This window comes from Eptatretus burgeri, chromosome 1 (genome assembly GCF_056783735.1).
Source record: "Eptatretus burgeri isolate ZD-2024b chromosome 1, Ebu_testis_v1, whole genome shotgun sequence".
Taxonomy (NCBI): Eukaryota; Metazoa; Chordata; class Myxini; order Myxiniformes; family Myxinidae; genus Eptatretus; species Eptatretus burgeri.
The window spans coordinates 85,091,036-85,163,124 of NC_140961.1; the positions used below are offsets into that span (position 1 = coordinate 85,091,036).

The following is a 72,089-nucleotide window of genomic DNA, read 5'->3' on the forward strand; positions in this document are numbered from 1 at the left end:
CGTTCCCACCTTGGACTCCATGCTCTCCACTCAAGCTCCTTCATGGACCCCAACTCCACACGGGTGGCTGGGGTCCGAACTGTACGACTGTTGTCAGGCGCCGCACCACGGAGCATTCCTTCCCCGAAACTATCAGGTCCCAAGAACTGCGACCTCAACTCCCTCCATCCCTGGCTGCAAAAGGGTCCCCTTTTCTTTTCGTTGGGGTTGTTTTGTCTGAGTGTGTTTATTGTTTTTAAAGTAGCAGTAGGGATTGATAAATATTCTTTTAAAAGTGATCCTTCCGTCTCTTGTCGTATGTCGTTTTCACCTGTAAGACACCACAAATGGCACATTAGAGAGGAGAGAAAAAGACAGTAAGGTGTTGGTAAGAGGTATATATGGAGAGGGTTAACAAAGGTAGAAAATAATACAGGTGGCAATTGAAGATTAGCTGATGATGAGTTTGTCTCGAAGCACTGAGTATAACTGTACAAAAATTAGTTCAGGCAAGAATTATAGATGAGCAGTAAGCCTGAATTTTGGAATATTAAGGAGTTACTGGAAGAATACATTTAATAACTAAGAGAGCACAGGGAACTAGACAAGAAGAGAGATGGTTAACAGGAAAAAAAACAAAAAAACAAAAAAACAACAAAAAACAAACAAAAAAACCCAGCAGTGACCTAGATGTGAGAGCAATAGGCATTGTGCTTCACTGACATTGCAGCAAAGACTAATGTTGAAAGCTTCACATTGCACAGAATCCAAGAGACAGACATCATGCTGAGCACTAGCTCATAGGGGAGAGCAGGACTTCATTAAGCTCCAGCCAAAGGCCGTGTAGGCTTTGAGTAGTTTCGATTTCTAGGATTTACTTGTAATTTTACAGGATATCCAGTCTGCGGCTGGTTTTGGCGGCCAGCTTTGCTGTATGAACAGTCCAGGAGAGGTCATGGCTGACTGAGACCGAGAAGTGATTTGGCTGACCACAGAAATATATGGAATGGATTTGTTTGATGATCTTTCTGCAATGACAGGGTGAGACTGAGATTTTCCAGGACTAAAAGACATGTTCCATTCTTTAAACATATAAGTATGTATCAGCCAAAAGGACAATGTGAGCACTAATGCATGGATTTGGGTGACAAAAATCATTAATATATGATAATGTACATATATTGGTTTATTCTTTATTGAATTGCCTTCATGGAATAACTTGGATTGTGTTGTGAACCAAACTCTTCACCATGTTATTTCTCTTCACTTCTTTTACCTAAAAAAAAAATATTCAGTATTTCTACAAAGGCTGTTTTCTCCAGTGAATTGAAGTTCACTGAGGAGGTTGGAGACGTTAATAAACACCAATCTACGTTTTTGTGAATTACAAGGATAGTAATAGGCAATAACAAATATATGGTATCTGGGATTAAATCATGGGTTCCCAGAATCATGAACCAGGAGATCACATGGGAAGACTAACAGATCAACCCAAAATAATCTTTACATTCTCTCCATTAATGGAGCAAAATATCTATGTTGTTTTCAGAGAAATCAACAAGTGGTTTGTGCTCACCATAAATACTGCACAGTTGTTAAAGTGGGCAGAATTTAACTATCGAGCACACATTTCACTGCGTACATGGAACCTCCGTCTATATCAGTGGAATAGTGTGATGACCACAAATTTACTTAGATTTCAGTAGAGCACCATACTTACTATTGTAGTCAATATATACACAATATATACATATATGCACAAAAACAATGAAACACCATGAGAAACAAGATTATAAAAGTAGCAGGTAAGAAAGACAAAAGTAGAGGTCAATTACTTTCGTGTTGAAATTAGAGTTAAATAATTATTGGACACTAAATTGCAGTTGTTAGTGGTTTCAGGAGGGTGGTATTTAAACACTATTACTGTGTTTGAAAAGATGTTTCGTGGGAAAGGAAGGATTAAGAATGATCTGACCCTGACACTTATGGGAATTTATTCTCTCAAATAAACTAGGCATTTTAAAGAGCCTTTCCTTTGGTGAGATTGGTTTGTAGTTAAGCAAAATGTTTTCCAATAATATCAATGTCTAATTCAACTATGAAGCACTGAATCATTAAACAAATAAGATAAAGTAGGAAAATGGAGGGACTCTTAACCAGCTAAACTAAATCTCAAAAAACAAGGTACACAAGGTGGTGAAAGTTTGTGCAGGCTGAATTTTATTCGGATAACATTTTAGTCAAAATAGAAAGAGTAGCAAAAACAATTTACGGTCAAACTACGAATCCCCCCCCCCATTGTCCCCCGAAGGATAACCAATTTCAAGCTTCTGCACAGTCAATATTCATCTTTGCAAGGTCCTGGTTGATGATTTTAGTGAAACTGGTTTAAAATCTCGATAGATGCATTCAGCAAGTTTAACTTATTTGAACTCAAAGCAATGTGATATTGATAATCAAAACTTTTGTTATGGCGGTGAAGCCGAGAAGTTAAAAGGTTATAAATAGTATGTGCGGAACTCAAGCAATATTCTGCAAACAAGATGCAATCATCCAAGAAATGCCAACTTTTTTTTTTTACCATCTACCAACCAATTAATGAGAAAATATTTCCCAATTATATCTAAACATAGAGTGAAAAGGGAAAAATTTAAAAACATTGGTAGTTCTTGGTTAATTATGAGCAACTTGTTTGCTGAAATTTTTGGACACCCCTCATTTCCTAAGCCACAATTCCCATGTGCAGCTGCAACAGGAATTTGGATATATGATGACATGCATAGCTTTCCGTTCAACCTGCATTAGGCAAATCTACCAAACCCCAGAATAATCGGTGTTAAAATTAAAATTATTCCAGCAGGAATGCTCGAGAAAGGAAAAGTAAAAAATCAGAGAGAGAGGCTCAACAGCATAACGGCCTTAATATCCAAAGAAAGGTGTGGCCAAGGCAGTGTTTCGTTCAGGGTGACAGCAAGCAAGCAGTCGGCCTTTCACAGATGAGCTTTTTCAGTTCTTTCCATGGATGAATGAGGCTCGGCCACATGACCAAAATTCTATGATAGTATAAAAAAGAAAACAACAATGAGTAAAACCAGTCCGAATCGGTCTGTATGTTTACTTAGAAACTTCATTCTAACAGTGGGCCTCTGCCTTATCCATTGGCTTATGGTGTTTTGGCGACATTTCAACATCCCATGCAAACAAAAATTGCTCAATGTAAATAGTGCAAATTGCACAACCAACAAGGTTGAATGTTGTATCGAAGGAAAACAAAGAAAAAACATTTAATGATGTGATGACAGTTTGAATCTTCAACACTTTTCCTCGACAGAGACTTAGCAGATTAATTTTACTGTCACAGCAGTAGACATTGGGACTGTGACTCGACCAATGCAGTCTCCACAATGCAGTTGGGACTTGCAGTTCGTTATTTTAGTGAGTATATAAACGGCAATAATAATTGAACAAGAATTTTTATGATTCACTCAGAAATGGTCACATAAAAAAATAATGGTTAACTTTCCTTCAGGTGTTGCACTATTGTTAAGAAAATGAGAATGCCTGTATTGGTTTTTGTGATGTCTTGAACTGATTGACTGAAATTATCGATTAAGTTAACACTGTTATTTTGGGACTTGAATTTAGTACATGCATGATTATTATTGTTGTTGTTTTGTCAGATAATTATTTAGTATTTGTCATGCTGGTTAAGCAAAGATTAGCAAAATGTGAACTTGGTTGATAGTTAAAGTAAAAACGAACCTTGGTAGGGTAACTAAACCCAGGTAAGCAAGAGCATGCCTCAACAAGTTTGGGGTGTGGAAACAATGTGATTTGCCCTTGAGGTGTGAGCTGAGAACACAAAATATAAAAGGACAATGACTGAGAAACTGGGAACGTTGATAGCCAGATGAAGCATATAAAGGAGAGGATACGCTGGTGAAGTCACTTCCTTGGGATTGTAATGCATTGTGCCTGTGGGGGAGGGGAGGGGGTTCTCTCTGCAACTAGGATGCACTTGGAGTCTCATCATTATTCAGAGCCTTGGCATCACTGCGGCCCAAATTGGATACTTGGAACATCCTTGGTTGGGGTGCAGTTTCTACAAGGCTTGTGTGCTCCTCTCAGGCAGATCATCATTCCTATAATTCCCAGCAATAATGTGGAAATGTTTCCCAGAGCAATGTTGGCTTCATGAATCCAAACATGCACACCCTTTGCACAGTGATGCTAAAGAAAGCACCATTTTGCAGCACCAATCTTACAACCTTGTCTTATGCTACCATTTCGTCATCAGGCCAACAATTACAATTGTAAATTAGACGCCACTTCTTCTCCAATCCCTCCCTCCAGAATTACCAATTTCAAGATACTAAACAGTGGATATTCTTCTTTGCAAGGTCCTCATTTCACTTTTGTGAAATTGTTTAAAATCCTACCAGATGTATTCAGCTAATTTAATATGTTCAAACTAAAAGCAGTGCGATGAGAGCAATCAAGACATTGTGAATCGCAATGTACAGGCAGAGCACAAAAGGTTCTACGAATGAAATACAATTGTCCAAGCAACGATTAATTTTTCAGTATAACGCAAACCACACGACACCACAAGCCTATTATCCACTGCTTCAATGTAAATGGATTGAGGTTGCCTCTACTGTTCCCTACACTGTTAAAGTCGATTATCATGTGCTGAATACAACATAATCTCAAAGCACCTGCATACTGACAACTGCCCTGGTTTCAGAAATCAGAGATTATGAGCTGGCACTTTTTGTGAGCTGTTCCATTTGTGCATCTGTACACGCTTATTACCACACACACAAAGCAAAAAGCGTGGTTAAACAAGTGGTTCACTCTGTCTGTATGCAAACATCAGTTTATGATGGAGGAACTACTTAATTTCAATTTCATCATACATTTTTAACTCGAATGAAACAATGAATCAGAACAAGAAGCACACAGAGTAATGCGTCAGTCACATTTGACTCGGCGGCCATTGGGTCGAAGAAAATCTATGGCCACTAGCAAATATAGGGCGGCCACAGTATTTCCAGAGCCACACAATGTAGCAGTCACATATGTTTTTTTTTTTTTCGGGGAGCCGCACGGCGTGTTTAGAAATTGTGGAGACTGAAAACGTGGGGGTGCTGTAGGTCTTTGATTTGATGTCGCACGGTAACACTTGGGCGTCCCTGCGGAGGCCATATAATTTTCAAGGCAGACGCAAGGTAGCCTCAAGGTGCCCGCAAGGCGACGGCAGGGGGGCCCGAAGGCGAACGTAATTTTATTTATTTTTTATTTTTGTAATTTTTTGGGGGATTGGCAAAATTCATTTTTCATTAATAAGAGCCTACGGCAGCCGCACGAATAACGCAAGCCCACCGTATGTCCTACATACGGCCGACATGGAACACATCTACGTCATGGCTACGGCTTGTCGAATTGCCAAGGCCAACCTAGAAATGAAAAACGTTATAACTCTGCGATTTAATTCCACGGAGACCCCTACGGCCTGTAAAAGATAGCCATATGGCATAGGGCCACCCTGAGGCCACCTCAGAAGCTCTGCGGCCGCCGCACCTTTGTCAATTCAGGGGGGGGGGGTACGGCCGCCGTATCCTAGCTGTAGAGCAAATGTGACTTAGGCCTTAGCAAGCACTCCTCATGGGGAATGAGTGTGACTTCTTATGACGTCATAATTGCATATGTAGAACGCTACATCTGATCAGCATGGAAATTTTTGAGGGTCATCTCGGGATAAAATGGGCCACAGAAGAAAAGAAAAAAAATTGATGACGTTACAGGTCACGTGATTCAAAAGCCATGTTGTTTTAAAAAAAACCCTTCAAAAATATTCTCTGAAGTGGCTGAACAGATCAAGACGAAACTCTACATATATGACCGCCTATCTATGAGGACAAAAGGTTCACACCTATGATGTCATAGGTCACATAGTATGGCAGCCATATTGGATTTACCCTAAAACCTATAAATGTCTTCTCCAGAATGGCTGGACAGATCGAGCGGAAACTTCACACTAATGTTCCCCAAGACTTGGGTGTACAAGTTTGGTAAGGAATAATTGATAGGCCACATGGTTTGGCAGTCATATTGGATTGGAGAAAATATTAAATAATGTTTTCTCTGGAACCCCTTCATCATTTGACGTGAAACTTCGCAACTATGATCTAGTATTGATGTGAAATACAAGTTTTAAATTTCAACTTGATCCGACTAATGTGGTCTGGCAGCCAGGATTATTTAATTTTTTTGATCGGGATCCTTCTTGATATGTATATCTTCTTCTTCTTCTTCTTTGGGCTGCTCCCGTTAGGGGTCGCCACAGCGGATCATCCGTATGATCCGCATAGTGATTTGGCACAGGTTTTATGCCGGATGCCCTTCCTGACGCAACCCTGGTCGGCTCTTACGACACAGGGATATGGTACACCTATTTTAACCAGGGTATACACCAGCCCAGTATACTGGTACTCATTTCGCCGACCTCGGAAGGATGACAGGCTGAGTCAACCCCCTGGTGTATTAATTCAGTGGTCCAACGGGGCTTGAACTCAGGACCTTTTGGATCCCAAGCCGCTGCCCTCACCACTGCACTAACACCAGGCTCCTTCTTGATATGTATGTGTATATATATATATATATATATATATATATATATATATATATATATATATATATATATATATATATATATATATATATATATATATATATATATATATATATATATATATATATATATATATATATATATATATATATATATATATATATATATATATATATATATATATATATATATATATATATATATATATATATATATATATATATATATGTATGTATATATATATATATATGTATATATATATATATATATATATGTATATATATATATATGTATGTATATATATATATATATGTATATATATATATATATATATATATATATATATATATATATATATATATATATATATATATATATATATATATATATATATATATATATATATTTGAATAAGGCTCACTTGGCTGTTCCTGGATGGGTTTGAGAGTAGAGGAGTAGCAGTTGAAATGTGAATCCTATCCAGGTTCCTCCTGATGACTTCATCTTTTATTTTTGCTTGTTTGAGTTCCTTCTGATTACTCCAATGCAGGATTGTACCAATTTAGTCTTCCATTTGATTTGAATTGAATTTATTTTAATCCCATTCTGAATTAAATTGAATAATAATAATAATAATAATAATAATAATAATAATAATAATAAAAAACCCTCATAGGTCAGGTCAGGTGTCCAATCAAAGTGGGTTTCCATCAACGTGGGATGTCTTTGTACCTGGTCATTACCAGCAGTTATAAAGTGGCAGTTCTTATGTCTCTTATTAATGTCACACACCAGTACACAAATGCCACACAAAATACACCACACAAAACTCCACAAACCAAGTCCTGATGAGGGTCTGCAATCTCTGATTGCTCGTTTTCTTGTTTCAATTGAATTATAAACTTAAAAACACTGTAGAACACAAATAATCTTGTTAGCACTTCCAAAAACCTCCAGTTTTTCAACACATTAAACAAAATATGAGAACATTTCACACCATATCAACCAATCAAATTTGCCGCTTTGGCTTTCAGCGTTGGGGAATATAGAGTCAAACAAAATGGTGGCTCATACAAAATATAGATCATTGCCAGAAACACAAAGAAAGAGTTGAAAAGACCCTGCCCATGTCCATTTTGTCAAGATTCTGTGGGATAAGGTGTTTTATGATCTTTTTGTTTTCAGTTATTCTGATAAATTGTGCAAAATGTAAATAAATAATTTATTTTCTATTGCCAACATTGTGGCACAAGTCGTGTTTCACTTGCATTTAGGTAGACAGCCTGTTTGCTCCAACCATTTGGAATCCAAGCTGCAACTGGCTCCGAAAATTGGGGTTTTTATCATTTATATTGGACCGAATCACATGAACGTGTCCTGTGAGTAATCAATAGTGCATCCTTTTCTCAATTGTTAAGAACTTGAACATCTACAAACTAGGGTAAGTATGTAAGGTCCCCTCTGAAGGATGGCATACTCCACAATACAGCTTACTACCTGCAAATAAACAGGATGATGGTTTATAGTTTGATGCCTGCAGTTTGTAATCAAATACAGACTAGACAAGGGCAAGTACACTCCCTCTGAGATAATCATGCAGTATATCTCACTGAATATGCTTGGATTTCAACTCAACAATACTATCTTTGTTTTGTTTGTCACATACTAAGCCAATGGCCCTTTGGGAGGCATACAGTAAAGTGGGGCAATATGACACAGATACAGACACAGCCACATCTTTCTTGGTCGTGTTGTTCAGTACTGTCGGACCCTATTTGCAGGGATACGTTCCTGGAAAATGCCGTGAATAGCGAATCTGTGAATAACGGGGCATTGTTTCAATGGAAAAAGAGGGGCATAGGTTCCTGAATGCCTGGTGTTGGCTTAATGGTTCGGATGGTGGGCTTGGGATCCCAGGATCCTGAGTTCAAATCCAGCTTTTATCCTGTTAAATTAATACCAGGTGGGGTTGACTCTGTCTGTCATCCTTCCGAGGTCGGCAAAATGAGTGCCAGTTTGCTGGTATCTTGAGTCGGAGTGGCGACCCATCCAGGATTGTGCCCAATAGCCAAGGAGACTGCTGAGGCAGCACCAATGCTCTGCACCGAGTATGGTCCCAATGGATGGATGGATAGGTTCCTGGCGGTTTGTGATTTATGAGAAAAAATCAAAAATCTCGTGAATAAAGCGTGAATATGCCCGCAAAAAACCGCGAATAAGCAAAGTAGGTCGCATTTTATAAACCACGAATATGCGGGGTCTGACAGTATCCTGACCATTTTCCATTTGAAATTGCTTGTTACACCATCAGCAAGAAACCCGCTTGGTAGTGAACATTGAGGATACTGGAATGAGAACCACGACTGAGGAGGAAGTTATGAGTGCTATGGTGGGGGAGTTAGGGAGAACATTTCCCTACCTTGATTTATAAATTAATTTGCAGTTTGCAAAAAAAACAACAAAACAAAAAAAACCATAAAATAATGAGCTTTTTTGTTTCATACCATACCTATGGTGCAGTACATATTATAAAGTTGAAAGAAAATCCAAACCTCACCACTCAACTGATCACACAAAGAACATTTTTGAATTGGTGGATTTGTTATGTGTACGCAGTTCCAGTGTGCCATGAATGCTGAGAGATTTGCTGTTTTATTAAGTGTCAAAATTAGTGTAAATAAATAAAAGGTGATTTATATGTTCGCTATAGTCCTGCATATCCAAGCACATATGAACATAATATGCACATGTATCAGACATTCGATAATTTTGTAGATGTATTAAAAAAAAAAATCCATCGTTATTTCAACTGAATTTTTCTTCGTCAAACTCCCCTGGCTTATCCGAATAGTTGTAAATAATTAAGGAGACCTGAGGAGAGGCAAGGCCAGAAAAGGTTTTTTTGAAGCAGCTACACATCCATTGAAACCATTTTGCATGAATGTGCATCTTCCTCTTGAACAAGTGTTAACATTTGTATTTTCACCGAATCATTCGCAAGAAATCTAGTTGATCATTGCCTCTCATGTGGAGAAAATACCCTGATGTACTCAACATCATTTTTGAAAAGTTTAGGCTTTCTTCCTCGAAGACTATTGTCACAGTACCAGTTTCACATATCGTCCTCAATATTGCAGCTCCTGCTGAAACATCAAGTTGGGCTGCAATCTGCCATGTGGGAGTAACTTTCAATAGCTAAGACTTTGATTTGTGCATGCATGCCATGTGATGTGATGTGATCTTTCCTCCCCAAGAACAATGGGATTCACCGCATCACAATTATATCCAAATCTACAGGTATGCTTTCATCGTCCTTCCGCAGGTGTGGCATTTTTGATTGCTTGCATGACAAACAATCACAGTGTGTTATATCGACACGTGTCTGTGCTGTGGAACAATTCATTTTCACACATAAAATGCGATTCGATGAAGCGGTATTTGCATTCTTCGCCCACTTTTTGTTTTTAAACACATTTCACATCTAATGTGATGTTTTATTAGAAAACTAACAGTATTTTATTAAATTTTCATTATTCTTATTTTTACACATTTTGTTTGTTATTTTACACATTTTGAATAGCAATGCTATTCCTCAATGCAATAACTCCAAGCACTTACACGGTTGCCTACCTCGTTGTACTTCTTTAGTAGATTATTGACACGAGCTCCATAGTCTTTGTCAATCATTGAAAATAGTTTCACCTGTAATATAGAAGCAGAAGATTTTCATGATGCAGATGTAAGGGGTCAAAACAGCTCTTTCCCTGTCTTTCCTTCCATGATGATTTTTACTTTCCCCATATCTGATACATATCATACACATTCATTCCCAGATTCCCTTTCAGCAAATATCAGGTGTTAAATACAAAAACAATTTGACCTACAAAAGTACCCGAACTTTCAAAAAAAACAAACAAAAACTAACGTTAGGAACTTTCTGAAATGCAAATAACGAGTTTGACTTACAGCTCTATCTTGAATGAATTGCTGAGCACCCTTAAGATGTCTGGCAATGTTCTCAGTGAGCCTCCGCTTTTCGTCCTCCTTCAAAATTTTATTGTAAAAAGTTCTCACCTGGCATAAAAAAAATGGCAGTACAAATCACTGTGGGATTGTGAAATGACTGTGCTCCTTTGAAACCTCAACAGTAAGAGGTTTCAACAGTGAAAGCCCACAGTAAGAGCCACGACTCAGCAACATTAATGTCGGAACAATGGAATATCCCTTGAATTCACAAAAGAAGGATCCAAATTTCCCCTCATCAAAACAGATAACGAACTACTCTTCTGATGCTGAACTGACACCTAATAAAGTGCCCAAGCACTATACATACTTGAGTAAAGTTGTCATCATCAGCCGTGTTGTAACGCTGCACATCCCCGGACACCGGGTAGCGTTGCTCCAAAAAACGGGGCTGCACTTCAGGTGCACCGAAGCTATTGGGATAGTAGTTTGGAACTCCGCCTGTAGATGAAACACATCCAGGTAGTAGAATCATACAACAGGGCCATAAATGGCGTACACACAGCAAAAACCGTTTTACTTCTATCCCCAGCAACATGTATGTTATTAATCATAAGAGAGTTTGTATGGACACATTTAGCAGTTCAAACAGGTTTATTAGGATTTTGAACCATGTATGCCCTGATTAAGCAGCGATTACTATGTGAAAGGTCTTCCCCTGATCACTTACTCACCCCAAAAGCAGAATGATGCAATAAAGCAAGAAACATAAGCAACAAAACTTTTGCCAGCATATTCCAGAAGGAAAATGGAATGCCAAGATAAGGTACAGCATGCTGCGCACCCTGGTTGTCATACATGCACATGGGCCCATCACGCTGGTAGTTGGCGACTCGAGCACGGTATGGGCAGTTCACCGGGAGATGCAAGTAGTTCGCCCCTAAGCGGTGCCGATGTGTGTCTGGGTAGGAAAATAACCTTGCCTGGTTGAATACAAGATGGCATATTGTTCGAAAAAGGTTTTCTTGAGCAAACTTTAACTTATATTTGTGTACATATTGGGCCAGGAATCAGTTACAAGATTGGCCACCAGGTAGCATCATTTTGGGGTGTTGAGCGACCAATCAGCGGATGCAGTATTCACTGTAGTTTCGGGCAGATTTTGGAATTTGTTTATGGTGCTGGCATAACTTGCCAACTCTTCATCAAAAAACACAGCGAGATCTTTGATGTCCAACCACTAAATTTTAGCAAACTGGTCCCCAGCTTAATATTCATCCAAGATACAGCACACTGTGATGCAACACCATATCTGCGTACCACAAATCTGTCTACAGTCAGACCGAGAATCAAACCCAGATGAGACATTTCAAAGGTAAGTCGGCTACTTCTGCCCCATCCTGTTAGAACATGTTCAACAACAATAATTAATTACTTCAATAAGTCTAAACTTCTCAATCAAGACTTACCCATCGTACATTACATTTGTTAATTATAATGACTTTGTACAACACCTGGTATTCTCTATTTTAACCAACCTTCACCAGCATGTGGCTCTGCACGCATTTAAGAACCTGGTCTCACTGACCTGCAACATCTTGTCAGGGCTGGGCTCAATTCCAGGAGGCATGTTCGATGGGTCAAAGGCCAACTGCTCCACCTCGGCAAAATAGTTGGTTGGGTTGCGATTCAGGACAATCCATCCCACTGGCTGCAGAGGGAACTCCCCATGAGGCCATACCTGAGGGAGGGATAAAGCAGAGACTTCCATTTTGTAAAATGTAAGAAACCTTTTTGGTGACATCGTTGCAAAAACACATTATGAGAAAATTGAGCAAACAAATATTCACTTATTGATAACATTTATGATACAGTTATATATTTTTAAGTTTTAAGCTTCCTACTCTGCAAATCAATCATTCATCCAAAGTACCAAGAGGCAGCAACAATTCAACAATTCAGAGATACTATATCTGCCTTTACATTGTCTAGTTTAGGTTTGATTCTTGACAGAACAGCGTCAGACTACAAACTTCTATCCTGGTGACTATATCGCAGACTATTGCTCCCTTTCAGAGAAGATTACATCCAGGTATTACATCTGTGAGTACTGTACTTACCAAGTGTGAATGTTGAAGATCCAATCAGCCAAATGTGTGCCGATACCCGAACCAAATCTAAATTGCTACCCTAACTTATAGATTGACATCAGTTATAAAACCGTGCACAATTAATCATGGAACCAGTTGACCAAATTCTCAACACATCATTGGTGAACCACATATTTGACAGATTAAAAAAAAACATAAAAATAAATTCACAAACCTTGGTCAGGTCAAAAGGGTTCCAGCGGAACTTCTCTGCCTGCTCAAACGTCATTGTCTGAATGTAGAATCTCCAGGAAGGGAAGTTGCCATTAGCGATGTTGTTGTACAAGTCACGGATGTTATAATCAGGGTCACTGGCAACCAGCCGGTTGGCTTCTTCCACCGAAAGGTTGTGGATGCCTTGATGAGTCTGAGAACAATTAAAAACATTATAAACCAGGCTGAACAGTTTATATTTTGTATCCCAATGATAGGCTGGATCTGTATTCGGAACTGAACCAAAATCTAATCGGCTTGCTCTTGTCACCTACACAACTCATCCAACAAGTTGTCTGAATACGTCCACAACTTTTTGAAACAGCATGCTTTCTATCATTGTTGGCCCAATCTCTCAATGGCAAATTACTTTAAAAATTCCAGTGTCTTGATCTGTATCGAGAGCTTAACCAAAATCGAATCAATTTGTCCTCATCACACATCCAACCTGTCCTCCAAGTTTCGTCCAAATCCATCCATAACCTTTTGAGATATCCTGCTCACAAACCGACAGAGGTGAAAACATAACCATCCACCTTTGGTGGTGGAGGTAAAGAGATTAAACTTTCTCCACACCCCTTATACGTCTAAGTCTCCCTCCATTTTGTCCTTCAACCGTGCTGCTGGTCTCTGTGTCTCTCTGTCTGTGTCTCTGTCTGTGTCTCTCTGTCTGTGTCTCTCTGTCTGTGTCTCTCTCTGTCTCTCTGTCTCTCTGTCTCTCTCTGTCTCTCTCTCTGTCTCTGTGTGTCTCTGTTGATTTTGTTTTGTTGCATTCTATGTTCTTGGTCTTCCATGAGCCTTGACCTTGTATACAATAAAAAAAAAAATTAGCTTTTATATTTTAATATGGGTTTTAAGAAAACAGTTGCATTCCATGGTGGATAGAACAAAGCAATTGTTTTGGTAACTTGTGAGACCTCAAAACTTGTGGCCACAGTGACCAAGGCTGATTGAGAAGCTTTACATATATATGTAACACTAATGATAAGAAGAAGACAAGCATATCAATGCGCAAGTGAGATTTAATCGAACCTTGTGCCACAACGATACAAAAAGAATAACATGCTTCATGAATAATGAATAATTATTGCATCCCTAATTACAAGAATCTGACAGATTACGAGACTTTTGCAAGATTGTACGACTTGGAGCTCTATGAATTACTAAGTCTCGAATAGTCATCATTGTTTTTTTATTTTTTATAAGGCTGAATATGTAACCACTCCATTACATTTCAACAAATACACAGTAATCAAGAAACATGAAGGCATACTCAAGTGTGAATGAAAAAGGTGACACAAGCTGAAGGACAACTCCATGAACACCGTCATGTCCATCGGATCATAGTTCTGCAGTGAAAGCATACCTTGTAATGGAACTTGCAGTACACCGCTTTCCCCTGTGCATTAACGAGCTTGAAAGTATGCGAACCATAGCCATTCATGTGTCGAAAACCATCAGGGATGCCACGATCAGTGAACATGAAAGATACCTGTCCATGCGCAAGTAGAAGTTTAGCCAACAGAGCAGAATACGAGGCCATATAATCAAAACAATGGACTTGGAAAGAGATGAAATTTCAAAAGTAGAAGGGAAAACGGGGGAGGGCCTAACGAAGACAGGTAAATGTTGATTTGGGGCACACCTGGTGCAGGGACTCAGGGCGCAGGGTTATGAAGTCCCAGAACATGTCTGGGTCCTTCAGATGAGACTGTGGGTTCCTCTTCTGAGTGTGGATGAAGGAGGGAAACTGTGAATAAGGCAATAAATGTTTGTGGGAATGGTCTTTTGGAGAACAATCTTCATTAAGATGAAATATTTCCCAATCATGTCAGTTACCATATCTGTAAGATTATTCTGCCACAATATTTCCCCCATATCAACCATCCTCACCCACCCCTCAAAAATAACTATATTCACACAATCTGGTGCCTTGAGCCAAGTGGAATAGATTTACCAGCATGGGGTCACGAATGAAAAAGATTGGAGTATTATTCCCAGTGAGATCCCAATTTCCTTCTTCAGTGTAGAACTTTACGGCAAAGCCTCGAGGATCACGAACCGTATCAGCTGAGCCAGACTCACCCCCTGCAAGTACAAAGCATCTCAAAAGTTATAATTTAACTGTCTTTTCTTTCATCATTTGGACTGAAACTTTAGCTCAGATGTAGCGTTCCTGCAATTGATCTGTTTAACCCTTGCTTTGCAGGCAGGGATATTAATCTGGTTGCTCAATCTGCTGGCATTGACTTGTGGACATCAGACACCATGTTGCATTGCAAATAAGTCAAGTGTTGGTACCTTGACTCGATTACAAATCCCTATTCTATCTGAAGCACAGGAACGCTGTATCAGTAGCATCACCAAATGTTATTGGAAAAGAGACTTTCTTAATTGAAACTCAATCAATAAACAATAGCTATTTGGATGGATCTCACTTGTAATGGAAACTTACATGTTCATTTTCTCATGGTGACATCTATAGTTCTTCCCTCGCCTTATCCAGGAAAGCGCTGATCAATCCAAAATGGAGGTTCAGCAAATGGAACGCCATGATCTCACCATTATGTAAAACTTTCTTTGAAAGATACCTGCATACTAGAATCCTTACAACTCACTGGTGCTCCCTGATATTGCAAGCACACAATCCTGCACATTATTTACATCTTTCAATCAGAGAATAAGCCAAATGGTTTGTCTTTTTGCATCATAGACAGTTTGGTGGTCTTGGTAATGTTGTTCCCATCTTGTCCACGATGCACTTTCATGCAGGATCTATTTTTGTTCATCATCATAGGGTTGTTTGTATTAACCAACAAACGCATGTAGTCTGCTTGAAAAGTTACAATTTTATTCGTTTGCCCTACTTTTTGCTAACTCGAAGAACCTGCTTCATCCTACTCTTGCCGCCAGGGCTTTAATGGGGAACGCATACTATGAACATGTCAAACCTGGCAGGTCCCACAGATCTGCTCTTCATAGCCATACCTGGATATCTCCCAATAATGTCTTTTTTTTTCTTTCTGCCAACTCAGTATTTATTTGTGCTGTTACATTTTCATCTATCCGTTTTCTTCCACCAACTGCTCGGTTATGATCAATAACAATTGGCTTTCATTGTTTGCTTAAGATAAATTAAAGAAAACCTTCCTTCGAAAAATCATTCAAAATCAGAACTCGTATGTGGGATGAAACCCTTCATTACACAGCATATACTACTTCACATACTAATTTAGAGTTTTGCAATTACAAATGAGGTTTCTATCTCAATTATACCATTCACTATTACACTACATTACACATTCACTATTACCCTGCTTAATACAGATCCCTCCTGGCCTGAGTTCCAATTCACCTTTGGCTGTGCCTCATTATTTTCTTTGCTTGGCTAAGCCTTTCCATGCTATTTTAAATGAAACAAAAGTATCGACCGGCACGGGAAGGCCTTAACCTACAATGGCAAGAGCAAGAGTGGGGTCAGGGATCAGGAAGCTTGTGGGGTGAGAATGACTCATTTTTCAACAATAAAATTTTCTGATTTCATGTTGTAGATGTGGAGTCGTTATTCAATGAAGTTAAAATGCATTGGCTGTAATGAAGCATAAACTCGCTGTTTTCTTTTATTGTTCAGATGGCAAGAGTCATGGACCATTGCTCACACATTAGACATTATTACCCATTGATGGCTTCTGCAGTACCCCATAAAAAGCCGACTGCACAATTTTGATAAATTACTTTCATAATGATGTTCCTTCATAAATCATGCTTCACTCACCGACTGAGGAACAACGGATTGCAATGGGTGTGCGTTTCCCAACATGCTCAAACACCTTGGCTTTGCAGATGGAGGTGATGTCATCTGTCACCTCAAAGTATCCGAAAGCTCCTGCGAAGCACAACAGGCATGCGAGTGGTCATTAACCTCCATTACCATTGTCTTGCTGTGCAAGATCCATGTTTCCATGTCCCTCATCTGGAACACATTCCAAGCAATGCAAAAAAATAACTTAAAAGGTTCATTACTAAAACTAACAAACACTATATTGATGATTAAAGATATGGTACAAGCATGACAGACACAGAGCAGAGAAACACCAATGCAACAAAGTTAAACTAGTTGTGCTTTCTCAATTGACGAAATATTTTGTTGCGAAATTACCTTTAAAATCTATGTCTGAGTCTTGGTTTGTTAACTGACATCATGTCACGACGATAATTAGTTGATTTAAGCCAAACACAAATTGTCCATCCCATTATATTCTTCAGTTGACATCCAAAATCCTTTAATGGCCTTCTTGTTCAAACGGACTGAAATTTACTTTTATTTTGAAAGTAATAAGATATGATTAGATGAGGTTAACCACAGAGTCAAGTTCAAGGCTACTTGACATGATTTCAACATCTAATCATCCTCCGAACCAGGAACGGTGTCCTATCTCTGTTGCAAGCAACAATAACGCGCTTGCATCACATTTCGACAGGCAGGCTCGTGATTGTCGTCTCAACTTGGCATAAGCAAAATGAGCATTACCCAAGCTTGTAGTCCCTTCATTTGCTCTGTTAAACATTTGCTTGGAACAAAACATGTTCTTCGAAGCAATGTGGACTCAGTATATACATTGGGCCTACAGTGAGTCCACCAATCATTTGTTTCATATCTTTGCACCAGACACTAACTAAATCTTGATATGAAGAGAAAATTGAAATGTCAAAGAAAAGGTGAACTTATCAATTATGTGGCCGATGATTTGAGCAAATTCGAACAGTGACACCTGAAATAAACATTTCTTAGGATCAGTGTTGCCTTTGCCGAAAAGCAAACACTGGAGAGCCTCTAATTTGTCCTGCTGACGGCAAACATCATGATAAAAGAGAAGCAACAACACATACCAGGTCAAAATTTGAAGAGATTGGGACTCTTCCGAAGAATATAAAGTAAAACCACTTGCACTATGGCAGTGGAATGGAGGTGGCATTCTTTACAAGGATTTACAAGGAATTAGGGTGCAGGAGGAGGCCATTCGGCCCACCATGCCTGCACTACACCAATACCGGATTTATTTAATCCGTCGATACCCCTTTCTTTTGTTTGGAGCAATGTTGGCTGCGACACTGGTACTCATTTTGTCGACCTCGGAAGGATGACAGGCTGAGTCAACACCCTGGTGTTAATTCAGTGGCCAATGGTGCTTGAACTCAGGATCCCAAGCTACCACCCAAACTGCTAAGACAACACTAGATTCGTAAATAATTTTGTAACGTCTCATCAGTCCTGCAGAAATAAACACGATAAATCCAAATTGGAGAGACGTGTAACAAAATTTTGGACAGATACACATGGTTGAAGACTGGAAAAGTTTATTGAATCTATGAAATACCTGTAGAGTTGATTAAAAATATGGGAAAGAACACAACGTTAACGTTCATTAAATTTTGTAAAAATATTTACTGATTAAGAGAATGTCCGGAAGATTTCATGCAGAAAATAACGATCAGCCTAACAAAGAAGCCAAAGGCATGCCGATGTTCAGACAACAAAGAGAGTCGATGGGAAGGTGCCGAACGATATCAGCTTGGATTCCAGGGAGGAAGAAGGATGAGAGAAGCAAATGGCAAGATGATATTAATGGGTGAACGCAACTTAAAGTTTGGACAGGAAATAAATGTTTGTTTTGCAGATTTTGAAAAAGCATTTGATCGGGTTGACTGGATTAAGCTCCTGACAGTGCTGGAAGGACATTGGAGTAGAATGCAGAGATTGATGACTCAAAAGAAATCTGCACATGGGACAAAGAGCAACAGTGAAAGTGGCAAACAGGGAGTCGGAACCATGTGTAATTGGAAGAAGAGTTTGACAAAGGTATTGTATATTGTTTACAAACAGCTCTCTTCAATGTCTATACAGAAGCGATAACACGGAACAACAAATTTCAAAAATTTTTTTTTACTGGAGATGTGTAAAGTGATTAAGACTAATTTGGGTACGCTGATTTCAAAAATCATAACCGTTTTGCTGTATCACGTCAGGATTTTCAGGAACAGAAATATTCCCATTGCCTAGAAGTCAGGATTTCAATGAAATTTACATATGTCTTTAACATGTCTATTTCGTACAATTGTTGTTAACTTGTGTTATATTTCTTTCTTTCAGATAAAGATGAGTAGGCGTTCCTGTACCAATCATCCTGACAACTTCTGTTATGTCTGTGGTGGGTATACCAAAAAAGATCAACAGCGAAGTATATCTACAGCAGTGAAAATGAAGGCCGCCTACTTTCACTACTTCAGGTGTAAGGTGGGGGACCAAGAACAGAGCTGGGCACCACACATCTGCTGCACAAGCTGTCACACAACCTTGACTCAGTGGTTGGTGGGCAAGCGCGCGAGCATGCCATTTGCGGTGCCCATGATATGGCGTGAGCCGCAGAATCATCATGATTATTGTTATTTCTGCTGCAGAAGCATCGCCGGCTTCAACAAGAAGAATAAAGGTCACATCAAGTACGCTGATTGCGTCTCTGCTCGTAAACCTGTGCCTCATGATGATGAGAACCCCGTTCCAACACCTCCAGCTGATCAGAACATAGCTGTAAGCAGTGGTGAAGAGGATGGTGATGATGAACCTTTTGAACCCGACACTCAAGAATCACACCTTCTGAACCAGGGAGACTTAAATGATCTTGTAAGAGATCTCTCGCTGTCAAAGGCGAAGGCAGAGCTGCTTGGATCAAGGCTGCAGCAGTGGAATCTACTTGAACCTAACACCAAGATATCCTTGTTCAGAGCACGTCACAGAGACATGGCTGAGTTCTTTGAGATGGAAGACACGATGACATTCTGCAGTGACATCAACGGTCTGTTGAAAGAACTTGGGTGTGATCACGATCCTGCAGACTGGCGCCTCTTCATCGACTCTTGGAAGAACAGCTTGAAGGCTGTTTTGCTCCACAATGGCAACGAGAAACCATCAGTCCCACTGGCTCACGCGTTCGGCATGACAGAGACCTATGAGACTATGCGGCAGCTGCTTGATTCCATCAAGTACAATGACTTCAACTGGCACATCTGCGGAGACTTGAAAGTGGTGGCGCTGTTGTTAGGGCTGCAGTCAGGCTACACGAAATACATGTGCTTCCTTTGTCTCTGGGATAGCAGAGACGACAAGAATCACTGGACGAAGAAAGATTGGGAAGAGCGAAAAGAGCATGTACCTGGTCGACACAACGTGAAGCATGTCGCCCTTGTCGACCCAGCCAAGGTTTTCCTTCCACCACTCCACATAAAGCTCGGCTTGATGAAAAGTTTTGTACGGGCAATGGATCTGAATGGGTGTGGGTTTTTATACCTCAAGGAAAAGTTTGGCAACACCTTGTCGGAGGCCAAGATCAAGGCTGGTGTCTTTGTTGGACCGCAAATCCGACAGATTATGAAGGATGAAACTTTTCCGACAACTCTAAACCCCAAAGAGCTGGCAGCGTGGAGGAGCTTCAAAGCTGTGACGGACAACTTCTTGGGGAACGAGTGCGCGGACAACTATGAAGAAATAGTGCAGCAGCTGCTGGAGTCCTTCAGGAAACTTGGCTCCAGGATGTCCCTGAAAATCCATTTCCTACACCAGCACCTGAACTTCTTCCCTGACAACTTGGGAGCAGTCTCGGACGAGCACGGCGAGCGATTCCACCAAGAGATTTCACTCATGGAGACGCGTTACCAAGGGCGGCACAACCCGAACATGATGGGCGATTTCTGCTGGTTCCTGCATCGTGAAACTGATACAGAGCAGCACAAACGCAAAGCCAAATGCCTAAAGCATTTTTAATCACATTCTAGTGGAGTTTTTCTGTAATTTCTATAATTTTGAAGCATTCATGATGAAATAAATGAATAAATGAATTTTTGTAAATTTCATTGAAATCCTGACTTCTAGGCAATGGGAATATTTCTGTTACTGAAAATCCTGACGTGATACAGCAAAACGGTTATGATTTTTGAAATCAGCATACCCAAATTAGTCTAAATCACTTTACACATCTCCAGTAAAAAACTTTTGTTGTTCAGTGTAATCAAAGAAGCGTTTGATGACACACAATATGGTGTTAAATTTGGTGGGGCGAATGGTAACATCACCCAGATTCGGGGATAACAAAGCATTTGTAGCAAGTACAAAAGGAGGAATGACAAGATATAGTAGATAGACGAGTAACAACAGACATGAACTTTGAAATGATGGTGAACATCCGCAAAACCGGTATTGCATATCTCCAAAAAAAATAAAAAAAAAATCGCCCAAAAATATTTACATATTCGTCAAAGGAAAATAACTTGAACATGTGCAAAATTTAAGTATTTTGGAAGCATAAGATCTGCAGATGGAATGTGCAACAAATAAATGAGAACAAGGATAGCAATGGGAAAACTGCATTCAGTAAGAAGAGACAGTTGTTAATTAGGAAGCGGCTCGTAAAGATCTTGATTTGGAGTGTTGTTTTGTATTGATGTGACATTTTGCCTTTACGGAAAGAGGACACCCAACTTTAAAAGAACCTTTGAAATGTGTGTTTGGAGGAGAATGGGGGGAGGGGTGTGGGGGAAAATCAACTGGACAGAAAAGTAACGAATTCTGAAGTGTTGAGGAGAGTGAACAAACATAAATAGGTTGAACATCATTCGGAAAAGGGAGAGAAACTGGGCAAAATATATCCTAAGAGGGAGCGGACGAGTAAGAGGCATTATGGAGGGAACATTTCAAAGAAGAGGAAGGAACAATCTTCATAGACTTCAGGAAAGTCTTCGACTCACTTGACAGGAATAAACTTTTCCAAGTTCTACATGCATATGGCATCCCTGAGTCGATTGCAAAGGCCACAAAAATTATGTGTGAAGATACCTCTGCAGTCGTATTAACGTCTGAAGGAAAGACTGCAACTTTTTGAATCGACAATAGAGTTCTTCAAGGTGACCTACTTGCTCCTTACCTGGTTACCATTGCCTTGGACTTTGCCCTAAGAACGGAAATTAAGGACTGGGATGGTTTAACACTCTCCTGGCATAGAAGTCGCAGACATCCAGCCCCGCACATTTCTGACCTCGACTTTGCTGACGACATAGCCCTCCTCTCAGCCATGTGAAGCGAAGCTGAATATCTACTTCACAAGGTTGAAACTGCAGCTAGGTATATTGGGCTTGTACTCAATGCTGAAAATACTAGGCATATGCAGGGCAATCCTTCTGCTGAGTGTGCTCTCCTTACTGTTCCCAGAGGTCTGATCCAGAGAGTGAATGACTAAATATGCCTGGTGTTGGCTCATGGTTAGTGTGGTGGGCTTGGGATCCTATGATCCTAAATTCAAACGCCACTCAGCTGTTGAACTAATATCAGGTGCGGTTGACTCTGCCTGTCATCCTTCCGAGGTCGGCAAAATGAGTGCCAGCATGCTGGAATTCTGTGGCTAAGTGTCGACCCATCCAGGATTGTGTCCAATAGCCAAGGAGTCTGCTTCGGCAGCACCAACACGCTGCACAGAGGATGGTCCCAATGGATGGATGGAATGACAATACATTGGCTCCTATACCAACACGCAGCATGACTTAGACTGCAGAAAATCTCAGGCTTGAGCAGCAGTTCAAACCCTCTATAAAGTTTGGAGATCTCCAATTCGCAGACAGAGTGAGCTGAGAGTCTTCAAAACTAAGGTTGAGTCGATCCTTCTCTATGAGTGCGAATCCTAAACCTTGACCCAAACATTGGAGAAGATACCGGATAGTACCTACACCCGATTGCTTTTTAAAGTTCTGAAAGTTTCCATATCACTAACAGGGATCTGTATGGTTCGTTGCCCATCTCTGCCATTGTGAGGGAATGCTGCCTTCGCCTTGCTGGTCATGTGATGTGATATGAAGTTACAAATAAAGTTCCACCTCTGGAGGCCTGAGGAATCCTGGAGAAGGGGTCGTCAACTCACAACCCTTTGAGACATCATCGAGAAGGACACCAGCTTGAGTGGCATTGATTTAGTCAATGGCATGTCTGATCGAGAATCCTGGAAAAATCTCATGTCAAAATTCGATAAGTGGATGCCAAAAAAAAGGTCATTATCAAAAGAGTTTCTTCCCAAGTGTCACCTTTTATTCTTTTAATATACAGAATCAAGGCTCATGGAGGAGTTAGAACATAGAATGGATCAGGACGAACATAAAAAGGAGAAGGGGAAACACACAACAGGGGAGAGGTACAAAATATAGAGACTTCAAAGATGAGGGATGTGAGGAAGAACAAGCACAGGAGATGACAAGATGGATGCAGAAGCAAACTCACAGGAAGGAAAACAGGAAACATGGAAAGAGGTGGGCTTGGGGAGGGTTAACAGGGGAAGCAAAGAGCATGGTAGAAAGACCCTTATTCGAAAGTTGCCCGAGGGGCCATATGTTAATAATGAAAGTTCCAAGAAGCTTCAAAAGAGTCAAATGTCAATGAAATCCATTACGAGGATGAGACTGCTCTTCAATTCAAATCATAGCCAGTTATGGTCACAGGAAAATCCTCATCAGGACTGCTGACTGATGTTATAGTTGCAGTATTCACCTTTTACAATGAACATCGCAAAGTTGTGGATGGAGTTTATCATTGGTAAGTTTATCATTCTATTCCATGTCAGTATTCTCAGGATTGGGACAAACAGACAACCAAGGGTGAAAACATAAGCTCTGTCCACCTTCGGTGGCACAGGTAACAAACAGCAAGTTGCAAATTAAAGAAGAAATCGAGTCCTCAACTCGGATCAAGAAGCGTCATAGGAATTACACAAATATCATGATGTGCCCAATCAAAACAGAAGTACACTTAGTTCGCTGTTGCAGAGCAAAAGGTCCTAAAACGTTATTGCCCCCATATGTCGTCTGATTATTTAAATTAATCAGGATATTGAGAATAATCAATCATATCAATTTGTGGTAGTGTACTGCACAGCAATATTGCTATCCCAGCACATTGGTCAGGTTGTGCCATTTGTTGCAAAGATATGTGCGGTGTCTTATCACAGTGAAAATTGCCAAAATCCAGGACAAATTGAAATCAGCGAGTCCTTTTAAGGAAATTGAGGTCAGACTCCTGAAGGCTTCTACAGACTTGAAAGGACAAAATTATTGGCATTCAAAGCTGGCGAGAGAGAGAGAGAGAGAGAGAGAGAGAGAGAGAGAGAGAGAGAGAGAGAGAGAGAGAGAGAGAGAGAGAGAGAGAGAGAGAGAGAGAGAGAGAGAGAGAGAGAGAGAGAGAGAGAGAGAGAGAGAGAGAGAGAGAGAGAGAGAGAGAGAGAGAGAGGATGAAGGTTGCGTTAGCAAAGAGAATGATATGTTATGCTTAATGACCGAACACACACACACATACACACACACACACACACACACACAAAAACAAACTCATATCAGAACAGCTGTACATACAACGACACAACAAAGTTTGTAAAGTAATCCGGTGGCACATCTGCTAAAACTTTGATATTCCAGTTCCAGAAAATTTGCGGGAACTGAAAAGCTTTTTTCTCATTGTGATCACATAATATGTTTTTCCCTCCTACCTCTGGGACAGAACTGGGGTATCACAATTGAAACTTGAAGAACATGCACCAAGTGGCTTCACCAAGCAGTCCACGAAATGGCTGAAGAAACTTATAAAAGCGAAACGTTTAATTACCTTCACCACTGAAGGTGAAGGAGGATATGTTTTCACCCCTTTCTGTGTTTGTTTGTTTGTGCACAGGATTTCAAAATGTTGTGGATGGATTCGGATGAAAATTGGTGGACACATTGGGTGTTTAAAAAGGAATAATTGATTCAATTTTGGTGAAGATCTGGATCAGTATCCGACGACTAGAATTTTTAAAGTGATTCTTCACCATTGAGAAAAAGGGCAAAAAACGATATATAGCACAAAATGTCAAAAAGTTGTTGACGGATCCGGACGAAACTTGGTGGACACCTTGAGTGTTTTGCAAGGACAAATTGATCTGATTTTGGTGAACATCCGAATTCCGATCTGGATACGAGAATTATTTAATTTCAAAAGTGATTCTTCACCATTGAGTGATAGGGCCAAAAACGATATAGTTCGCGTGGATCAGGCATTAAGTGGCAGAGGTATGCACTCGACCGACTGTCTTAGTTAATATTTGTACTGATATGCCGAAGTGACAGCACTGACAGGCTATATCATGGAAGAACAAAAAGGTGAAACGTTGTGATCATTAAAATTTCACATTTGCAGCAAGCCAGCCACCACCTGTTGCCTGGCACAACACGTGTCCAACGGATGTGACTGACCCTTGAACTTTGTTCAAATCGATCAATTTTGAATTCAGTGACAGTGTGAATATTGTATAGCGCTTGTCACAAGGGACATCATGGACACCCAAGTGGCTGAAACTGTGAGAAGGATCGAGACTCTTGGTGAGGAGCAGTACACCAAGTTTGTGAGAGAAAGGCTGGAACAGTGTACAACACTTATCACACAAACACTTCCAAAGAACAAGTTGCCACTGTTCAGTAGGCCACCGGTCAAGATTAAGTCAAAACAGAAGGCACAGCTCACAGCACTGAAGAGTGACTGTGGTCTCTTTTCGAGGCTGTACATCTCCTGTCAAACACGAGAAGGAGACATGGACAATTTCTTCTCCCATGAAAACCAGGCAGCCCCGCCAGCTCTGTCAACTGGAGGGAAAATTCGGATTGGGGTTAAATCAAATCTACTTTGCTGCCTGGAATCAGATCTGCTCGAAAAGAATAGTGCGCCTGTGGCTGATGCAACAATTATTGATAGTGCAGCTGTAGTTCAAATGCTAAATCCGGGAACATCAAGAATATTTCAAGAGTATTGAGAAAGAGTGTTTGCACCATACATCTCTGCTTAACTTGAGAAACGCAGCCGCATCGACCTTGTCTGGGATGTGTACCTACCCGCCAGCCTCAAAGCCTCAACAAGACAGAAGAGGGGAAAGGGCACCAGGGAAAGAGTGGCTCCTTCGACTGTGATGCCAAAGAACTGGAAGGACTTCTTTCGATGGGATGATAACAAAACCGAATTGTTTGCTTTCCTGTCACGTGTAGTTGTTCATCTCCCTCTGGCAGAGGACAAGGAACTGTATGGAACAGATGGAAGTGGAGTCCTTTGCTCTCCAGCTGAGTCATACTTGGCCTGCCTTGCCCCATGTTCGCAGGAGGAGGCCGACATTCATCTACTTCTGCATGTGGAAGATGCTGTGCAAAGGGGTGTAAGAAGGTGACCATACGTACCGTTGATACTGATGTGGTAGTACTGGCTGCAGCTTCATTCAGCAAGACAGCTCCTAATGAGCTGTGGGTTGCCTTTGGTGTCAGGTCAAGCTTTTGTTACATAGCTGTTCACGAAATGGTTGCCACAATGAATCCAACACAGTTTCTGACTCTCCCAGTCCTTCACGCTTTCACCGGGTATGACACTGTATCTGCATTCGCTGACAGAGGAAAGAAGACTGCCTGGGAAAGTTGGAAGTCTTTCCCAGAGGTGAATGATGTTTTCAATGAACTCCTATGGATGCCAAGTGAGGTCAGTGAAGGATCGATGTGACTGCTCGAGCGATTTGGGGTGCCGATGTACAACCGAAGCAGTGAGAGCACGGAATTGAATCATGCCAGGAAACAGCTCTTCACAAAGAAGTCTAGAACACTAGAAAACATTCCTCCAACCCAGGCAGCACTCAAACAGCACATCAAGCGCACTTGCTACCAGGCCAACTGTTGGAACCAGACATTGGTCCTGGATCCAGAGATGCCAGAGCCATCTGACTGAGGCTGGACAAAGAAAACAATTGGGTGGCAGCCGCTTTGGACTACTCTTCCTGAAGCATCAAAATCGTGCCATGAATTGATCCGCTGTCGCTGTGAGAAAGGATGCACTGGACGGTGAAAATGTGCCAAAGCTGCGCTCAAGTGCACTGCACAGCACTTCTGTTCTGGAGGCTGTTAGATTTTGATCACTACCATTGCCATCATCATCATTGTTATTAATAAAGTTTTACATAGACTAGCAGCATGGGACAATTCTGCTAATTTTTTTGTATTATTATCCCTATAGTGTCAAAATGGAAGCAAAGTTTCACTATATTGCATAGGTCCAATTCATTGTCTTAACCAAAAGAATGTCCAAAAGTTTTTAACATAATTTGACCTTGACCTTGATCGAAATGCATTTCCTTGGCTCCTGGCGATCTCAAAAGTATCACCAAACGAATGGCCATTCCAAACTTAGTTGGAAATAACACCTTAAATGTTTTTTTTTTTTTACACTGTTTAGTTCCAAAATTAAACGTGTTTGAACATTAGACCCGGTGGACTGGTGGCCATCTTGGATTTGACCTCTCAGGGTCCTCAGAGGTCAAATCTGACTTCCCTCCACATCTGAAAATAAACCTTATGGTATTCACTAACTATGTCAGAAAATTCATGCTTTTCTCATAAAATGCACAATTATTGTGCTTATCCGCTGTACTAAAGCATTCTGTTTTGAACCGGCCCATCTATCCACACCTTACTCAACTACAGCATTCTGTTTGAAACCGGCCCATCTATCCCGACCTTACTCAATGACATCATTTTGTTTTAAACCAGCCCATATATATATAACACTGTTTGAAACTGGCCCATCTATCCCCACCTTACTCAACTATAGCATACTGTTTGTTTGATTAGTGGTATTCCCTATAGGTCAATTGTTGATGGCCGGATGGACGCACGCTGGCAGACAGGCAGGAAGGCAGGAACGAAAAGACACAGGCAGACACGCCGAGACCGAGCTCCTTTTATTTTGTAGATTGTCAATTCCTAATATGAATTCCGATCATTGAAACATTTCTACTTACCCACTCTCACCATACAACCTATCCTTTTCCCCAATCCCCTCAATACCTGCACCCTTTGCGTGCACCACACGTTCAGGGATACGTTCTCGATCAAAATGGGCCAACTCGTCGGTGAAAACCACATCCTGGACAAGCAGAGGGCCCCGGGGCCCTGCAGTCAGCACATCAAGCTTGCCTCCTACTGGCACACCAGCACCAGTCGTGAGAGTATCTGGAACCTGTGGCCACAGGGTCAATGTATGCAGACCAAGATGAAAACCGATTATGTAAATAGAAAGAGATTTGATGAAAAGGGCAGGTGTATTTTAGTCTACTGTATATGTTCGTGGAACAGCAGGCAGAAAAATTATTTTTTAGACTCATGAGCAACAAGCATCCTTTAAAATTTGTGACTTACAAATTCAACTGAAATTGCATACTTATAATTTACTTATTCAGATTTTCTTTTCAATCTCAAATGCCCTCCATAAATGCTGACGTGGTGCAATTCCTGTTGTTAGCTCCACTGCCATGAAGATAAGACGACAGATGTCGATGTTTGGACTATGAACATGATAAACAGTGTAAGCTCTGAGACCTTCCATGTAAGAGATAATAAAATTAAAGAAAGTATCAGAGACCATTGTAACATGGAGGGCTATTCATATTCAGTGCCTTCAGAAAGTGTTCACACCCCTTGACTTTGGTCACAGTTTGTTGTGTTACAGCCTGAATTTAAAATGGATTAAATTTAATTTTTTTTGTCACCAATCAACACAAAATATCCCAGAATGATAAAATGTGAAAACATGTTTTTAGAATTTTTTACAAATTAATTAAAAATGAAAAAATGAAATTCGTTTGTCAATAAGTATTCAAGGACCTTTGCTATGACACTCCAAATTGAGCTCAGGTGCATCCAATTTCCTATGATCATCCTTGAGATGTCTCTACAACTAGATTGGAATCCACCTGTGGCCAATTCAATTGATTGGACATGATTTAGAAAGAAACACACCTTTCTACTACCCGTAGAAATCTGAGATATAATTTTGAGGAGGTATAGATCTGGGGAAGGGTATAAAACAATTTCTAGAGTGTTGAGAGTTCCCAAGGGCACAGTGAGCTCCATCATGAAGAAATGGAAAGAATATGGAACTACCCAGACTCTTACTAGAGGTGGCCGTCTGACCAAACTGAACAACTAGGGAAGAAGGAGCTTGGTCAGGGAGGTGACCAAGAACCCAATGACCAATCTGACAGAACTACAGAGTTCCTTGGCTGAGATGGGAGAACCTACCCGGAAGGATAACAATCTCTGCAGCACTTCACAAACCTAGGCTTTATGGGAGAGTGGCCATACGGAAGTCAATCCTGAGAAAAAGGCACATGAAAGCACTCCTGGAGTTTGCAAAAAGGCAGGTGAAAGACTGAGAGCAAGAGGCAAATGATTCTGTGGTCTGATGAGCCAAAAAAACTGAACTCCTTGGCCAAAATGCAAAGCACTACATCTGGTGGAAACCGAGCACAGCTCATCACCCATCTAACAACATCACTGACATGAAGCATGGTGGTGACAGCATCATGCTAAGGGGATGCTTTTCAGTGGCAAGGACAGGGAGACTTGTAAGGATAGACTGAACAATGAATGGAGCCAAGTAGAGGCAAATCCTTGTGGAAAACCTGCATCAGAGTGCAAAAGACTTTAGACTGTGACAAAGATTTATGTTGCAGTCGGACAATGACCCTAAACACACAACCAAAGCAACAATGGAATGGCTTCAGCACAATAATGTGAAAGTCCTTGAGTAGCCCAGCCAAAGCCCAGCCTGTGGAAAGACTTGAAGATTGCTGTTCACCGACACTCCCCATCCAACTTGACAGAGCTTGAGCAAATCTGCAAGGAAGAATGGGAGAAAATCCTCAAATCCAGATGTGCAAAGCTGATACAGATATACCCAAGAAGAATCGAAGCTGTAATCACTGCTTAAGGTGTTTCTACAAAGTATTGACTCAGGGGTTTGAATACTTATTGATGCAAGACATTTTGGCTTTTCATTTTCAATTGATTTGTAAAAATTTCTAAAATCATGTTTTCACTTTGTCGTTATGGGGTATCTTGTGTAGATCAGTGCAACAAAAAAAATTAAAGTGAATCCATTTTAAATTCAGGCTGTAACACCACAAAATGTGACAAAGTCAAGGGATGTGAATACCTTCTAAAGGTACTGTATAAATTGCTTTGTGACAGAGATGAGGATGGTAAGGAAATGAAGTGGAGGGGGGGGGGGGTGATGAAGGATAGTGGTGGGAGGCAAAAGTTTTCGAGGGGGGCAGTATTGAAGGTGTGGGAAGGATATTTCAAAGAGCTGTTGAATCAGGAGGAAGCAACGGCAAGGTGGAGCTCCCATGTTATATCGAGGGGAAAGTGGAGTTAGTTGGAGATCACGGAGGAGTTCCAGAAAGCAGTATTGAGGTTGAAGAACGGAAGAGCACCTGGCATTGATGTGGTGTGTACAGAGATGATAATTGCAGTGGGAGAAGTCAGATTCAGTTGGACGAAGAGACTGTTGAATGTATGTCTGAGAAAGAGAGAGAGTTCATTTCCGGAGGATTGGAGTAGAGGATTAATTGTGTCCATATGGAAGTGGAAGGGTGATATTCAAGATCTGGGGAAGTACAGGGGTATTACACTGTGAAGTCCTGTAATTAATGTGCTGGAGAGGATTCTGGACAGGAGGATAAGGAAGAGAGTGGAGATGGAGATTGGCGAAGAGCATCAGGGGTTGAAGAAAGGATAGTAGGATGACAGATGGGAGGTTCATGCTGAGAGAGCTGGTGGAGAAGAGGTTGGAGGTGCAACGTGAGATGGCACTGGGATTTGTGGACCTGGAGAAGGCCTACGTCACTGTCCTGAGAGAGATGGTGATGGTGAAACTGAGGTGGATGGGAGTGCAGGAAGCAGAAGTCAGGCTGGTGGAAGGGATGTGTACAATGCAATGAATGGAAGAGTTGTGGTTGGTCCTGGGATGTCTGAGGAGGTTCAGTGTGAACATCGGTTTGGACAGGGAAGCGCTCTCAGTCCACTCATACATACATATATGTATATATAAATATATATATATATATATATATATATATATATATATATATATATATATGTATGTATATCATGGTGATGGAGCTTGTAAGCAGGAAGGAGAATGGAGAAGACTGAGGTGTTGGGTCGGGCAGCAGAGAAAGTAAATGAACATCAGGTTAGAGCGGAAGGAGATCAGACAGGGAAATCGGTTTGAGTATCTGAGGATGAGTAGTGATCGGGGATGGCAGGAGAGAGGTAGAGGTGTGGAGGATAATTCAGGTGGGTGCAAATGCATAGAAGAAGCTGGACTGTAAATCGCTGCCAAACGCGTGTCTACAAAGTATTTTCTCAGGGGTTGAATACCTATTAGTGCAAGACATTTCAGCTTTTAATTTTTAATCAACATGTAAAAAATATGTTTTCACTTTGTTATTTCAGGGTATTTTGTATAAATCGATGGAACAACAATTAAATTTAATCCATCTTAAATTCTGGCTGGAACAAAACAAAATGTGACAAAAGTCAAGAGGTGTGAATACTGTCTGAAGGCATTGTAGGTACAGGTACTTTTACATACAACACAACATTATATTATTAACCTCCACCACCGAAGGTGGAGGTTATTCATGTTTTTACCCCTTTCTGTCTGTTTCTCTGTCTGTGTACAAGATATCTCAAAAAGTTGTGGACAGGTTGCCCGTGCGACGAGGACGAACGGATTAGATTTTGGTGAAGATCAGGATTCGGATCCGACTACTAGAATTTTTAAGTGATTCTTCACCATTGACAGATAGGGTTAAACAGATATGTAGCACGATATCTCAAAAAGTTGTGCAAGGATTCGGACGAAACTTGGTGGACATATTGGGTGTGTGATGACAAATCGATTCAATTTTGGTAAAGATCCGAATCCAGAACCAAGTACTAGAATTTTTTTTAAATTGATTCTTCAACATTGAGAGATCGGCCCAACAAACTACATGCACGATATCTCAAAAATGTATTGGGCCAGGTATGTTCTCATGGATCAGGGGTTACGTGGCGGAGGTATGCGCTCTCCCGAGTGCCTTTCTCATTAAATACTGTACTTAAAACCTCATAGCTTCAGTGGGATACACCCACGGACCCCCACAAGGGGTGCTGCTACTACTTCACCCCAGAAGGGGGGGGGATCTAAGGAAGCTCACTTGACCCTTGCCTGAGTGCCCCTCATTTTTTCATCAGGTGGCCACCTTCATACCTATATATCTGCGATTTCCTGTACACATACATGGACGTACACAGAATCCCACATCATGTCCAAGTTTCTTGTCTTGCCAGTCTTTTAGCATACCTTAACCATCCTGTGTCCGTCTCTGGGCAGGTAGACATCGATCCTATTATTTCAGTCTCATCACTGTCTGCTACTGTCACTGCACGTCTCAGTCCCTCTCAACACCATCGACAACATCCCCGTACACCCAACGCACATCTAAGTTCATCCCAAACAGTTTTCCCACGTTGCTCAATGGTAGCGACACGTCCTCGAACCGTCCACACGTAGACCCCCTTTCATGGCAGTGCACAGTGTTGTCAGCAGGCAAGCTTCAGACAGTCGCATCGAAACGACGAGCACGGATCACGTGGACACAGAGCCGGACAAACTGAACGCACCGATTTTCCGCTGCTGTCCTTCCAGAGCTTCATCTGATCCGTGGCCGTGTCCCGCTTGGCAGCCATAGCTGGGCCGTGTAGGGACGGACTGTGAGATGGACGGACCGCGGGTAGCGACACGAGGGGTGAGGAATGATCCGAGCTATGGAAGGACCCTTGTTTATAACTAAACAAGCACAGCGCCCCCGCATGGCCGCCCAGACGTTTAATGTTTATCGTCGACTCAAGGTCACAACAATTGGCTGCCATAATTTACGACGGCAAGTCCAATCGTTTATGGATCATGTATGTTCGCTGGGTTTGCATTCTGCCTTTCCAAACAATTTTATCTCTGATGGATATTAAAGAGTTGAGGTCATAAATTATCTGATGTGGATTAAGCTTTATAACATGTTCAAATATCCATCTGGTATTACATATTGAGTGCTCTTCGTCCGGTATTTCGACTGTCTTGGCTTCCACCACCTTGGGTGCGTACTTGGGATTTAGTCTTTAAAGGGTCAACAACGAGAAAGTTCTGATCAAATCAAATGTCAAACACCACTTGTTGAGGTGACCTTATGCAAACCCTCTTACCAATTGTTCAGTTTGGATGGTGCTCTCTGACTGCCCGTAACCAACTTAGGTGGTGCTCTCTACCTGCCTGTGAACAATTTAGGTGGTGCTCTCTACCTGCCCGTAACCAATTTCGGTGGTGCTCTCTGACTGCCCGTAACCAACTTAGGTGGTGCTCTCTCCCTGCCTGTGAACAATTTAGGTGGTACTCTCTCCCTGCCTGTGAACAATTTAGGTGGTGCTCTCTCCCTGCCTGTAAACAATTTCGGTGGTGCTCTCTCCCTGCCTGTAAACAATTTCGGTGGTGCTCTCTACCTGCCTGTAAACAATTTAGGTGGTGCTCTCTTCCTGCCTGTAAACAATTTAGGTGGTGCTCTCTCGCTTCCTGTAAACAATTTAGGTGGTGCTCTCTCCCTGCCTGTAAACAATTTAGGTGGTGCTCCCTGCCTGCCCGTAACCATTTTATGATGTGTTCTGTACTAGCCCATAACCATTGTGGTTGAGTTCTGTACCTCCCCGTCACCATTTTAGGTGGTGCTCTCTCCCTGCCTGTAAACAATTTAGGTGGTGCTCTCTCCCTGCCTGTAAACAATTTAGGTGGTGCTCCCTGCCTGCCCGTAACCATTTTATGATGTGTTCTGTACTAGCCCATAACCATTGTGGTTGAGTGCTCTGTACCTGCCTGTAAACAATTTCAGGTGGTGCTCTCTCCCTGCCTGTAAACAATTTAGGTGGTGCTCTGTCCCTGCCTGTAAACAATTTAGGTGGTGCTCTCTCCCTGCCTGTAAACAATTTAGGTGGTGCTCTCTCCCTGCCTGTAAACAATTTAGGTGGTGCTCTCTCCCTGCCTGTAAACAATTTAGGTGGTGCTCTCTCCCTGCCTGTAAACAATTTAGGTGGTGCTCTCTCCCTGCCTGTAAACAATTTAGGTGGTGCTCCCTGCCTGCCCGTAACCATTTTATGATGTGTTCTGTACTAGCCCATAACCATTGTGGTTGAGTTCTGTACCTCCCCGTAACCATTTCAGGTGGTGCTCTCTCCCTGCCTGTAAACAATTTAGGTGGTGCTCTGTCCCTGCCTGTAAACAATTTAGGTGGTGCTCTCTCCCTGCCTGTAAACAATTTAGGTGGTGCTCTCTCCCTGCCTGTAAACAATTTAGGTGGTGCTCTCTCCCTGCCTGTAAACAATTTAGGTGGTGCTCTGTCCCTGCCTGTAAACAATTTAGGTGGTGCTCTCTCCCTGCCTGTAAACAATTTAGGTGGTGCTCTGTCCCTGCCTGTAAACAATTTAGGTGGTGCTCTGTCCCTGCCTGTAAACAATTTAGGTGGTGCTCCCTGCCTGCCCGTAACCATTTTATGATGTGTTCTGTACTAGCCCATAACCATTGTGGTTGAGCTCTGTACCTCCCCGTAACCATTTTGGGTGGTTCCTCACTTTATTAAATATCTGTAAATGTTCCAATAATCTTCACCAACATGCCTTTCATTGTATTCAACATCAAGAATGTATATTTTAAATTCCTATATTGTGGATTTATGTTTTCACAACACAATGCGATAGAGTTCATCGAGTACATATCTTGTTGAAAACGAACAATGGAAACAACAGACAAAAGGCACAAAATTGAAGACTGACGACTCACTCCACATACCTCCAGTTCATACTTGCCGATGATGTAATACAGTGCATTCAGAGATTATTTTTTTTCTTCTGTGAAACGTTTTTGAACAAATTGGTTTAAAAAGGTTCGTTTTGCTGTTTTCGAAGTTTCACAATACGCAATACGAGAGACTCAAAATGACGCAATCCGCCCCATTAATGCACGAGGTACGTGCACGTAACCCAATTGCAGCAATGTTGATTCGGGCATGATGTATCCATGCATCGTATGTGCGAGATGAGGATTGTTACCGAAAATGACTCACAAAGGTTCTAAAAGGAGCCGAAAATACTTAGAAAAGTACCTGAGAGAAAGGGCTGTGCCTCTGCACAACAAAGGAGTTGGAGAACTTTCTCAGCTTGCACAAAGGACTGAGATCTTGCGGGATGCCCGTACTACAAAACGGTAGATGGGAGCGTTCTACCAAAACCCCCAATGGATCAGGACCAGTGAATAGATTTCTGACCTTGCGGGAATGCTTCCTGTGAACATGGCAGACTTTGCAAGTTATTTAATGGACGTCTGCAATTGGAAAGACGATGCTGTGCTTCATTACCAACAGAGCTCAAGCTACCAACTCTTCGAGAAAGGAGATCTTCGTGACGTGAAAATACCCAAATCTTGTGACAGCTATTATTTACGTTGGAGCGAGATGTACCAAGGAGACTTCCGTGATGGAGACTACGTATATGCTTTGGGTTCATGGTTAACAATTTTTGAAATCGCACTCTTTCATTTTAATCCTGAAAATTATGTTAAAAAGACTCTTTGACTTAGAGCTGTTGCCAAAGTAACAGCATGATAAAATGGTCCACATCAGCAGAAGTGAGTCACTGAAAACACACACGTCGCATGCGCGAAAAGCCTAACCCCCCCCCCCCGCCTCCCCCGTTCGCATTCCTATGCCATTTTTAAAGTCTCTTATTGTTTGGAGTTGAAAGAAAGAATGGGATTAAAATTTGTTTGAGTGTGAATAGTTCATGAAAAATAGGATCGCACATCTTGAAGCTCACCTGGATCAGCAGCAACACTCACTCAACCCCCCCCCCCAACCCCGCATACCCCCCTCAGACCCTGATTATTTTTAATGCCGTGAACAAACTTTGGTACATCAAGTTTCATTAAAATTGTGTGTAGTTTTGGAGAAGAGAGCAAATACCTATTTGGGGGGGGGGGTGGGGCTCAAACCTCCCACAGACCTCTTTGAAGCTGACTTTTTTTTTAATGCGACAAACTTTGGTACATTACGCATGATGAAGGTTGTGGTCAAGTTTTATCGAAATAGTGTGTGTAGTTTCGGAGAAGAGTGGAAATACATATTTTGTGGGGCCTTGACCCCCCTCAGACCCCCTGAAACCCTGACATATTTAAAATGCCATGAACAAACTTTTGTACATCAAGGGTTATGAATGTTGTGATCATGTTTCATTGAAATCATGTGTGTAGTTTCGAACAAGAAAGCAAATACCTATTTAGGGGGGCTCAAACCCCCCACAGACTCCCACAGACCCTGATTTTTGTTAATGCCTTGAACAAACTTTGGTACAACATGAGTGATGAAGGTTGTGGTCAAGTTTCATCGATATAGTGTGTGTAGTTTCGGAGAAAAGAGTAAATACCTATTTGGTGGGGGCTCAAACCCCTCACAGACCCCCACAGACCCTGATTTTTTTTGATGCCTTGAACAAACTTTGGTGGAACACGAGTGATGAAGGTTGTGGTCAAGTTTCATCAAATAGTGCATGTAGTTTCGGAGAAGAGAGCACATACCTATGTTTTTTTGGGGGTGGGGGGCGGGGTGGAGGGGGGGGGTTGTAAAAAAAACAAACCCCCCTCGACTACTTTAATGAGCGAGTGCAGATTTCAATGCGGTCGATACATCTTCGTTAGGCATGAGATATGAAGTTTGTCACCAAGTGACTCACTCACTCACCTACGGACACTGCTCGATCACATAAGCTCACCTGACAAGTGTCTCGTTGAGCTAAAAATGGAAAGCTTTTGCCAAATTTCCACAATAACGTGTTCACATTACCACAAAATAATGCAAAATAACTAGTTTTACCAACCAGACACTACTGATACTACTACAATAACACAATTATTCACACTTTCTTGTGGGGTGGGTCAAGGAACATAATATTTGGCTAAAGATTTCACAAACTGGCTGGCCAAGCCTGACGTTCAACTGTCGTTGATTTGGACAGGAATTTGGAATTTGTTCAGCATGCAGTCGATAACTCGCCTACTCCTCGTGAAATCCACTGTCAGATCTTCAGCATCCACCTACAGTCAGTGTTGGCAGACGGGTCCTCCAGTATCATGTCCTTCCGATTGATGGCTCACACGTTGATGCATCAGCCGTTCATGCAAGACATCATGGTGATAGTTTATAATTGTGTCGAAATTCCAACCCAGGCTGGACAGCTCAAAGGCGAGTGCACCCCCCCCCCCCCAAGGATATCCCGCCAGTCTAGTGTGTACTAACATGCTATAACTGAAATCAAGCAATCTGCATTCATCAAGTGATCGATACAAAGGTGTTTGCGGGTACCTGTGAAGTTCTTTTTAAAGTTTGTGTGTCGAAACATTGGACTGGTGTCGAAACATTTGTTTACAAATGTCAGAAGAGACGGATTGGCAATGATAAAACTCCCACAGGCATTGTGCCATGGGAGGAAGCCAGAGATGAGTATCTTTTCAACACAACACAGAATTTTACTAAACACCATTTTTTACAAAAATATAATCTCGTCTTTGAATTTTTATTTTATTTTATCTGCTTTCTTGAAATTTGTTCTGCAAATGTAAATTATTATATACCACTATTTCTCAGTTTATCTTTTTCCCAAAATAAATTTGCATTTCGTGTTGATTATTGCAGGCTTTACCGTATGTCTCCTTTCCTTTCCTCTCCTCTCTTCTCCTCTCCTTGCCTCTCCTCTCCTTTCCTCGCCTTTCCTTTCCTCCCCTCTTCTCTACTCTCCTCGCCTCTCCTTTCCACTCCTCTCCACACTTCTCCCTTCCTATCCACTCCTCTCCTTTCCTTTCCTCACCTCGCCTTTCCTCTCCTTTCTCTCTTCATATCAAGAGGCAGGTCCAGTTTTGTGAGAAGCAGCCCCAGCTTAACAATTACACTGGGTGGTTTACCTTTGCTTTGAAGGAATTTATAATTTGTTCAGGATGTCCATGATAATTTGCCTATTTTTTCACAAAAGATAACGTGGGATCTTGAACGTTCACCGACTTTTACTGGCATACGTAACACCAGGGTTAATGTTCATCTGAGGAATGGCGCACCTTGTTGTCTTTCCCACCGATACCTGCACCACCGGAGGTGGATGGAGGTTATGTTTTCACCCCGTCTGTCCGTCTATTTATCTGTGAGCAGGATATCTCAAAAAGTTGTCGATGGAATCGGATGAAACTTGGTGGACAGGTTGGGTGTGTGACTTGGACAAACTGGTGAGATTTTGGTGAAGATCCGAATTCAGATGCAGATAATATAATTTTTTCAAGTGATTCTTCATCATTGAGAGATAGGGCCAAACACGATACATAGCATGTTATTTCAAAACATTGGGGATGGATTTGAACGATGGATGGATTAATAATGATCCGATCCCAATACTAGCATTTTTAAAGCTCTCTCAGCTCACTCACGTTTATCATGGTGATGGAGCTGGTAAGCAGGAGGGTAAATATGAATGGTATTCTGGGGAGAATGTTGTATGTGGACAATCAGGCTGTTGTGGTGGAGAGTGGGCAGGACATGCAGGAAGTACTGGAGGAGTGGAAGGAGGCATTCTGGAAACATGGACTGAAGAAGAGTACGAGAGGACTGAGGTGGTGTGGGTCGGGCAGCAGAGAAAATAAATGAATATCAGTTTAGAGGGGAAGGAGATTAGGCAGGGAAATAGGTTTGAGTATCTGAGAGGAACTGTGACCGGGGATGGTATGTCGGAGGAAGAGGGGCGGAGGAGGATTCAAGTGGGTGTGAATACATGGAGGAGGATGAATGTAGTAATGGCAGAAAGAAAAATATCAAGAAAATTGAAAAGGAAACTTTTGGTGTCTTGTGTGATGCCATCCTACATTTATGGTCTCAAACGGTGGCACTGACAGGGACAACAACAGAGGTTGCAAGAATGCATGAACAACTAAGCAAGGTTGCAGGTATTTTGGTGAGGAGGATAGTGGTAGTGAAGAGGGTGGATAGAAGGAAGATGGATGAACTGAGGGAGCAGATTGGTGTGCAGATGACCTTGACAAGGTAATTAGTAAAAAGCCGGCTTTAGTGGGCCGGGCACTTGGTGTGGATGCAGGAAGAGAGAATGGCAAAGAGACTGTATAGGTTGAAGGAGAAAGGGAGGAGGAAAAGAGGTAGATCGTGGTTGAGATAGGAGGATTGTGTGAGGAGTGATATCAATAACGTGGGGGTGGTTGTAAAGTGGAGATACAGTGACTTGCAAAAGTCTTCACCACTCTCCAAAGTTCTCACATTTTGATGCCAACTGAGTTTATTTCATAATGATTTCAAATCAAACTTAATAGGTAGAATCTTCGGAAATTAATCCAAAGTGATGAAGTTAAAAAAATGGAGAGAAAATGTGAACAAGTTCGATTAACCGAGAAAATCAGATTATTCAGTTGCACAAGTATTCAAACCCTTTACCTCATTAACCCTAAATCACTGCAGGTGCAAATTATTTGTTTGAAAAGTTACAAAATAACTAATAGGTTTGACCCATATGTAATCAGTGGTTTAACTTAAAATTAAGATCCCCCACTTATCTAACGTGTTTTAAGATGAAACTCTCTTGCTCAACCAACTAGTACAACATGAAGACCAAGGATCTTTTCAAAGAGGTCAGACATAAAGTGTTGGAGAAGCACCGTTCAGAATAGGGTTATAAGAAGATTTCAAAGTCACTATTATCCCTTTGAGTTTGGTGAAATTCATCATTAAGAAGTGGAAGACTATCATACCATCCAGACTCGACTCAGATCAGGTCACCCATCCAAACTCAGCAGCTGTGCAACCAGGAAACTGGTTTGGGATGTCACTGTAAATCCAACAATGGCTGAAGATCTGCAAGGCTCTATGTCAGAGATTGGAGTCAGTGATCATCAATCAACAATATCCTTCCTGTTCCCTTCACAATGCTGGCATATATGGTCAGGTGGAAAGAAAAAAGCCATTCCTGAAAAAGACCAATGGAAAATCTCATACAGAGTTTGGAAAAAGCATCTTAATGATACTGAAAACATGTAGAGAAAGGTTTTGTGGTCAGACGAGACAAAAATTGAACGTTTTGGTCGAAATTCAAAGCGTACGTTTGGTGTAAGGATATCAATGAACATCACCCAGTCAGCACCATCCCTACTGTCAAACATGGTGTTGGCAGCATCGTGTTATGGGAGCTTCTTTTCATCAGCGGGGACTGGAAAGTTTGTCAGGATATAAGGGACAATGGACGGTGCAAAGTACAGGAGAATCCTCGATGAAAACCTGCTTGAGTCAAAACCTCTTCCTCCCTCCACACCAAGTGTCCAGCCCACTTCAGCCAGCTTTTTACTAATCTCCCTGTCAAGCTCATAAGCTCACCAATCTGCTCCCTCATGAATCTGAAACTGGGTGGGAGATTCACATTTCAGCAGGATAATGATCTGAAGCACAAAGCTAAAGCCTCGCTGCAGTGCCTGAATAAGAAGAAAACAAGAAGATGATGTGCATAGCACGATACTTGCAAAATCGATAAAACAAATTTGACCGAAAAAAAATCATTGGTGGTTGAATTCAGTGTCTAAATTTGCAACTCCTCTTCAAATTTCAAGTGAATCAGATGAAAATTGACAATTTTAGAAACTTGGCCTGTGCTGACATTTTGGTCGATGTTGACCTCCAAAATAATTGGTGCTTGAATTCAGTGACCTGAAATATAAATCCTCTTCAAATTTGAAGTCAATTCAATGAAAATTGAGGATTTTATAAATACCACCTTAGTTGTTGACCTTGGGGCCTATGTTGACCTTTTGGTCCATGTTGACCTCAAAAATAATAGGTTGGATGAATTCAGTGACCTGAAATATATATATATATATATATATATATATATATATATATATATATATATATATATATATACATATATATATATATATATATATATATATATATATATATATATATATATATATATATATATATTGACCGAAAAAAAATCATTGGTGGTTGAATTCAGTGTCTAAATTTGCAACTCCTCTTCAAATTTCAAGTGAATCAGATGAAAATTGACAATTTTAGAAACTCGGCCTGTGCTGACATTTTGGTCGATGTTGACCTCCAAAATAATTGGTGCTTGAATTCAGTGACCTGAAATATAAATCCTCTTCAAATTTGAAGTCAATTCAATGAAAATTGAGGATTTTATAAATACCACCTTAGTTGTTGACCTTGGGGCCCATGTTGACCTTTTATATATAAATATATATATATAAATATATATTTATATATAAATATAAATATATATTTATATATATATATATATATATATATATATATATATATATATATATATATATATATATATATATATATATATATATATATATATATATATATATACTCTTCAAATTTAAAGTCAATCGGATGAAAATTGAGGATTTTAGAAATCTCACCTAAGTTGTTGACCTTTGGCCTATGTTGACCTTTTGACCTCAAAAACAAGAGGCTTCTTCCTTATGACAAACTCTACCATGTCATTAAGTTTTGTGAAGATCGCTTTAAAATTGTGACCTGTCAGCGACAAACAGACAGACAGAATAACAAAATCGACTGACCAATATACTTGAAAAATCTTCGATTTTGCAAGTAATAAATGTTCTTGAGTGGCCCTGTCAAAGTCCTGACTTGAACCCAATTGAGCATTTTGGCGAGACTTGAAGGTTGCAGTCCATCGCTGACCCCCCCATCAAACTTGGCAGAATTAGAGCAATTTTCACGTGGAGAATTGGTAAAGGTTTCACGATCTCACTCTGCAAAGCTGGTACAGATCTACCCGAAAAGACTCATCGCAATCATTGCTGCAAAATGTGCTTCCACCAAGTATTGACCTAAAGGGGCTGAATACTTTTGCATCCAGTGAATTTTGATAAGCACATTATTTTTTCCAGGTATTCCTGACATGTAACCTCCTTCAACTATAACAGTGTGTAGAGTTGTAGAGTTCAACGAATAGAGTTGTAGTTTGATCTCTTCAGTTATGATATAAAAAAGTTCATTTGGAAAAAAAGTTTCTACATAATTCACAATTCCTCTAAATGTGGCATTATTGGTCAGGGGTGAATACCTTTGCAGGCCACTGTAGTTGGCTGGGGACATTGGGAAGCGTGGGAGTATCGTTGTCGAGGCAGGGCAGAAGCTTGGTACCATTAGACCTCACCCCTTATAAAGGGAAGAGGAGGAGAAGAAGATAAGAAGAATTCGTGACAATTGAGAGAGATCGGGCCATAAACGATACAGAGCATGATGTTTCAAAACGTTATGGATGGATTCAGATGAAACTAGGTGGATGAGTTGGTTTGATGACAAGAACAAGCCGATTCGATTTTGGTTCATATCGATCCATACATTATTTGGATGCAGATCCAGCCTGTCAGTGGGATACAAAATGTAAACTGTTCAGTCTGGCAGAGGTTTGTGCTCTACCGCGTGCCGTTGTAGTTACACAATGATATACGTGCAAAATATTTACTAATCCACGTTTATAATCAGGTCTGGAATTTAACCCTGGCTCTGCAAATTCAAAGCAAGTGTGCTTCCTTTGTGGCATCCTGTTGTTCCTCCTCTCCTTACATGCCATTTTAAGAACAATAAGATTTGTTGCTGGACATCATTCATGTGATAACTACAATAGCGTCACAGAATAATGAAACATGATGGTTAACCTTAGCCATTTTCGCACAACTTCCCAAGTGAAAACGAACTTCATAATCTTCGACCTCCCTTGTCTAAACATCATTGCCATCACTTTGAAATAAACGAATTAAAATGATGACTGGAATTAATTCGATTTTATTGCACTTGATTCATTTGTGGAAATGTATTTGATATAAAAACTTAGAGTCAATATAACGAGGGGCCACCTACCTGTCTGCGATGTGAGAGCAACAACCGTCATGTTTTGGGCCGCATCATCAGAGATTCCAACAATGGTGATAGGTTTATATCTACATATTCGAGGAGTGACAGATGGGATGCTGGGGCACCAGCCCATAGGGGAGAGTAGTACTCCATGGAGCTATGGAAAAAAGGTCTTGGAGCCCAGCAAACAAGAGCAGTTTAGTTTGGAATCTTTAAAAAAATTTTTTTTACAGTGTTTAACACTTATGGAGGAGCTGATACACAAGTGATACACACACACACACACACACACACACACACACACACACACACACACACACACACACACACACACACACACACACACACACACACACACACACGCAGTTGGGAATATTCGACAACACTGGACACTGGACAGCAAACACAGATGGTGACCTTAGGGGAAGTGACATAACTTCCTGGAGCATTATGGGTGTGAGTGATGGCTTCTTGTGATGTCGCTTTTATCTCTGCAGTCAGCAGGCCGATTAAGGAGAAATATTTCCTCCTCCTCCCCACCCCACCTCTCCATGGAATGCCAACACACAGGGAAGGCCCAGGGTTTGTCCCTGCTCTATCCTCTAAATACTGAACATCAACCGAGGAAGCAGCACATGCCATTTTTTAAGTCTTTGGTATGATTTGGCCCATGTCGGAATCGAAGTGCTGATGATGAGTTGCCTGCCGTGGTGGGGTGAAACGCATCTCGGGTCTCATCTCCGAATAAACCCGTGGAGTTCTCAAGGTGTTCCTGGAAAATGTTAGCCACGATGCTGTTACCTACACGGAGCATGCCAAGCAAAAGACTGTTACTGCCATGGATATGGTGTACGCTTTGAAGTGTCAGGGTCGTACGCTTTACGGTTTCGGTGGTTAAACATTTGGGTGGTGGTGTTTGTCAGCAGCTACAACAAAAAATATTCCAACCCCAATTGAGCAGATATTCCAACCACAATGCCAATGAATCTGGCAATACAGCCTGGTGATCCTATTATATGAAAAAAAAAAGCTGTGCTTAAAATAATATTTCTTTCTGAAACGCTCAAAGGTGAATGCCATCCTTCAGCCACTTCTTTCGCTTCCCTCCCCCTCCCGATGGACACATAATAAATAGATTGTATTTACTCTTTATGTAACCAAAGGTTATATATATATATATATATATATATATATATATATATATATATATATATATATATATATATATATATATATATATATATATATATATATATATATATATATATATATATATATATATATATATATATAGGATCAAGGGGTGATTTTAATACCAAGCATTTTTGTCCTCGTCGTTCTTGGCCAGCAAATCATTTTGCCACACAAAGGGAATGTTTAATGTCTCAAGTTAACTTTTCAATGGAGCTTCCAAGGTCAAAACTTCTTTGGAGGATCATACAAAAAGTTTGGGGCCTTAAAAAAGAAGCAATTTCACAAAAACTTTTCATTTTTCTACATCTCTGTGAAGCAGCTCTGAATTTCATTATACCTGCTTGAAAGCTTTTTTCACATTTTAACCTTGAGAATGAACATTCAATGTTATTTAATTTTTCTACTTGTGGGCCTATGTCAGGCCATGAACTATTCATGTCTGCATGCCATATCAATCTTTTTGGATGTCTTATAATTTGCCGTTTTCAATAGCAAGCTTAAAAAGTCATTTTAATCAGTCATAGTTCGTTTACGTGGAATCAGTAAAATGAGTTAAAATCTCATACATGCATGGAAGGTGAATGGGGGTAATGAAGATCATTGGTCAAGATGGGGAATGATATTATGTGCAGTGCAGTGCCTGCTTGAAGCCCTGGATGGAAGAATGGGAAAGAACAGAAATAATATGAGGTGGTGGACACTTAATTTTCTCCAATGGTCCTATCTCAGATCATAAATTCAGATTCAGACCAGGTCACTCCACCTTAATGCTGAGTCGGTGGGCCTATCACTTTCCTATCACAGACAGATTGGTGGTTTCTGTCCTCTATCGCCTCCTTTCTGGTCTTGGACCCGCTGCAATTTTAATGCTCTCCCCCCCAGGTTTCTGCAGGGTGCACATGGTCCACCATCAACCCCCTGATGGTGAAAGTCCGAAAATCCAGAATCACTCACCTCCACTCAATTGTTCCTGTTTTGTCCCTGCTGTAGAACCAACATCCACATTCTCTTCAATCTCATTCTTCGCTCCAAGTCTTCAACAGAGCTGTTCACCACTGTCTCAGAGCATCACTCATCCAAAACCATGATCTTTTCTCCACCCATTAATTCTCTCCACCCCCCCATCCAATCCCACCTTTCTCCAAAATTTCCATTTTTTTCCTTCCTGAGAATTTGCTTCTGTTTCCATCTTGTCCACCCCATGCATCCTCCCTGTTAACGATTCTAACTCTCATCCCTCCCCACACTCATTATTTTTTCAGTCTCCCTCATTTGTCCTTCAACACTGCCGTTGGTGTTTCCCCCCTCTCTCCTGTTCTTTTTGATCTGTTGCATCCTGATCCGTTCAGTGTTCTAGCTCTTCTACTAGCCTTGACCTTGTATACCAAAAAATGGCCTCTGGAAGGCAGTTCCATGGACAAGAGAAGCAAGGAACAAAGGATTTGAGGTGTGCAATTAGCTTGGATTTTTGAAGTTTAACCAGAAGGGGGTTAACTGGAAGAACACCTGAATCCTGGAGTTCATGATGGGGAGGGTTGAGGACAGAGAGCAGAGGGAGCAAATTTGTAGAAGAGATACCATCGTAAAAAAAAAAAAAACAACAGAGACCAATGACATGCCTGCGATGTGAAAGCAACAAACCTTGTGATCTGGCCTCATCACAAAAGATTCCAATATAAAGTGTTTTAAATTCCACAAAATCCAAGAGAGACAGATGTGATTCTGGAAGAGCAATATTGAGCAATGGACAAAGGCCTTTTGGAGTGATTAGCTCTGATTTATCACAAAAAGACTTGGATCAATGGAGGATGCCCCATCTGTTCCATCCATCCATTTGGACCAGCCTCTGTGCAGAGCATCATTGCTGCCAAAGCACTCTCCTGGGCTATTGGGCACAATCCTGGATGGGTCACCACTCCAACATAGGACACTTGAATGGCTGAATCATCCCAGCAAGTTGGTACTCATTTTGCCGATCTCAGAAGGATGACAGGCTTAGTCAACCCCACCTGGTATTAATTCAACAGCCAAGCAGGATTTGAACTCAGGACCTTATCTGTTGCTGGCTTTGGAAGCCAGCTGTGCTTTGCGCTTTAGCCAGGAGAGCTTATGGCTTATGGTAAGGCCAATTAATTCAAGAAACTGAACTCATCCAGTGACTGACCATGGAAGTAAACAAATGGTTTAGTTTGACGATCAGTCTGGAACAATAGAGTGAAACAGTGAAATTTCTCAGGATTGAAAGATGTTTTCAGAACAGCATCTACCGTAATAAGTTCTATATCAGTGGAGAGTGATGCAACTGAAGCCTGCTGAGCAGCTTGGACAGGGTTTGTTTGACACAATGTGGAGTCATGTGCCAAACGGACGAGATGATTTCCCACAGCATCGGAGAGGTCATCGACATAGAAGAGGAGCAAGACTCAGCCCAAGCCACTGCCTTGGGGAATTCCAGCCTCCACTGGGAGACTGCAGGAGAGGGTTCTTAGGTGTTGGTGCCACTGCTGCTGGATATGAATTTGGTTTATGAGAGTCGTATGTGAGGACAATTGCAAAGAATAAAGCAAAAATTAAAGCATCTATTCATTTCCTGGCTCCATTTCCTGGCTTCAAAATTATCACCTTCAAGAATTGTGTACCGTGGTAACTGAAACTTATGGGCAAGGAAAGCAATCCATGTGGGACTGGTGGAAAGCTTATCATATCATGAAGGCCATCATTGACATTGATAAGTCTTTTCAGGAAGTCACTGAGAACTTTGGACAGTGTTTGGCAGAAGGTACGGCAGGACATCATCAAAAATTTAGTCGGATTCATAGAAGAGGTGTGAGCAGTCAAAAACGACATCGTAGAGATGGCCAACTGAGTAGGATTCAACAGAGTCGATGTGGAGGATGTAGTTGCACTGCTGCAGTCTCACAGAGAGCAATTAACTAATGAGGGGCCACAGGAGGTTGATGAGCATCGTGCTGCAGAGAAGAACTATGGCACTGCTGCAGAAGAGGCTCCAGATGAGAGGGTCCTCGCCACTAAGGTCTTGCACGAGGTCATGGCGCACTTTGACACAGGAGTGTACATTCTGCAACTACTCGATGAGGATTAGGAGCACAGCAGTGCTGCCAGGAGGATTGTCTTTCATGACATCTCCTGCTATCAGGAAATCCTTCATGAGAGAAAGATGACGTCATGCAGCTCACCATTGAAGCCTTTTTAAATTGGCTTTCTTCTTCTTATGCTTCCTTTTTATTCTTCCTCTTCTCCTTGTTCTTCTTCTTCTTCTTCTTCTTCTTCTTCTTCTTCTTCTTCTTCTTCTTCTTCTTCTTCTTCTTCTTCTCAGGAGCCACAGCTCTGGCCATCATGGAGGGAGGGGGACCCTGATGATCCAGCTCCTGTGGGATCTCCCAGAGAGTAGCTCTTCCCACCGCAACCTCAGCACTGCCAGAGGATTGTATGCGTATGCGTCGATGCATGTAAGGAGTGAAGGCAGTCAGTGGGCAAAATGCTCCAAGACACCTCATAGGTAAATGCACAAAATTTATATACATTTTTTACTAACTGCTAATATTTATTCATTTAATTGTGTGCATGAATGTTTTCAGGTTATGACAGTTAATATACACCATTCTTATGTCCCTGGAGGAAGCATGTCTACCCTGGAATTAGCACCTCCGGTCCACGTATCTGCATCGACACAATGCTTTCTGAGCCCCGTTCTGCACAAAATTGCTCTTTCGCAAATCTCTCAATAACCTATCCTTCGAGTAAACATGGGTCTTACTACATTATGGGAGACTGCAATGCAAAAATTGTAGGAGGAGGAGGAGCACCAGGGATTGTAGGAAAGCACAGACTTGGTTTCCAAAATGAGCCAGTGGAGCGAATGCTGAAGTTCTGTCTGGAGAATCAGCTCGTCGTTGCAAACACATGGTTCAAACAACCCAAGTACCAGTCACCATCAATGAAAGATACCGAGCGAAACCTGCGTCGTTCAAGTACTCCTCAATCATTCATCATTACTGGAACTGACCAGGCTCAGCGACAGAGTGGCACAGAGTTACTCAAAAGTGGATCATTCAAGGAAGAGTTTGCCCGGTTTGTAATGGAGGAATGGAAGAAGCTCCAATATGGTTCAATTTTTTGAAGAAAAACACTATGTTTCACATGGTGGTGTGTGTATGGAGATGAAGAACGAGGATGATTTACTGCAAATAGAGGAAATGAATCACCTCCAATGTCGACATGAAGAAGCTGACACACTCATTGCCTTTCACGCAAACAACATTTACACTGGTAACATTCTAGTATGGTCCACTGATACGGACGTCTTCATCATTCTGCTTTGGCTTTCTGGAAGGTCGGAAGGGATCAACATTATCATGGACTATGGATCTGACAACCACCGAAGGTACATTGATGTCACTAAACTAGCTGACATTCTTGAGAAGAAACAGATTGGTATCACTGAAGCACTAATCGGCCTTCATGCCTTGACTGGTTGTGATTTCATGTCGTGTTTCAACAGAAAAGGCAAAGTGAAGCCCTTCCAGCAGATAGAGTCAGATGCAACTCATGCGATCTCTAACAGCTGAGGAGGTAGACGTCCAAGCTGTTGCATCCTTTGTCTGCATGCTGTATGGCTTCAAAACCTCTGACATGAATGAAGCCAGATACAAGGCATCCATGTGAATGGGTGGTGGTGACAAAAAGGAGCCCCTTGCCAGAATAAAGAAGATAAACTGTGCCTCTCTTCCCCCGTGTGCCAAGACACTTGGTAATCATATGAATAGGGTGCACTATGTGGCAAGAATCTGGAATAGAGTTGATCAGACAGATCCAACTGGTGGAGCGAGTCCAACAGACTATGAATGGAAGTTGTCTCAAAACTGCTTTGAACCAGAATGATATCCAGGAAGTTCAGTTCCAGAGTCCCTCACAGGCCCACATGAGGATGATTGGGATGGCGTGGAAGATAATTCAGTGGATGAGGAAGTGTCAGATAATGCTTGGAGCGAGGACAGTGACGAGAGTGACGAAAGTGATAGAGATGACTTGTAATGCCGAGGACATCAAGTTAATTATGTGAACTGCACATTTGCAAGTTTTCCATTTATCATTGGTCGGTAATGGCGACACTTAATGAGCAGGTAGGCTACTATACATTTCTCAGTAATAACACAGGTGCCAGGGTGATGATTGAACATAAAAATATCGGTATAGACACCTTATTTGTGATATTATCACACACAGTTTTTCAGATAGTGAGGTTTCGGTAACGGCGTCACTAATTTAGTGGATGAACCATGCATTTACGTGGTAAATTATACATTTTCTAGCAATATGCATAGCATCAGGGTAATGATTGACCATTAAAACATTGGTATGGACACCTTATTTGTTATATTATCATGCATAGTTTGCTAGATATTGAGGAAATTCGGTTTTTCGGTGATGGCGTCACCAATTGAGTGATTTCGGGGGGGAAAGCCACGGGTCAGACCCGGCAGAAATGCATTTTTGTGATGGCGGTGGATGACTCCATCAGCCCATGAGGTCAAATGTTCCGGCGCTTTTCACTTGAATAAACCTTCTGGGCTCCTGGTCTATAGATACTCTCTGCGATTGTAAGTTCCCCTGACTCTTCCCGTGCAAATGCAGAAGCAAAAAAGCTGACATTTAGTAAGCCTGCCATCTCACCTACATCATCCACCAATTCTCCTGTGCTATTCCTAAATAGGCCCACACTCCTCTTAATCATTTCTTTAACCCCTCATATACTTAAATAATGCCTTGCTCTTATATATAATATTCTTGGATATTTCATTTTCATGTTTTGTTTTGGCCTGCCGAGTTATTTTCTTAACTAGTTCCTGTTTCCTACCACATATACTAATGTGAGACAGACTCTAGTCCTCTTAGTTTGTACTGATTGATTGCTTTCTGCTTATCCCTAATTACAAGACGTACATCTGTGCTGAACCATCCTGGTCTCCTTCTGCCTGTGGCTTTACACCTCACTAGAATTTGCCTGCTCTACATCCTACACATTTGCTCCTTGATGTTTGCCATTTCTCTGATGTAGACCATCCACTCGTTAACTTGACCTAATCAAAAGCTCCCAAATCACTTCTCACACCCTCAACGTTTTTCGTTCTAAAATTAAATAGCCTGATACCACTATCTCGAACGTCACCTCTCAACAATGGAGTTGTGCTGAGTACATTGTGGTCGCTTGTCTCCAGAAGCTTTCCCACACATCAACCCCCTCCACCTTATTGAGATAATCTTCCTCCTCAACCATATTAGGATCGTGTTCCTCATCATGAATATCAGGTTTTCCTCTGGACAAATCCATAAACCTAAAAGGCCACTTTTCATACTGTAGAATACAGATCTATCAGGATTAACTGTTAGCTTAAACCAATATGACTAAAATTTTAGCAGTAGATCTCCATATAATTGAGTTTCTGCAAAAAGAAGGGAAAACATTGAGTGATACAGGTCGAACCACTCGATTTTCAAAGTGTGGTATCTGAAGCACAATAAACAAGTGCAGATAAACGTCATCTGTATTTGACAAACTCAGGACTGGAAAACCCAAAAAGCTGTCTAGCAAAGATGAGCAACACTTAAATATTGTTCCGAATTCCGCCCGCCCGGCGTGCGATCGGCCACGTAACTCAAATCGCGATGCGTCGCCCACCGGAACGGACAATTCAGTCGTGACCCTCTTGGAACTACCGCCAAGGAGCTAGCCACGGGTGGGGGTTTAACCTCACCACAACCCAGTCCGCATTCTACCCGCGCGAAATAGGGTGAATCGCCGAATGTCGATATACCCAAGTACTCGCGCGGGTAGCGTACCGAGGAGTTGTACCACGCCGCAGGTCGACCCCGGGCACGAACCGCTTAAGCGGCTCGTTCCGTGCTGCAGGGATAACCGAGAGGAGTTATCACCGACCTCGACGGTTCAGATTATTTACTGGGTGTCTAAACCCACTACCAATCCCTCACGTGATGCAAGATGGCACTTTCAATGGGGAAAGAGACGACAAACGGGATACATTTCACACAAGCACATTTATTACAAAGCACATATTGCACACACAACACAAGCAAGGAATCATGCAATATACAAGCAACAAAGAGAATGCAAAAGCAATACGACCTACTATAATTATTATTTACAAGCACTTACACAGTTTCTACTTGGCAGGACATGGCGCCACAGCATGCATACAAAAACAAAGAAAGACCTCCCTCACAGGCAAGGGGGTAGATGGGGTCCGTGGGTCGTGGTCGTGGGCTTTATGGTCGTGGCCGTGGATGACCGAAAAGGCCCACGAGACCAAAGGGTCTTACCCGCACCCTCGTGGCGCGACGGTGGGCAGGTTGCGACGTCTTGTCCCCACGGCAACTAGCGTAGCCGCGCCTGATCTCGGGCCTTGCAATGGTGGGCAGGTCGTGACGCCTTCTCCCCACGGCCACTAGGACAGCCGCGCCTGATCTCGGGCCTTGCAACGGTGGGCAGGTCGTGACGCCTTCTCCCCACGACCACTAGGACAAGACTTCCACCCGACTGCCCCAAGTCTGTCTAAGACGAAGACTTAGACCACGACACACTTGGACCAGAACCAAGACCACGACGACCAAGACTTCCACACGACTGCCCCAAGTCTCTGCTATCCGTGCTCTTTTCCAGGCGCTCCTCTTGCCCTTTCATTTCTCCTGCGCCCGCCCTGCCCTTCGCGGCTCATGGGTGGGGGGAGGAACATTCCATAGAAATTGGGGCGGGAGTTGCTTTCCAACCATCAAACTTGTTTACCGGAGGAGAAATTGGGGTGGGGCTGGTTTCGTTGCTCCTTTAGTGGCATTGTGGTGTGGATGGCGTGGTTGTTGAGATGGCGTGGTTGTTGAGATGGCGTGGTTGTTGAGATGGCGTGGTTGTTGAGATGGCGTGGTTGTTGAGATGGCGTGGTTGTTCCAAAATAACGACAGGAAAGAAAAATGGCTAACTCAAAGCGTCGCAGCCCGGATGAGTCACACATATTCCCTCTAAACAACGGGTGTGGACTAACTACACATGAAGTTATCGATATATCTAACCTGAGGACCTTTCTGGTGCATTGCAAATTTCCACAGCCATAACAATATTAGAAGCCTGGAATTGGCTTAGCAGTTAGGATGGTGGCTTGGGATCCTAGGGTCCTGAGTTTGAGCCCCGTTGACTGCTGATTTCACAGCAGGGGGCTGACTCAGCCTGTCATCCTTCCGAGGTTGGCAAAATGAGCACCAGTGGACTGGTAATAGGGGCACTGCATCAGCGGCATAGCTGCGCCCCTAACCAATGATGCAACCAGCAGCCAAAAAGGCTGTACATGATTGGAACTTCAATATACCAAATATCCTTAAAGAATTGAAAGAATAGAAATAACATTGATTTGACCAAAGAACTGGCAGAAGGCTCATGTGTCATAAATCCATCAACAGTACAATGGTCACTTTTGAAATCAGGACTTAAAGGATGTGTTGCAGAAAAAAAGTATCTGTTCAGAAGGGGAACAAGACTAATATATGCACAAAACGCAGAAATTGGACTATGGAACAATGGGCAAAGGTTCATTGGACAGACCAGTCAAAGTTTCAGTTGTTTGGATTGAATTGAAGACAATGTCTAAGATGATGAAAAACGGAAGCTTATGAAGAGCCTTGCTTGAAACCAACAACTAAGAATGGAGGAGGTTCGATTCATGTTTGGGGGTGCGTATCCTCACATGGTGTTGGAAAATTGCTAAACATTCATGCTTGATTGACTGCAGCAAGTTACAAACAAATTCTTAACCCACCAGGCTATCCCCAGTGCTGTAAGACTTATAGGTCCAAACTTCAGCAAGATAATGATTGAAAAACACTCAGCTGGAATATATAAAACTTATTTGCAAAAGAAAGAGGAAGCTGGAGTTCTTTAACACATGCAATGGCCATTTAAAGCCCAGATCTCAATATCATCAAAGTTGTGTGGGACTATAGGGAGAACGAAAAAGTAAAAAAAGAATCCCAACAACTTGGATAACCTTTGGAAGGTCAAGGAAGAGGCATGCAACACTGTTCCCCAAGAGTTTATGACAACATTATTTGAAAGTGTCCCGATAAGAATATGAAGGGTTTTTAAGGAAAAAGGTGGCCACACTTGCGAGTAATTTGTGTCAACGTATACTGTGTATAAATTTGGTTACATTATTCGAATACGATTTTATTTTTCATCAAGTTGTATTTGCATTGAACACAAAGTTTTTATTTCATAATGCATCAGAGAATAAAAATGTAAAATGTCAAAGGCTATTGTATAGTGGTGCATTACATCATCATTTTTTGTTACCTCCACCACCCAAGGTGGACACGGAGGTTATGTTTGTCTAACGGTACACTAATGGTATCGCATGTGATTAAATTATTTACAGATCGTACCATTTGAATGTTTATAAAATCCATTGTATCACAAGTCCTCTAGTCCAAGTTACAACACCACTCATGTATGCACGCGATATTGGCTTTCAACATTGTTGATATCATTTTGCTGATGATGCAATGTTCATGTCAGCAAACTTAGAGCTGCTCAGATAGTATTTCATTGTCCCCTGAATTTATGCCAACAATGATGTACATACCAAGATTACTGTACAAAGAGCATTTTCTGCCCTATTGCATTCTTAATATTTTGCTGATGATTAACAATGTTGGCATTCACAGATGTGAAAACACAAATATTTATTGATATTAACTTGTGTCTCAACAACAGTAAAACCTTAAGGCTGCTGTATGGATAACTAACTTTGTGATAATGCCTGTCTGTACATTCTGCATACAGTAAATGCATTGTTTGCTCAGTTGCTCTGTTTACCGTGACCTACAAAGTGTCTGGCCATTGACCTGTAAGTGGATTAACCGCAGTTGCAACTCAATTTTCACTTCTATAAGGCAGATGGCCTTCTCGCTGCTTTCATGTTTGTTTGTTTCATCCATCTTCTGGTGTAAAGTTCAGGTGCTGCTGAAGCGGTGCAAGACAGGATATGCACTGGATGATTTGTCATTTCCTCCCAGTTGTGGTCTCGGTATGAATTTGGACCTGGGCACTGGTGCAAAATGGCCGACTCTTTCGAAAGGCACCATTGGATCCGTCAAGCGAATACGAGCAGATTGGACACCCGGCTTTAAAAATCCACTCTGAAAAGCTGTGTATGTTGTGATGGAATAATGCCTTGCCCATGAAATGCTGCTATTACAGGTTGTGGTGAGATCATATTTTGTCAATATCATGATGGAAAACTTGCAACTTAGGCAGTTGCACTGCCATTCATGCTATAAATCCTGACTTGCCAAATATTCGAAGTTTCTTTGTGTATTTCATTCCCTTAAGGTCTAAATTACTCGAAGACTGATCAACTTACTTGCAGGGTGAGCAGCCTGTAACATAAATATGACATGATACTACTGCATATGTAATTGGGGAAGTGTCTGCTTGTTTATCTGTTTGTTTGACATATATATATATATATATATATATATATATATATATATATATATATATATATATATATATATATATATATATATATATATATATATATATATATATATATATATATATATATATATATATATATATGGTCTAGGTTCGTGGAAGAGCTCGGACCCAGAACAGACCAGGACACATAATAACAAAGGGAACAGTTGAAGAAAAGGGTTGAGTTGAAGTTGAAAAGGGTTGAGTTGAAAAACAGTTGAAGTTGAAGAAACACACCAATAACAAGGCAGAGGGAGAAAGCAGACGAAGGTGGACAAACAAGGGTTGCAGGTAACGAGGAGGGGTAGGGAAGAATGTAAAGAGTGGACAAAATGGCTACATAAGTCAAATTTTGGGAGTGGTGGTATTGGTTTAATGGGTGTAGAAAAGATCATGGCTTTGAAGGGGGGATGACCTGAGATGGTGGTGAACAGCTGTTTTGAAGACTGGGAGGAAAGCATGAGATCGAAGAGAGTGTGGAAGGTGGAAAAAGAGAGAAATAAATGAGTGGAGGTGAGCAATGGTTTTGGATTTAGGCAGTTTCACTAGGAGGGTTTGTTGGTGCACCATGTGTGTCCTGCAGATACTTGGGGGGGGGGGACAGACCATGGAGAGGGCAGAGGGTGCAAGACCAGAAATAAGGTGGAAGAAGTCTGAGAAACCACCAAACTGGCTGTGATAGCGAAGTGATAGGCCCATCAACTCAGCTTCACCCTGAGAGATTCTAATGAACTTGAAAGCCTTGGTTTCCATGGTATCAAGCTGAGAAAGTTGTGAGTCAGGGGAGCCAGCCCAGAGGGGACAGTAGTGCTCCATCGAGCTGCAGATGAAAGCCTTGTGGATGGATAGGAACTCAGGTGTGCCAAGGAAGGACTTTGCATGACTGAAGATGCCCAGTCACCATCTGGCTTTGGAAGCCAGCTTTGAAATGAGGGTTGCCCAAGTGAGATCATGGCTGATTGTGAGACCCAAGAGGTTGAGTGACTGAACCTCGTCAAGAGGGCTTGCGGAACTGTCCTTTTGGAGAGAGAGAGAGAGAGAGAGAGAGAGAGAGAGAGAGAGAGAGAGAGAGAGAGAGAGAGAGAGAGAGAGAGAGAGAGAGAGAGAGAGAGAGAGAGAGAGAGAGAGAGAGAGAGAGAGAGAGAGAGAGAGAGAGAGAGAGAGAGAGAGAGAGAGAGAGAGAGAGAGAGAGAGAGAGAGAGAGAGAGAGAGAGAGAGAGGGAGAGAGAGAGAGAGAGAGAGAGAGAGAGAGAGAGAGAGAGAGAGAGAGAGAGAGAGAGAGAGAGAGAGAGAAGGATTTCTCAGGAATGAAAGACATGTTCCAGGTGTTTGACCAATTTGTGATTTTGTCGAGGTCTCAGGAGAGGGAAGAGGCTGCTGCCTATCTGTCAAAAGGATGAGGGATGTCATGGCAGAAAGTGGAGTCATCGGCAAAGAGATAAAGAGGAGATTTCCAAAATCAGTGAGATAATTGATGAATGTGAGGAATAGGATGGGCCAGTAACACTGCCTAGGGGTACTCCAGCCTTGACAGGGAGAGGAGAAGAAAGGACTCCATTGAGAGCCACACATCGGCTACAAGAGTGGAGGAAGTCAGTCATCCAAGAGTGGAGTTGGCCTTGGATTCCATAGAGTTTGGAGAGCAAGGCAAGATGCCAGATTGTATCGACAGTTCGAGATATGTCCAGGGAAGTGGCCCTGGTCTTAGGTCTGATATTGAGTGCTTACACCATTGTTGGGAGAGGAGAAACAGCATGTCCAAGGTAGAATGACCAGGTCTGAATCCAAATTGATGATCTGGGATGATATTGTTGGTGAAAAAGAATGATTTTATGTCAACTGCAATGATGGATTCCATGACCTTTCTGATGATTGGAAGTAAGCTGATTGGTCTGTAGTTTAGGGGATCCATTTTTGCACCTTTTCTTGTAATTCTGTTATGTTGGTGGATTTTCAAGCAGATGAAAGATGACTTACGATGAATGACAGGGTGAAAAGGGCTGAGAGTCACGAAGTGCAACATCAGCAGAGCAGGTGTTGAGGACATGTGAGCTGATCTTGTCCAGTCCAGTTGCAGAGAGTCAAGGGTTTCCGGAAACTTTTCTTACTTCTCAGGTTAAGTATGGAGCAGAGGGGAAGTCAAAGCCAGAGGTACGGTTTGGGAGGTGTAAGAGCAGTACTCGGAGAGGGAGAATTCATGAGCAGTTGGGTACAACTCGGAATGGTGGGTACAGAGAGAAAGAGGTGTTGGAGACACAAGATTTTGAAGCAAACACAGAATTGAGGTATTTTGCCTTCTCATGGGTGGGGTTGGCTGTTGTACCATTTGAAGTGAGGAAAGGGGTGGAAGGGAAGCATACACCAGCCAAACTTGACAAGGTTCCACCAGATTGTAGAGGAGGGATATAAGTTTGAAAGCTCATTCTTGAGTTTGGGTAGATGTTGTTTTATGGCTCTCCTGAGAGTAGACACATACTTGTTGTGGGATGTGTTGAATGATCTGAGGTTGCCTTCGGTTTGACTTGCCTTCCAGGAGGAGAATGCAAGTTGATTTAAAGCAACTGCCTTACCACAGGATTCAGAATACCAAGAGCGGAAGCATGGGTATGATAACTGAAGACTACATGGGATGAATCTGTGCATAAGAGAGAGCAGGCTTCTGTGGAAGAATTCCTAGGCTGAATTAATATCAGGGGTGGTAGATTTAGGAGACCAGTCCTGAAGAGAGATGCCCGCTTGCAGTCTTGATGCCCGCTTGCAGTCTTTACAAGTTTGCCTGAGTGAACTGGCAGACTCACTGGCACTGAGGCTGTTCTGTGAGAATGACCAGAGAGATGTTGACATTCACAAGCATATGATCAGATGAGCCAACTATGGCAGAAAACGAGCAAGATACATGGGTGGGGGAAGTGGGTCATCAACAAATCTAGAAGGGGAGATTTTGCTTTGGGAGAAATCCGCGTGGGAAAATTTACTGATTGAGTCAGTCCCATGAAGTCCAGAAGTCCTTTACAGAAGTGCCATGGTTGGTGAGAGAGGTACCAACACCCAGCCAATTAACATGGTAACATTTGAAATCATCACATATGAGGAAGACAGAGTTGGAATGAGTGAATAAGAGTTGGTCCATGCCATCTGAGAGAGAGAGAGAGAGATGTAGATGGAGTCATCACTGTTAGGAGGATGGCACAACACACAGCCAAACATGATGTAGGATCAGAGCAGAAATTACAGCCAGAGGTAGTCCCGGGGTTTGGGAGGTGTAAGAGCAGAACACGGAGAGGGAGAAATTGAGGTTTAGACATACCGCACAATTCTGTCATTAGGATGGGATTTATGTTGATCAAACCAGAGGAGACAATAGCCAGGGAGATACACGAAGGAGTTGGAGGCGTCCGATGGAAAGAATGATTCTGTTAAACAAATGATGTCTGGTTTATTCGCAGCAGCCTGGATTGAGGGATCTGTCCAGGATAGAATGGAGGCCCCGGATGTTTGAGGTCCACATGGTTAGACATGGGGGGGCATTAGGATGGTGTAGGATGAGGGGACCTTTGCGAGGACAAGGAGAGGCTTTGGCAGAGTGGGATGAGGCTTAAAGTTTGAGTATGTGGGGGGTTGGGGAAGGTTTGATTGTGTGTGGTGCAGGTGAAGGTTTGAATGTGTGGATTGTTGGGAGAGGTTTTAGAGGGTGAGCTGAGGGGGAAGCATTTAGGGGGTGGGACGGAATGAGTTGAGAACTGGTGATTGTACTCGGGGTGTGCACAGGAAGGTTTTAGGTGGTAAAAAAATATTACCTGGGGATTCGGGGTCAGGGAGGATAGCAATTTTCTCTATGTAAATGTGTATTATATAGCACTGCCTGGCAAAAGTCTTTATTACAGGTAATATGTCTGGAGAGGTCATAGAACACGATACCCCACACAGGGTTGGTGCACAAGGATACACAAGGAAACGACATCCAGGAGGCCATTCGGCCCATCCTGCCTGCGCCACATCAATACCAGACCAATTTTATCCGTTACAATGACGCAATTTCATTGGGGGAATGAAGGGAGGAATATGGATGAGACAATATGACATGCTCAGTAATATGCCAAGGTGGTAAAATATAATGGGGAAATATGTTTATTTTAATTATGTAAATAAAAAATAAAAAAGCAATTTATTTATTTATTTTAGCTTTCTTCAGGGTGGGGGGCAAAGGCAGTTCTTGGGTGAGAAACATGCAATATCAACGACACACTACTGCTTCACGAGACCCCACAGACAAGACACTCCATACAGATGCACACACTCACCCATTCATACTCGAGCTACCTAAAAATCCTGCAAATATCCCTTCTATCTCTAACACTTCCAGGTACCGATCTAATTCCAATATAAACTTAATTACTGTTCATGCTGCCACTACCTTTCCAGGGAGACCGTCCATGCATTAACTACTCTCCGAGTGAAAGACCACTGCGTTATTACCATCTTAACTCTCCTCTTCTTTACTCTCTGGCTATGGCCTCTGGTCCGATCACTCTCTATTGGGCTGAACAATTCTTCTTCACTTATTTTGTTTATACCCTTCATTATCTTAAACATCTCCATCATATCTCGTAACTGCCTCCTTTCTCGTGAATAAAGCCCTGTCTCCTTCACCCGCTCCTCATAGCTGAGTCGAGTTTGGCCATACATCAATATCGGAGCCCTGGGCTGAACCCTCTTCATGGCAGCTATGTGCTTCTTGAGTTGTGGTGATGAAAACTGCACACAATATTCTATATTGGGCCTCACTCAGTGTTCAGGGAAAAGGTACTTCAATTTTAATGAAATAGTGATATTAAAGATGGCTAATAAAAAAATCCAGGGGTTTATTGCACTGAAGCATTGTTATCCACCACCCTTAGACACTGCAATAAGGCCTGTTGTTAGCTTAGCGCTTTGGGTGGCTGGCTTGGGATCTTAGGCTGGCTTGGGATCTTAGGGTTGTGTGTTTGAGCCCCTTTGGCTGCTGAAATGACACCAGGTGGGGTTGATTCAGCCTGTCATCCTTCTGAGGTCAGCGAAATGAGCACCAGTAAACTGGTAATAGGAGCACTGCATCAGCACCATCATACATCAGTTGTATCCCTAACCAATGATGCAACTTGCAGAAACAAGGCTGCACACGTGTGTGTGTGTGTGTGTGTGTGTGTGTGTGTGTGTGTGTGTGTGTGTGTGTGTGTGTGTGTGTGTGTGTGTGTGTGTGTGTTGTGTGTGTGTGTGTGTATGTGTGTGTGTTGTGTGTATTCACTGTAATAAGACGACAATGAGTTTCAGTTAAGGAGATGAAAGCTTTATTGATCACCATAGAATGCAGCGTCAATTGGCCTCATACTTACATAGCCATTGTGGCAGAGACTTCTTCACCCCGATGCTGTCCCTCTCACATGCCACGTCCTCTCAGGCTGTATATATCGATACATAGCAGGATGGTTCTTTGAAGTATAATGAACGGATTTGTGTTATAGTGTTCAAGTATATAATTCAATTGAAATAAATGCTTAAAAGATGTTTAAAGTTGTGTAAATAAATAAATTCCGGGTTTTAATGCCATTTTACCCAGGGTCAATTCCATCAGCCTATCGAACACGTGACATTAGTTATTCATTCCTGTTGTTTGTGTCCTTTATAATGTCCTTAAATAGCAGTAAGTATCCTGTTTGGAAGGATTTCCAATTTTGTTTGACTGCCAGGCAGGCAGACAGAGTAAAAATATTATCACACTCCTCTTTGTTCCATTCTTGCATATGGCAGCTTATCTGCCAGGTAGCTATCATTTCTTGGAAGCATAACTGTGTTTCTGATGTTGTGTCCCTCCAACAATACACTGGTACTGATTTTACTGACTTCAGAAGGATGACAAGCTGAGTCAACTACACCTGGTATTACTTCACCAGCCAAGAGGGCTCAAACTCAGGACCCAAGGATCCTAAGCCAGCCACCCCAGCCACTAAGCTAGCCACTAAGCCAACACCAAGCTTACTCTCTCTGCGCATGTGCAATCCATCCATCCATTTATCGGGACCATATGCTGTGCAGAGTGTTGGTGCTGCCTAAGCAGTCTCCTTGGCTATTGGGCACAATCCTGGATGGGTCGCCACTCCAACACAGAATACCAGCATGCTGGTACTCATTTCACCATTGTTGGAAGGATGACAGGCAGTCAACCTCACCTGGTATTAATTCAACAGCTGAGTGGGATTTAAACTCAGGATCCAAGAATACCAAACCCACCACCCTCACCATTAAGCCAACACCAGGCATATGTGCAACCAGGACAAATTTATGGCCAAAGTATAGTAAAAACGCATATTTTTTTTTTAATCATTATTGTTTTTCGGCATGTTTTCTTGTGTTCGGCATGTTTTCTTCCTATTCATGTTCTGATTTGTGTTCAAAATAGAATATTCAATTTAAATAAGTTGTTCCTTCATCATAAACTGATCACACGGACAGACTGACAGACATGAACCAATTGCTTATCCCATCTTTTTGCTTGGTGAGCCTGGGGTATAAATATGCCATAGATAACGTAGAAGTATGACAAATATCCCATGCATAATGATGGGTTATTTGCTGGTCATGGAACAGAACAAGTTTTGCATATTCTTGAAATATTAATCCTGCGCTGAGGCCGTTGCTCTGAAACAACTTGCCTTCTCTTTCTGGAAGGCAAATCCAACTGAAGGCAATCTCAATGCATGCCAAAAAGTCTGCAACAAGTGTGTGCCCACTCTCAGGAGAGGGAGAAAACAACATCTGTCCAACCTCAAGATTGACCTTTCGAATTTACCTCCCTCCTCTAAAACTAGGTGTTGTCTTGTTAATTAAGTATCTGGAGTACACTCCCCTTCCATCCCCCCCTTGCTTCCCTCTCTTCAAATGGCACCACGGCCGACTCCACTCGTGAGAAGGCTGAATGTCTCAATTCTGTGTTTGCTTCCAGTTATTGTGTCCCCAACCACTCACACTTGGTACCCATCCTTCCTTGTTGTCCCCAAATGCTCCTGGAGTCTGTGCCTTTTGCACCTAAGAAGGTATGAAAATAATGCATAAAGATATCCATTGAAGAAAGAAAGAATGGATAACCATGATTGAAGTATGAAAAGGAGGTTCAATGTTACACACGACTTTGTGAAAATTTCCGACCTAAGTTTTCCAAAGTAATGTGTAACATTCAAATGTGAAAAAAAAACTTAGTGAAAATAACAGACTCTCACAAAGTGCACAATATAAAGTAAGTGCAATTTTGTCCTTGTGTGCAAAGTACTAAACTTGCTGGCATAATGGTTGGAGTGTCTGCTGTGAGTCTGAAAGGTTAGCAATTCGATTTTAACACTAGCAGAATCATACAAAAGACTTTGAAAATAGGACGTGCTGCTTGATGTTCAGTGTTGAGAGGATAGAGCAAAGACAAACTGGGTGGGTTGGAAGACTATGAAGTGAGGAAGAGATTTCTTCATCATTCCCCCACTGACGATAGAGAGAAAAGTGACATCACAATATGGCATGGCCTGCACCCAGAAGTTATGTCAGGGTGGGGAAAGGAAATCGACTCAAGTGCACAACTTCAGGTACATCACGGGAAGTTGTGATACCCCCCAAGAACAGCATGTGTTTATCTGAAATCAAGTCCGTTGCTTTCTCGTGTGTGATGTGTGAGTGTGTGGTGTAGTATAGTATAGTATAGTATAGTATAGTATAGTATAGTATAGTCTAATATACAAAGCTCATCCTAACCACTGATTCACTGACTGACTCACTGACTGATATTGAAGATCAGTACCTCTCGAGTGACATAGAAAACTGAAATTTTGCGTGCCGATGGACATCTAAGCTGATACACCGGGAAAAAATCACAGAACCAATTGGAAAACATCTGTAAATAAAAATATAAATCAATGAAAAAAAAATAAATTAATTAAAAATCAAATGCAGGTGAGCGACCCGAGACGATGGGAAAGCACGGTAATTTTGCATACCGACTGACATTGAAGCAGATACACCAAGAAAAAAAAATCACAGAACCTCTGAAACACCTTCAATTTACAAAAGTGATAATTTAGTAGAATACATACTACATTACCGTAATCCAATGTTTCACTTATACCTCAAAATAATATTATTAAACTGCAAAATGAACTTCATGAATTACCCCACATAAAATGTCTGACCTTTGTGTGTGTCTCTGATTGGCTGCGTAAAGCACATGCAATGTCATCGTTGATTTTGCAGCCCAATAATATTTTTCCTTTTGGAACAAAGTGATTTCATGGGTCTGTAGAGGTCTTTATGGACCTCAATAGACCCATAAACGGAAGACTAAAATTACTGGAAAATCCACTAAGTTGCACTTACTAATTTATGGTGCATTTTATTTGAAACAAAAGCATAAAGTGAAAAAGAATGGATAATTATCAGCTGTAATTATTTTCAGTTTATGAAATTTTATTTTAGTTCCCCTTAAATAAAGATATTTAGTGTATTTTTGCATTAAATTTTATTCGTCATTGTCCATAGTTCTTGACGTTTTCATAATTACGCACGTTATTGTAATTAATCATACCTCGTTCAAAATGCAAGGTAGCCCAAATTTGAATATCTTAAACACAAATCACATTTGATTTTAAATGCTCCTATGTATTGCATTTTTATTAAAAAAAAACAACACAAAATAAATTTTTTGTGTGCTGATAGGATATTTTAGAGGCACGGTATGTCTTTGAGCTGTCGAGACCAGGTTCAAATGTCGAACCAGCGATAAACTATCTGGTGTTTCACATGCAAACCGAGCCATTTATGTGTGCTCGGTCAATTGGAAGTATGTTAAGCCGGAGGACCCACCTGCCAGAAGTGGGGCTATTCATCGGCTTTTTAGATCCCACGGTGACAATCACAAAGAGTATGTTGAGTTTCACCGCCCACCGGCACCCTGGATAAATTCTGCATTCCATATTTCCACCACAGCCGAACGTTGGGCATGTCCACCTGGTTCCAGTAAAGATTGGATCAGACTCAGTCTCGGCGAACCCCATAAGAAGGTGAAATAAAGAAAAGGCCTGAAAATTGCCTTAATGGTTGTACACTCTTCTTTGGAGAGCTGTGCTGCACATCACTTTGGATGGATGAAAGTTAGGGGCTAAAAGATTCGCTGAAAAGATTGAGGAGGTTCTGTCAATCATAGGAACTCAGCTCAAGAAGTAGCAGAACCCAGGAACAGTACTTGGATTAAGGTATCCAGTTTTTCATTATCTTGCCGTATCTTACACAATAAGTAGGCCATTGCAGTGGTACCTTACCATTCTTTTCCATGAATAACTTATACCTGTGTTGGGTCAACACAACAACAACACATCTCTATGACCCTCCAAATGTATTAATTTATGTCTGCTCTATTGTTCAAATCGAATGTCTTTTCTCACTTTGTTTGTGTGTCACTAGATGGCGTGAACGGTCCGCAGCATTTCCCACTTTTGAAACAGTTCATAACCACGGAGAACAGTCGAAATGGGATCACAGGAACTGTTGGAAGGGAAGGCATGGGGACTGCAAGACTCACAGCCTGGACAGGTAGGGGGCAGTGGGGAATGGCAAAAAAAAATAAAAATGAAAGTGGTCAGGGCAGAAACCAAAACGTGACTGCAATCATACAAAATATTCACAGAAATGGGATCATAAATCCAACATCAAAATGCACGTGGTCAAGTTTGACATATCCATAATGTATTTTGATAAAAAAAAAAATCTATGCGCAGGTAGGCTAGGGTTAATAGTTTATGCTTCTCGTCGTGGGAGGAGATGAAATGGTTGTGGTTTGATACCTTGCTGAGTGAATAGATGAAGAGTTATGAATTATGATTATGGAAAGAGACAGAGTTCCAGAAACAAATGGCAAGTGAAAGCTTGTGAAATGTCAGAAGTGATGCTTGGGGAATTCCGCTGCAAATTATTGGTGAAACCCTGTGGTTGTTGGGAAAAAAATTATAGCGCTTGGTATCATTGCCATCAGGACTTTGTGTACCATATGCTGTGTGGTGCTCGTCCAGAAATATAGCAGTGACCTTTGCATCATATAATGGTGAACCTTTGCAACAATTGGTTTTCCTATTATGTGCCATCTATGCAGAATATTTGACCCTCCTTCCTTGTCCTGTATGCTTCATATACATACAGGTAATGAACAAGAAAAATGGAAACACCTGTGGAAATGATGGGCACTAAGCAACGGCTTCCACATACGTGTGGCCCATGTGTTAATTAACCAAATAACATCCCAGCATCCCATAGGGTCATGCATAAAAATGTTGCACATGCCTTGCTGCCTGTAATAATGGCTACCATAGCTGCAAGAAGAGACCTCCAATGCCCCTATACACAGAGCACAAGTGACCACCTAGTGGTTTGATGAGCATGACACCTATGTTATGCATATGTCATAGCCTTCTCAGTCACCAGATCTGAATCAAATCGAGCATTTATGGGATTTTCTGCAACGACACCTGAGACAGCGTTTTCCAGCTCCATCAAACAGGTGTGAGCTGATTAACTTTCTCATGGAAGAAAGGTGCCACATCACTCTGACAGAATTCCAGATACTGGAGGACTCTATTCCATGTTGAACGCAGTCCATACTGGCTGCTCGTGGTGACCAAAACCCTCTGAAGTGACTTTACATTGGTGTTTCCATTTTTTTGTCCACTACCTGTGCATCTTTGACTCCATCAAGATACTCTTCCACCTCTTTCTTTCCAACCTCCATCACTGTCTCTCCACTATCTTCTCACACCATTGTCCTTTCCCAACATTATCCAACATTATCCCAACTGCAGTAAATAATGGCACCGTGGCATATCATAGCACTATTCTGTGCATCTTACAGCTGCGTCCAATGTGCCATATCATCAAGTCACTTTTGCCATACATATCTTCAGTGCGATAGTGGATTTGTACAACACATAAGAAGCAGCAGCATCTTTGATCTTATGTATATGTGGGAAAAAATTTACATGCTCAGACCAGGAATCAAACCCAGGTCGTCTGGAAAACCATACCAGTGCTCTGCCCTGCCATCTGAGTCATCTGGGTGATCCACAGATTGACTACGCTATTCTCCCACATATAGATACCACTCTCTTTCCGCTGCTGCTTCCGAGGCACTCGTTGCCAACCATATGAGCAGCAAGTGCCTGTCCGTAAGAGCGTCTTCCCCTTGTGGGGGGCCAATCCCATGAGTGCTATAATCCACCACAGTGGCCGAAGTAACATAATTTTTTATTATTTATAATTTATATTGAGGTTCATTTATAATTGTGTTATTGAACACGTTCATTTATAATTGTGTTACTATGCCCCCTGTGGTGAAAATAGCGGTCATGGAGTTGGCCCCCTACAGGGGGAAGACCCTCTCGTGGGCAGGCCTTTGCTGCTCCTATGATTGGCAGTGAGTGCCCCGGAAGCAGCAGGGGAAAGAGAAAGGCATCTATATGTGGGAGAATGGCGTATTCAGCCTGTGGGTCGCCGAGATCACTCAGATGGCAGGGTAGATCACTGGTACAGTTTTCAAGAGGACCTGGATTTCATTCCTGGTCAAGGCATGTAAATGTTTTCCCACATATACAGAAAATCTTTATTTCATGTTCATTTATAATTGCATCTTTGATTTGTTTAATCAGGGTCCAACAACATCTTTTGACAGACGACTCCATTCTGTCAAAAAAATTTGTAAGCTCCATAGCATATTCAATTGCTCAGAGTATTAAACCAATTTCCTTACTTGCCTGCAAATACATTGCCCAATCGTAACTATAAGCTTATTGTTTGTGATTCACTACTTGGTGTGATTTGTGTATTGCTGAGTGAAAATAACTCTGCAAAATGACAATAAAGAAAAATATTCCAATAACCACAGGAAGTACAATCCTTGATTAAATGACAATGCAGAACTCATATAAAGGGATGATTGGGTGACATCATCTCCATGGTATGACCTATTTGATGAGTGAAGGCTTTGGTAATGTGATTTAACAAATTGTACTTGGAATTGAGATTATAAAAAAACATTGACTACATCGTAATTGGTTATATTGGATTATTGTTGAAAATTGTCGGAAAGCCAGATTAGGGTGGAGGGGGGTTGGGGTTATGAAACATAACAAATATTGACACTTTCCTTTATTTGAATCCTGATCTCTTTTTCAAGTAGGGCAAGGTATATCATTTAAGTATTTTACCAGAAAATAGTGTGCTGATAATAATAATAATAATAATAATAATAATAATAATAAACATTGGAGCAATAACCCTAGGCAATCACCTGGTAGCAGCTGGATAAGATAACTGAGGAACCACTGGTAGGCATAGTGACCCACAAAATATGGAATGGAGAAGTAAATAAATACCTATGGATTTTTTTTATGTCGTGAACAAACTTCAGTACATCATGGGTGATGAAGGTGGTGGTCATGTTTGATCGGAATTGTGTGTGTAGTTTCTGAGAAAAAAGAAAATACATATTTTGGGAGTAACCCCCCCCCTCCCATTCACCTCCTGAGACTGTGACAATTTTAATGCCATCAATAATGTTTGGTACATCATGGGTGATGAAGGTCGTGGTCAAGTTTCATCAGCATTGTGTGTGTAGTTTCTAAGAAGAAAGCAAACACCTATTTTGTAGGGCAACCCCCCCCCCCCCCGTAGAACCCCACTCCCCGACCTTGATTTTTTACTGGCGTGAACAAAGTTTGGTATATAACGGGTGATGAAGGTTGTGGTCAAGTTCCATCGAAACTGTGTGTGTAGTTTCGGAGAAGAAAGCAAATACATATTTTGAGATTGCAACCCTTCTCACAACCCCTAAGACCCGACTTTTTCATGGTGTGAGCAAGCTTTGGTACATCACAGGTGATGAAGGTTGTGGTCAAGGTTCATCGAAATTGTATGTGGATTTTCAGAGAAGAAAGCAAATGCATATTTTGGGAGGCAACCCCCCCCCCTCAAAAAAAAAACTTCCTCCCTCAATCCCTCAGACCCTGGTATTTTTTGGTATTACCGAGAACAAACTTTGGTGCATCGCTGGTGATGAAGGTTGGTCATCTCATCAGAATTGCATGTGTAGTTTCTGAGAAGAAAGCAAATACCTATTTTGGGGATAACCCCCGTAGACACCCTTAGGACCAGATTTTTTTTTTTAATGCCATGGACAAACATTGGAACATAAACGGTGATGAATGTTGTGGTAAAGTTTCATTGAAATCGTATGTGTGGTTTCAGAGAGGAAGTTGCAAGTATTTGTGGACGGACGAAGGGACGGCCGACACGCCATCCCATAAACTCCCCGGAACTACGTTCCAGGTGAGTTAAAAATAAGACCACAAGACTGTAGCTTATCTGGGCCCTGGCCTAATGCTGTAACCCAAATTTCGTAGCATTCTGACTGGTGGCTTTGGGGAGGAAAGATTTTGAAGGAATTTGCGCGATTTTCCCAAACATTTACGAAGTCCACCATTTTGACACATTTCTGGTCACGTGATCGACATCGCCTCTGCAAGTCAACATCCTTACGCTGGCCTAATGTTGCAACCAAAATTTGATTGCATTCTGACTGGCAGGTCTGTCGAAGAGGATTTTTGAATGAATTTACTATGTCCGCCATTTTGACCTACTTAATGTCACGTGACCAGAACGAGTTTTGTATTCCCTGTTAAGCAGCTGTCACACCTTGACGTTTTAGCCAGCGTATGTCAACGTATCAAAATGTAGGTAAAACGCTGGCGTACGCTGAACTATTGATGTTTTTTTTTAATTTTTGGGTGTATAATAACATGTTGGACGTATGCATAACTACTGCTGCAGAATGGTCCCACATAACACCAATTGTGCATTTTGGGTGATAAGCACGAAAATTGTCACAGATGTCGCTTTTAATGTGCTGAACATTTCTAGATATGGGGCCATTTCAGTTTCTTTCCAAGATGGCCGCCAAATTCAAAATGGCCGCCACTGAGTAAAAAACTGCTTTCTGACTTGTTTGTAATATTCAAATGTACTAATTTCATATTTTTCATGCTCTTTAACCATGATATTGCATAGCTAGTTTCTATATTGATGTTTTCATATTTCAACAATGCAACAATTAAAAAAATGGCCCAGAAATCCAAGATGGCCGCCATGCTGAAGTAGTTGAGGAGATCTACCTCCATATCTTGAACAGTGTTATCATGAGACTCAACTATGTCTTTCACATGACTGAGCCACCTATAAAGCAACAAGAAATAAGCATATAGGCACAAACAGTGCGACAGTTCAGTGTTCACATTCACAATAATCTACTCGTATTCGAAATATAAATAAATATAAGTGTTGGCAGATGCACAAAAAGCGAGGTCCGACTACTAGAACATATTGAACTCACCTGGCATTGTCCTGCAGTGCTGCATACATTCCTTCATATGAAGCAGGTGGGAGAACCGAAACTTCTGGTACTGTTGGTTCTTTTGTATGTAGGGAAGCCGGTGGTATGCTGGTGTATTTCTCTGGCAATTCTGATAAGTTCTTCTCTTTAGACTCACTTTGCCGGAGGATCTCTCTGTCTCTCTCTACTCCATGGACATCGTTGTTCGGGTGCTGAAAGAGGGATATTCCTGTGCCATGATATGCCCCTTGAGCGGTCGTGGAAGTAGGATTGTGGTCTATGTTATCAACTGCACTTGTGGTGAATAGACCATGGCGTAAGTTTGCAGGACAAACAACATGTTCTGCTTCATATCTTGCACAAACTTCATTACCCAAATCCTTTGAAATGGGAAGTACTCTGTCATATGATACGGAGAGCCCAAGGTCATACATTCTGTCAATTAACTCATGCTTTCTTGTCCTGGCATCGATGAGGAGTCCGACATAAGTAGGCAGGGGTGTCTCACGATCCACACTGTGGTAGTGAGAGGTGGATCCTTCACGTCGTCGAATTATGACATTTTGGCGTATAAGCTGCAAGACAGTTAGTATCGCCTGGGTATCAGTGGCATTGCTTGATTGCTGCACTATGTATGATCCACCCATTATCATCCCAACGAGGGTCGTCAGAGACTTAGAAACTCATTGGTGCTGACACTCCTTGGAGAATTTCCCCATAAATACAGACTTTTCAAGCTTCAGAATGTCCTTACGAGCGATTTCAGCTGCCTTTGCCAACACGATAGCTTCCTCGTCAGTCACTTTCAAATGCCCTCTTTAGTGCCAGTCCGATGTCATCCTGAAAAGTAAGAAGAACGTTCCTGCCTTGCTTGTGGGCTTGTAAGTCTGGTATGTTGGCTAATATTCGTTCTTACAGTCTGGTCGGGTGTTCTCGAGTAGATGTGTCTGCTCCCAGGTCATTTAGTTTTGAAGTGTGCATCTGATTTAAATCTGCTAGTTTGAACACCGGTGCTACGTCATTCTCCATGCTTTCTGCACGACAGTCTACAGTATACGAAAGCAGCTCTGCCAGGACAATGCCGTGCAGTTGTCTATCAGAAGAACTTTCTCCGCTGTCAGAACAATTCACTCACTCTGCTTTCTTGTAGAGTGTTTTTTAAGCAATTGCTGTGGTACATTGCATCTTGGGACATCATATCTCCAGCGCTCAATTTGGCAACTAACATATGGTCTCACACAATTTCTGCACATCGCCGAACATTTCTGTCTAGTTTCTCCGTCGATGCCTTTTGGAGTTTATCTGATTTTTCACCACAAAAGAAGCAAGTGTCTTGCGATGTTCTGGCTGCACCACCACTGCTGTAGCGAGTGACTTTCTTTTTTGGCGAGTCACTGTTGGTTTCACACTCATCTCTTTTCCTGTTTTCTACCCGTTGAAGTTTGGTATTGTTGTACTTATCCTTGCATTTTTTGTGCCATTTAGCTGCATTCGACTTTAGAGTTGAAGCAACTCCTGTTCCATTGTCTAACCTTGATAAGTTTATATTATCTGGAAGACTCTGAAGCTCTTTGAATCTTATCAAATTACTTGCAAGATTATCATAAAGTGTACCAATGTCAATATCAGTCCTCTTTAAATCAGCTGTTCATCACAGTGGTTCTTTTGATATCTCTTGACACAAAATGCATTTTGTCCAATCTATCGGCGATGATGATGATTCAGATGTTGAAGGAGTTTCTGGACGTTGTCTGGGGTCTAAATTCTTGAAGGATTTAGCCATTGTTGGTATTTTGATTACGACACCACCACCACAGCTTTGACAACTAACAACAGCATGCACTGTGATATGGAGATACTGATCTGAAAGAAGAAGATGAAGGATGAATGAATGGATGAATGCGTGCGATATACAAAGATTAACTGGAAGAACGTTAACTGTGATGCATGGTACAATTACCACATTACACATTCATATGTTTGTCACCATTTTATCATGTAGCAGCCATTTTGAATTTGGCAGCCATTTTGAATTTGAAAGCCATCTTGGTTAAGAAATGAAGAACATGTGAAAGATAAGGGAAAAGTTAGTGACATTTCACATTTCTGGTCAATTTTCCAACCAATCATAGGAAATATATTAATTTATATGGTTGCATCGGTAATTTCGCCAAAATGACCACCATCTTGGAAAAAATTCAGTTGGCCCCATATCTAATATTGTTCAGTAGATAAAACACTACAACTGTGCAAAGTTTCATGCTTATCACCAAAAGTGTACAATACTTCCACCATTCTGCAGCACTAAACGTATTAGTAACTTACACAAAACGTTTTAATCACATATACATAACTTAAACCAACGAATGCTTAGCGTGTTGTCGGCGTTCAGAACCTATGCCCAACGATAGTCTAACTTATGCATAGCACACGGCAGTGTATCGCCGACGATCACGTGCCGTAGGTTATTAATAGGATGTGGCTCGACGATTCAAATAATAACCGCACTAGACATCGAAGTGTGAAGCCGCTGTCACACCTTGATGTTTTAGCCAGCGTATGCCGACATATGAAAAATTTGCCGAACCAAGCTGTCACACGTCGAATATGTTATGGGTAAGTTTTGTATATATTAAGAGCACGCTGGCATACATCGTAGAATGCTGGCATATGTTGTAGTATGCTGGCATACGTCATTGTACGCCGAGTCCGTCGATAAATTTTCAGCATGTTGAAAATTTCTCAACGTTCTCGACGTATGACACACATTTCACATATGCTGGCATAAGTTGTAGGCATGCTACGCGATCGTTGACACACGTCGACATACGTTACTTGTACGTTACTCATAAGTCGAAACACGTCAAGGTAATGGTTAGCGTCAGTGTTCCAGATTCCCTGTTTTTTTTTTATTTTTTTCTTCGGTATGACGGTTATGATTTAAATCGTTGAGCGGCAGCCTTTTAATTATATTATATTATAACCGCAC

The 72,089-nt window shown here is 41.6% G+C and overlaps 1 protein-coding gene and 1 long non-coding RNA gene across 6 annotated transcripts in view; one reads left to right on the plus strand and one right to left on the minus strand.

Moving 5' to 3' along the window:
• Positions 1-359: 359 nt before the first annotated feature.
• CAT (catalase) lies at positions 360-32,714 on the minus strand. Of its 4 annotated transcripts, none has more exons than XM_085890696.1 (13): positions 32,542-32,714; positions 27,874-28,045; positions 16,715-16,825; positions 14,897-15,027; positions 14,585-14,689; positions 14,306-14,431; positions 12,902-13,093; positions 12,165-12,317; positions 11,421-11,559; positions 10,947-11,077; positions 10,580-10,687; positions 10,244-10,315; positions 360-1,007 (listed from the first exon to the last, which is right to left on the minus strand). In XM_085890696.1, the coding sequence occupies exons 1-13, from the start codon at positions 32,605-32,607 to the stop codon at positions 933-935; spliced, it is 1,581 nt and encodes a 526-aa protein (XP_085746822.1). In that variant the 5' UTR covers positions 32,608-32,714; the 3' UTR covers positions 360-932. The 4 variants fall into 4 exon arrangements, with proteins under 4 accessions (XP_085746822.1, XP_085746832.1, XP_085746812.1 ...); XM_085890706.1 differs by lacking the exon at positions 360-1,007 and adding an exon at positions 2,177-3,032; XM_085890686.1 differs by lacking the exon at positions 360-1,007 and adding an exon at positions 2,177-3,032 and having other exon boundaries at positions 10,232-10,315.
• A 30,756-nt stretch (positions 32,715-63,470) lies between these two features.
• LOC147034889 (uncharacterized) overlaps positions 63,471-72,089 on the plus strand; it is a 15,003-nt gene continuing 6,384 nt past the window's right edge. Inside the window, exons 1-3 of one of the 2 annotated variants that reach the window (XR_015060682.1) lie at positions 63,471-63,923; positions 64,132-64,260; positions 67,960-68,040. This is a non-coding gene — a long non-coding RNA (uncharacterized LOC147034889). Of the gene's footprint in view, positions 63,924-64,131; positions 64,261-64,863; positions 66,638-67,959; positions 68,041-72,089 lie in introns of those variants that run through there. The other variant, XR_015060684.1, reaches the window with a different exon arrangement.

Bases quoted from the DNA above. Each gene is read 5' to 3' on its own strand.
- CAT (XM_085890696.1), bottom strand. From the start codon at position 32,607: ATGGCTGCCAAGCGGGACACGGCCACGGATCAGATGAAGCTCTGGAAG. The intron at 12,318-12,901 runs GTTTGTGAATTT...TCCCTCCCTCAG, and splicing joins ACCCTTTTGACCTGACCAAG to GTATGGCCTCATGGGGAGTT. The intron at 11,078-11,420 runs GTGCGCAGCATG...TTTCATCTACAG, and splicing joins GTGCATGTATGACAACCAGG to GCGGAGTTCCAAACTACTAT.